The sequence below is a fragment of the Triticum urartu genome, chromosome 2A, assembly GCF_056163025.1.
Source record: "Triticum urartu cultivar PI428250 chromosome 2A, HENAU_Tu73, whole genome shotgun sequence".
In the NCBI taxonomy this organism is placed as follows: Eukaryota; Viridiplantae; Streptophyta; class Magnoliopsida; order Poales; family Poaceae; genus Triticum; species Triticum urartu.
Genome location: NC_141874.1, coordinates 220,801,641 through 220,873,729, shown reverse-complemented (window position 1 = coordinate 220,873,729; position 72,089 = coordinate 220,801,641).

Sequence of the window (72,089 nt, the reverse complement as noted above, 5' to 3'; positions counted from 1 at the left end):
TGTTGGTGTCGGCGTTCTGGGAACGGGGTTCCCCAGACTCGCCTGCCTGCGGCATGCGGCGTGGCTCAAAGGGGGCCCCAGCACGGCCCATCTTCACCAACACAGACCCAAGACCCTCGCGGGGGGCCAAGCCCCGCGGGGCGGACGATGCGAAGCTTCCTCAGGCACGGCCTCATCAGGCTGGCTCGCGAGGAGGCGGAGAGATCAAGGCAAGGTACCTCACGAGGTGCCCGTGACGCAAGCCATGACGACCGAAGGTGCCAGGCGGGTGCCAGCCCGCGCAGCGTCCTCCTTTCCTCTTTGGTGCAAAGGGAGCAAGTGCAGCCGCGGAGTACCGAGGCATCAGGCAAAGGTTGCCATTTCGGTGCAACCAGACCAAGACCAGGAGGACTGAAAGACGGAGGTCATTGTGGAGCCCAAGACGGCGTCACCACCAGAGCTTTGTGCAGGCGAAGACTACTTTTGTCAGGATAGCTAGTACTAGTTGTCCCCCTTCAAATTAGCCCGCCATTGTTGGCTCCCTTCCCGCTCGATATTTGGGAAGAGGACCAGGGCCTCTATAAATAGGACCAACCACCCACAGAACAAGGGGGACGAAGGACGAGAAAAAGAGAAGAGAGAGAGAGAAGGGTGACTGAACTCCTCCCAGCAGTTCATCGCCCCAGCCAAGAGCAGACCCTCGCGAGGCTGTTCTTCCTTGTATTGTTCATCATCGCCAGCCCAAGAGGCAATCCACCACACCACACACTGGAGTAGGGTATTACACCACAACGGTGGCCCGAACCAGTATAAACCCTGTGTCATTCATGTTGTTCTTTCCATAGCTTAGATCTTAGCGAGGCGGAGGGGTGCAGGTAGGTAGAAGGCGAAATATCCGCGCGCACCCCAGTGTTCGAACCTCAAGGGTCTGCCGAAACCCGAAATCCGACATTTGGCGCGCCAGGTAGGGGTGCGCCGGAATCCACCTTCTACTGCTTCATGCCCCGTCGCGTTGTCATCACCATGTCCGGCGACCAGGCGGGCAACCTAGATCCATGGGCGACGTGGCCCGCCCACGCAGAGCCGCTCGCCTCGGGCGACCCCGTGCCCCAGGCAGCTCGCGGTCCACAGGGCGCTGCGGGCCGCGGGCAACTCGGACAGGCTTCAACAGCTCTCACACCGAGGTAGGCGCGGTCGGCAGCAAGGGCCTCCAATCACGCCGCGACCACAACACCGTACACCCGCCGGGAGCAGGCGAACTCGAGGGCCGCGCTCACGGTGGCCCGAGAGGTGCTGCAGTGCAGGCTGCTGGAGGGCGGCCGCGATGTGCTGCTGGAGCGGGTGACAGAGCTCCTGGGCTTCGCCGCCTCGGGGGCTCACCCCTTCTGCACCCAGCTCCCATCTCAAGCCCAGGGCGGCCCGCGTGGGGGCTCCGCGCGCGCCCGCGGGCTCCAAGGCTACTCCAACGCCAGTGAAGCTGTCAGCACCGGACCGGCGGCGGTGCTGCCCCCGCTCCCGGTCCATGAAGAAGAAGGACCCGACGCGACCCGCGGCCCCGGTGGACAGCCGCGCTGCCACCCGACGGTGGGCGGATCAGGCAGGACCGCGTGGCACGCGGAGCACTACGGCGTGGCCTTCGGGATGATGGCGCCGGAGGAATACGTGCACCAAGGACACCCTCGCGAGGGCGAACAAGGCTCGCTCCTCAGCCCAAGTTGGGGGGGATGAGGCACTAGCAGATGAGCCTTTCCAGGAGCCCCAGGACGGTCCCACTGGCCACGCTGGAGGCAACGATTATCGGGTACCGCTAATTCTTCAGGAGCAGGCATACGCTAACCATGGATCGCAGGAGTGCAGGTCGCCACAGCGAGCAGCTGACCCACTCCCACAGTCTCCTACCCCTCGGGAGAAGGGCGCAGGGGGCTGCAGGAGAGGGGCCGGGATCCGACATCACCACCGCGGCGTTCGGAGCAAGGTGTTCTCAGGAGGTAGGCCCTCTGCTGGGGAGGTGCCTCAGGGCCTGCCCCTGGCGGAGGACCCGTGGTCGTCGGGGGAACCGCTGGCGACCGCTCTACCCCATCGGCGGCGTCCTGGTTTCCGGTCATCGTTGATGGCACTAGAGTGTGGCGCAAGGCGGGGCCCTCATATGGTGATATGAAGCAAGGCCAGTACCTGTGAAGAAGGCCCAGTGCCTGTGAAGCTCGCCGCCCCGTGACACTCTCACGTAATAACGAGTGGGGCTGTACACGCCCCGGAGTCTCAGGGGTGCCGGCCTCAGACCCTGGGGCTCCCTCCCATGCCCAGTGGCAGCACTTAGCTCCGCGCTGGTGAGAAGACGTCCAAGACTAGATTAGGTGCCGGACGCGGCCTTTTGTCTTCTTTCGTTGCTTTTCCCTTTGGTTGTCGCTTTCCCCCGCTGGATTCAAGTTGGATTCGAATTTGAGATTTGCGTGTGTTCGGGGAAGGGGTGCTTAGTCTCGTTCGAGCAATTTCTCGCGTTTTGGTTACCGCTTCGCCTCAGCTGCCTCCCCTCGTGAGCCCCTCGCGAGCCGGGTCAGGCCTAGCTTGCGCGCAGCCCAGACTGCCGCCGCCGCATCCTCTCAGGAGGGTGTTTTGCTGCAGGTCCTACGGATCCGATCAGAGAACACTCGAGACACCACAACCTCCCACAGGCTGCCTCAGGGCCAGCACGAGACCAAGGGCAAGGAAGTAGGAATGATGCACAATCAGTCGGATAAATCCCCCAATGCGTCCTCAGGAGCACCACCCGAGCCACTGCTGGCGTCGCTGAACTCGCCATCGTTGTCCGCGTCGCTGCCAGCAGCGTCAAGGCCATGCACTGCACCGCCCTCGTCGGTGGCCACGATCACGCCGTCGTTGTCTGAAGCGAAGGCCCTGATAAGAGCATCCACATTGTCTTCCACCCAGTGCGCCAGGTCGCCTCGGACGGCCTGGGGGACTGGGGCGATGGCGGCGTCGAAATCGAAGTGGGGATCCATGTTCCGGAGATGGCTGAAGACATGAGAAAAGGCACGCCCAAGCAGGGCGCGGCTCCTCTCCTCCACCAACCTATCAGCCCTGACCGACCGCGCCTCCAGCTGCGTCACCATGTCAGTGAAGAACTGAAGATTGCCGGTGTAGTTGACTGCATGCGGCTCGCCAACAGCCGCCTCGCAGATGTTGCCCAAGGCTGTGTTGCCTCTCTCCCGGAGCGTGGTGAGCATGGGGCCGTGCTCATGCTCCAGGATCCGCCGCTGACGTATCTCATCCGCATTCTGGCATGCGACGGCCTCAGCCTCCTCCACCCGCTAGCGAAGAAGGAGCACCTCGGCCTGGGAGGTGGTTAAATCACCTTGCGCCACCTCAAGGGCGGCCCGGAAAGCATCGGCCCGTCATGTCGCCCCCTCCAGCTTGGCTCTCAAGGCAGCAGTCCTGCCTTCAGCCTCGGCCCGGATCAACCCCGGCTTCTCCTCGAACTCGTGCTCGTGGTTCAAATGCGCCATCGCCACTTGACGTCCGACCTCCTCCAAGACACGGGCTTCCTGCGCGGCGACATCATCCTCCGCCTGTGTCACCAAGCGCTCCCTCGTCTCCAGACGCTTTTACTCGCGGGTACGTTTGGCGGCTTCCAGCGTCAGCGCCTCCTCATGCTTCTGGAGCTCTGCTGAGTCGCCAGAGGCCACCTTCATCGACGGGAGGGCTGCCTCGCGCAGCTCCACCTGCTCCTCCAGTGAGTGGCACCAGGCCAGGAGCTCCCGAGCCTGCTCCTCCGCCGCCGTTCGCCGCCGGTCAGCTTACCGGGCCTCCTCAGCGGCCCAAGATCGAGCCTCCCAAGAGGCCACCAGCGACACCTTGGCCTCTGCGTCGTCAAGATCGCGCTGACGGCGCGCAAGGGCGATGGCGCCCTCCAGCTCGTGCCTCTCTGCAGCCAGGCACAGGCCCTCGGCCTCAAGGCGCGCGTCTTCGTCAGCAAGCTGCTCACCAAGCAGGCTTACCGCGTCAGCCGCCCTTCAAAGGAATCCTTGGCAGAGGGCGCGACGCTCCAGAGCGCGCTCGAGCACGTCTTCCACGCCACCATCTGCCCCAAGAAAGCGTTGGGGGCCACGAATCAGCACCCCCTCTCCGGGCTGGGGGCTGGCACCCTCGCGACGGTCGGGCATGCCGCGCCAGAAGCCCGGCCAGGGGCCAGCCCGTCCCCAGGTGAAGAGCGCAGGGAACACTTCAGCCAATCACAGTCCACGACCAGACGGGAAGCCCACGACAGGCTGACTATGCCATGAGAAGGCCTGTGGAAGAGGATCGCGAGGTGCGCAGGGCCACGATGCTCCTCGGGACGGTCCGCCTCTTCGATCGCCCTCACCACAAGGGCTCTGCTGCTCGGGGCGCTTGAGGGAGATGGAGGGGGCAAAGCCGAGGGGGACGGCACATCAGCCGTCTCCACGAGCTCGGCTGGAAGGGGCCTGCGGAGCAAGGGTCAGTAAAAGCAACAGAAGGATCGGGAGCTGGGAAAGGAGAAGGCTTACTCATCAGTGGCGAAGTTCTTCCTACGCTTCAGCAGACAACAAGGGTAATCGTCGCCCAGGGCCTCCCTTCTCTTCCGGAGGGCCTCAAAGTCCACGCGAAAGCGGCCCAAGAGTTGGGCGCAGGGATCAACCTGCGATGAAGACGGAGCGTCAAGGTGATTTGCGTCAAGGGCGCCTGCCTGATGCGCGCTGCCAATCGCCTCCCCAAGGGAAGCAGCCGGAGCCTTAGGGGCCTCAGTCGCAAGCATTGAGGGTAGCTGCTCGTCACCCTCAGCAGCACCGGCCCCGAGAGCCGCTCCCTCATGAGCATCGCCTGGTGCCGTCACCTCGCCGGGAGCCCCCTCGGCCTCTGGCGCCTCATGCCTTCCTGCTCTGCCGCTCGAGGAAGAGCCGCCTTGGCCGACTGGAAGGGCGGTCACCACCACTGGGTTCTGGCGAGGCCCCTGGAGGCCGGCGGGGCGCGACCCCCACTCATCAAAGATAGGCATCTGCTTCACAAAATCGCCCCTGCTCTGGCAGAGGTACAGCAAGGCCCCTCCCTGCTGGATGCTGCCAGGGTTGGGGTCCCCAGTTAGGGTCAAGAGCGCTATCCTCAGCACTTCAGGAGTTAGGTCCTCTTCCTGGAGCCTCATACGATCATCGCTCCTGCTGAAGGCCCACATTCGGGGGGAGTGGTGTTGGAGAGGAGCAACGCGGCGTAGCAGGAACTCCTTCACCACCTTGGGCGCTGTAACGCCAAGCGACCTCAAGAACGCAAAGCGGTGCCAGACGAAGACGAGCCGGGGGCTCTCAAGCGTCTTCTGGCCCCAGCCCGAATTGGGAACAGCAGGCAGGGTTGGCTTCGATAGCAGGGGGCTGGGCACCCCTGCATCCACATACAGCCACCACTCGCGGAACCCAGCCGCGGGTGGGGGGAGCTTGAAGTCAATCCCAGAGGCCGTAGTCTCAGACGCAGCAACGAAGCTCGCGCACACCCAGCATTGGGTAGGGTCGACAAGGCGCGGAGAGAAGAAGTGGCGCAGCAAGGCAACCAAAGGAAGGATGCCCATCATGGCCTTGCAAACAAAGGCGAAGACCGAAAGGAGGGTGATGGATTCAGGACCCAGATGCATCATGTGGATCTGATAGTGGGAAAGCACAACATTGAAGAAATCAGAAAAGGGTGGAACCAGACCCGCCCATAGGGCGTCGGCGAAATACGGGACCTCGGTGACTATCCTGTCGATGGAGGAGTGGGGCGCGGGCCAGGCCGTCGTCCTCCCGCATACGTTGAAGATAGTGGCTAGAGCCGAGCTGACCTTGCCTAAGCCCTCGGCGGGGGCCGCCAACGGCAGCGGACCGGGTGGAGGCACGGGTTTCTTCCCTCGCCCTTCTTCGTCGGAGCCATGGCGATGGGAAAAAAAGGGGGGAAGGTTCGAGATTGGGTCGAGAACAGAAGCTGGAGTTCAAGCGGAGGAAGGACAGAGGGCGCTCGAGCGACAGAAGGGGGAGCGTCTGTGTACAACTACGAGTCCGCCTAGCATGGCGCAAAATCAGGGGGCGTGGGGGAGCAGTGCCGCCCACGTCCAATCAACCGCCACGCGGCGCCCAAGGCCGCAGGCTGTTAGGGCCCGCGGCGCTTCGCCCTCGTCCTTCCGCCTCCCTGCACAGCCAAGTCCGGGCGCACCTTGGGCCCGGGGGCCACTGTCGGCGTTCTGGGAACGGGGGTCCCCAGACATGCCTACCTGCGGCCTGCGGCGTGGCTCAAAGGGGGGCCCAGCACGGCCCATCTTCACCAACATAGACCCAAGACCCTCGCGGGGGGCCAAGCCCCACGGGGCGGACGATGTGGAGCTTCCTCAGGCACGGCCTCATCAGGCTGGCTTACGAGGAGGCGGAGAGATCAAGGCGAGGTACCTCACGAGGTGCCCGTGACGCAAGCCATGACGACCGAAGGCGCCAGGTGGGTGCCAGCCCGCGCAGCGTCCTCCTTTCCTCTTTGGTGCAAAGGGAGCAAGCGCAGCCGCGGAGTACCGAGGCATCAGGCAAAGGTTGCCATTTCGGTGCAACAAGACCAAGACCAGGAGGACTGCAAGACGGAGGTCAATGTGGAGCCCAAGACGGCGTCACCACCAGAGCTTTGTGCAGGCGAAGACTACTTTTGTCAGGTTAGCTAGTACTAGTTGTCCCCCTTCAAATTAGCCCGCCATTGTTGGCTCCCTTCCCGCTCGATATTTGGGAAGAGGACCAGGGCCTCTATAAATAGGACCAACCACCCACAGAACAAGGGGGGCGAAGGACGAGAAAAAGAGAAGAGAGAGAGAGAGAAGGGTGACTGAACTCCTCCCAGCAGTTCATCGCCCCAGCCAAGAGCAGACCCTCGCGAGGCTGTTCTTCCTTGTATTGTTCATCATCGCCAGCCCAAGAGGCAATCCACCACACCACACACTGGAGTAGGGTATTACACCACAACGGTGGCCCGAACCAGTATAAACCCTGTGTCATTTGTGTTGTTCTTTCCATAGCTTAGATCTTAGCAAGGCGGAGGGGTGCAGGTAGGTAGAAGGCGAAATATCCGCGCGCACCCCAGTGTTTGAACCTCAAGGGTCTGCCGAAACCCGAAATCTGACAGTTGGCATCACCACTTGGTATAGATTTTTCCTTGATACTATTACCGGTGGAAATATCTTAATGAGTCCTCCTTTTGATGCTCTTAATGGTATGGGAAATTTACTGGGCTCACCACCTCTTATGGTTAATGAAACAATTTTGACTCTTGAGCATGTTATGGAATGACTAGATGCTATTGAAAATAAAATGCTCACCGAAGATCATATGGAAATTATACATAAAAAGATGCATAATTTTGCTACTAATCTTGGGTCAAAAGCAGGCGATATTTTTAAGTTGTTAAAAGAGAGGGGTACCTTGATCCATGAAAGAATAGAAGAAAGTCCGTGTCGGATTGATAAATTGGAAGAAATCTTTAGTAATCTAAGCATGACTTTTACTACCACTAAAATTATTGAGGAAACTCTCATAAAGAGTAGGAGATCCAGAAACAACGGTGCAACTTCTAGTGATAGCAATAAAGGAGATCATAAGATGATTAGTATCCACCCTGATTTTGTTGAAGTGATAAGAGATCCTTTTTGCAAGAATGAAATATTTGGATTTATTCCTAGGAGTGTTGTTATTGGAAATCTTTATGCTAAATCTTTGAGGGATTCTAAGTGTTTGATTGAAGAGTTGGACAAAGATGAAAAACCTTAGATCCATGCTTTATGCCTAGCTAAGGGCGTAAAACTATAGCGCTTGTTGTGAGGCAACCCAATGAATAAAATTTATTTTTGCTTTTTGATTTCTGTTCTTGAGTGTTATCACAATTATTCTACTGTTATGATTGTGTTTTTATGTTTTAATTAGTGTTTGTGACAAGTAAAGACTTTAGGATCTTCTTGGGTAATAGTTGTTTGATCTTGCTAAAAAACAGAATCTTTTATGCTCACGAAATTAATTTTCATTTTTTACCAGAGAGCGATAAAATACCCATTCCACTTGCAGTAGATATATATACAAATTTCTTAGGTCGTCCTAATTTTTTAGAGCTTTTTGAGTTACATAAGTATTCGAAATAATTAGATTGCTACAAACTGTTCTATTTTAACAGATTCTGTTTTCTTTGTATTGTGTGCTTATTTTGATGGCTCTATGGTTTTCTTTGATGAGTTTTTTCCATAGAAAAGTTGGAATACAGCCGATATAATACAAAAACAAAACATGAGTTAGTTTGATACAACACTTATAGTAGTGATTTATTATTCTTATACTAATGGATCTCACGAAGGCTTTGTTGAGTTTTGTGTGATTGAAGTTTTCAAGTCTTGGGTTATCCCCGCTTTCTTCCAACAACTATCGGTATTTTACTCGAGACTATATTTTTATTCGTCACATGATATGTGTTTTGCTTGGAGTGTCTTGTATGATATGCGTCTTTGCTTGTTTTATTTTGTGTTTTAAGTTAACAATCCTTGCTGGAGACACCTATTTGAGAGAGCCAAAATTATGTCATGACTTGTTAGAATTGCTCTCTATGCTTCAGTTAAATTTTTTATGAGCTAGGACTTGCTCTAGTGCTTCACTTATATCTTTTTGAGCACGGTGTGCTTAGTGTTTTTGAAGAAATGCTCTCTTGCTTCACTTAGATTTGTTTGAGAGTTAGTAAAATTTTGATGAAATTCTCTCTTGCTTCACTTAAATTATTTTGAGAGAAAGAAAATTTGTTATGCTCATGATCTTCACTTATATTTGCTTGAGCTTATGAAAAGCAACACATGAAAATTAGTCCCAAAGTGATATATATCCAAGAGGGATAAAGTAAAATAAAATGTCATGAAGATCATTGAACAAATTAAACTTGATTCTTAGTAATAGTTTTGAGATATGATGATGTGATATGTGAGTTATGTTGATGAGTAATTGTGCTCTAGTAAGAATATTTGTGTTAAGGTTTGTGATTCCCTATGCATGCACGAAAGTCAATAATCATGCAATGAAAATTATATCCTACTTGTGGTGCATTATTTGGTGTTAATTATGCTTAATGCTTTCTTATGAGATTATTCATTTCTTGGTTGGTCGCTTCTCAATATTTTTGCTAGCCTTCATTTTTCACTAAGTATGACCTCTACTTGTGCATCCAAAATCCTTTAAACGAGTTTGCCACATGAGTCCACTATATCTACCTATATGCGGTATTATTTTGCCGTTCTAAGAAAATTTGCATGTGTCATCTCTAATTTTCAAAATAAACTTCTCTTTTGTGTGTTTGTTTCGCTCACGGAGCGGTGAGGGGTGGCTAATATTTTCCATGCTAGATGTGTTATTCTCAAGATGAGTGTTTATTCACTTGTCATTGCATGAGAGTAAGGCGAAGGTATTAGGGATGCCCAGTCTCGAAATGCAAAAAAAGAAATGAATTTACTTTATGTTGTCAAATAATAAATTCCTTGGAAAGTGTTGGTATGGAGGGCACCCGTGGATACGGTTCGCCATGGAAAGTGAAAGTTATGGTGGAAAAAGGAATAAACTTTATTTTCTGTTTGGGAACCGCCTATGATATATCTATGCATGGGAAGTATTGGGAACTCTAAGTCATTTTCGTTGGTGGGATGGATACACCTCCCAAAATGTTTTTATCTCTAATTTTTCGCTTTAAGCTCTGGCACCTCTACAAATCCCTACTTCCCTCTCCGAAGGGACTTTCTTTTAGTCCATGCAATTTTTATATTTTGAAATACGAGTCTCCATCTTCTCCCATAAAACATAAAAGCACCAACTAGGAGGCAATATGATCGTGCTCAAGTATTGGGTGTAGTTAATATTCGAGTGTGTTTCATGAATGGATCAATGTTTGAGCATGATGGGCTATGGATAACTTGTTTTAGCATTGATATTTTGAAAGACATGGTTGCTTGTTGATATGCTTGAGCATCTAAATTATTATGTAAAAACTAGACTATTGCTTTGAATCACATAAAAGTCCAAATGTCCATGCTGTAAAGAACAGAATATGATATGACTTGATGAACAACACTCCACATCAAAAATTATGTTTATATCACTTACCTACTTGAGGACGAGTAGGAGTTAAGCTTGGGGATGCTGATACGTCTCCAGCGTATCTATAATTTTTGATTGTTCCATGCTGTTTTATTATCAATCTTGGATGTTTTATAATCATTTTATAGTCATTTTGTATAATTTTTTGCTACTAACCTATTGATATAGTGCCAAGTGCCAATTGCTGTTTTTCCATGTTTTTTACATCGTAGAAAATCAATATCAAACGGAGTCCAAATGCCACGAAACTTTAAGGAGATTTTTTATGGACCAGAAGGAAGGCAATGGGCCCTGGTTGCACCTGGGGGTGCCCCGAGGGGGGCACAACCCACTAGGGTGCCCCAGGAGGCCCAGGCGCGCCCTGATGGGTTGTGCCCACCTCGGGTGCCCCTGGACCACCTCTTTGCTCTATAAATACCCCAAAAATACCAGAACCCTAGAGGAGTCGGCGAAATATTCATCCAGCCGCCGCAGAGTCCAGAATCACCAGATCCAATCTAGACACCATCTCGGATGGGGTTCACCACCTCCATTGGTGCGTTTCTGATGATGCGTGAGTATTTCTTTGTAGACCTTCGGGTCCAATGTTAGTAGCTAGATGGCTTCATCTCTCTCTCTTTATTCTCAATACAATGGTCTCTTGGAGATCCATATGATGTAACTCTTTTGCAGTGTGTTTGTTGGGATCTGATGAACTTTGAGTTTATGATCAGTCATATCTTTTTGTATCCATGAAATTATTTGAGTTTCTTTGATCTCTTTTATGCGTGATATCTTTTAGCCTCATATTTCTTCTCTGACATTTGGGTTTTGTTTGGCCAACTTGATCTATTTATCTTGCAATGGGAAGAGGTGCCCGGTAGTGGGTTCGATCTTACGGTGCTTGATCCCAGTGACAGAAAGGGAACTGACACGTATGTATCGTTGCTACTAAGGATAAAAATACGAGATCTATATCTACCTCCTAAGATAAACGGATCTTGTCTACATCATGTCAATGTTCTTATTGCATTACTCCATTTCTCCATGAACTTAATACACTAGATGCATGCTGGATAGCGGTCGATGTGTGGAGTAATAGTAGTAGATGCAGGCAGGAGTCGGTCTACTAATCTTGGACGTGATGCCTATGTAATGATCATTGCCTGTATATTTTCATAATTATTTAAAGTTCTATCAATTTCCCAACAGTAATTTGTTTTCCCATCGTTTGCTATTTTTCTCGAGAGAATCAACTAGTGAAACCTACGCCCCTCGGGTCTTCTTTCTCATATATTTGCCTTGCGATCTACTTTTCCTTTGCATTTTTATTCAGATCTATTAAACCAAAAATCCAAAAATACTTTGCTGCACTTTATTTTATTTGTGATCTATTATTTCAGTCTATTACAACTTTCTCCCGTCAACACGCAATTTCTTGTGCCGTACCCCGGAAGGGATTGACAACCCCTTTAACACGTCGGGTTGCGAGGTGTTGTTGTTTTGTGTGCAGGTGTTGTTTACGTTGTGTTGCTTAGTTCTCCTACTGGTTCAATACCTTGGTTTCATAACTGGGGGAAATACCTACTGTCGCTGTCGGCGTTCTGGGAACGGGGGTCCCTAGACTTGCCTGCCTGCGGCCTGCGGCGTGGCTCAAAAGGGGGCCCAGCGCGGCCCATCTTCACCAACACAAACCCAAGACCCTCGCGAGGGGCCAAGCCTCGCGGGGCGGACGACGTGGAGCTTCCTCAGGCACGGCCTTGTCAGGCTGGCTCACAAGGAGGCGGAGAGATCAAGGCGGGGTACCTCACGAGGTGCCCGTGACGCAAGCCATGACGACTGAGGGCGCCAGGCGGGTGCCAGCCCGCGCAGTGTCCTCCTTCCCTCTATGGTGCAAGGGGGGCAAGCGCAGCCGCGGAGTACCGAGGCATCAGGCAAAGGTTGCCATTTCGGTGCAACGAGACCAAGACCAGGAGGACTATAAGACGGAGGTCACCGTGGAGCCTAAGACGGCGTCATCACCAGAGCTTTGCGCAGGCGAAGACTACTTTTGTCAGGATAGCTAGTACTAGCTGTCCCCCTTCTAATTAGCCCACCATTGTTGGCTCCCTTCCCGCTCGATATTTGGGAAGAGGACCAGGGCCCCGATAAATAGGACCAGCCACCCACTAGACAGGAGAGGACGGACCAAGGGCAAAAAGAAAGAGAGAGAGAGAGAAGGGCGACTGAGCTCCTCCCAGCAGTTCATCGCCCCAGCCAAGAACAGACCCTCGTGAGGCTGTTCTTCCTTGTATTGTTCATCATCATCAGCCCAAGAGGAATCCACCACACCACACACTGGAGTAGGGTATTACACCACAATGGTGGCCCGAACCAGTATAAACCCTTTGTCTCTTGTGTTGTTCTTTCCTTAGTTTAGATCCTAGCAAGGCGGAGGGGTGCAGGTAGGTAGGAGACGAAAGCTCCGCGCGCACCCCAGTGTTCGAACCTCAAGGGTCTGCCGGAACCCGAAATCCGACATTTGGCATGCCAGGTAGGGGTGCGCCGGAGTCCACCTTCTACCGCTTCGCGCCCCGTCGCGTCGTCATCACCATGTCCGGTGACCAGGCGGGCAACCCAGATCCGTGGGCGGCGTGGCTCGCCTGCGCAGAGCCGCTTGCCTCGGGCGACCCCGTGCCCCAGGCAGCTCGCGGTCCGCAGGGCGCTGCGGGCCGCAGGCGACGCGGACAGGCTTCGACAGCTCTCACGCTGCGGCAGGCGCGGTCGGCAGCAAGGGCCTCCAATCACCCCGCGACCACGACGCCGTACAGTCGCAGGGAGCAGGCGAACTCGAGGGCCGCGCTCACAGTGGCCCGAGAGCTACCGCAGTGCATGCTGCTGGAGGGCGGCCACGATGTGCTGCTGGAGCGAGTGGCAGAGCTCCTGGGCTTCGCCGCCTCGGGGGCTCACCCCTTCTCCACCCAGCTCCCATCTCAAGCCCAGGGCGGCCCGCGCGGGGGCTCCGCGCGCAACCGCGGGATCCAAGGCTACTCCGACGCCAGCGAAGCTGTCAGTGCTGGACTGGCGGCGGCGCTGCCCCCGCTCCTGGTCTGCGAAGAAGAAGGACTCGATGCGACCCGCAGCCCTAGTGGGCGGCCACGCTGCCACCCCACGGTGGGCGTGTCAGGCAGGACCGCGTGGCATGCGGGGCATTACGGCGTGGCATTTGGGATGACGGCGCCGGAGGAATACGTGCCCCTCATGATGGACCAAGGACACCCACACGAGAGCGAACAAGGCTCGCTCCTCAGCCCAGGCTGGGGGGATGAGGCGCCAGAAGCTGAGCCTTTCCGGGAGCCCCAGGACGGTCCTACTGGCCGCGCTAGGGGCAACGATTATCGGGTACTGCTAATTCTTCAGGAGCAGGTATACGCTAACCATGGATCGCAGGAGGTGCAGGTCACCACAGCGAGCGGCTGCCCCGCTCCCACAGTCTCCTGCCCCTTGGGAGGAGGGCGCAGGGGGCTGCAAGAGAGGGGCCGGGATCCGACATCACCACCGCGGCGTTCGGAGCAAGGTGTTCTCAGGAGGTAGGCTCTCCGCTGGGGAGGTGCCTCAGAGCCTGCCCCCGGCGGAGGACCCGTGGTCGTCGGGGGAACCGCTGGCAACCGCTCTACCCCATCGGCGGCGTCCTGGTTTCCGGTCGTCGTTGATGGCACTAGAGTGTGGCGCAAGGCGGGGCCCTCATCTGGCGATATGAAGCAAGGCCAGTACCTGTGAAGAAGGCCCAGTGCCTGTGAAGCTCGCTGCCCCGTGACACTCTCACGTAATAATGAGTGGGGCTGTACACGCCCCGGAGTCTCAGGGGTGCCGGCCTCTGGCCCTGGGGCTACCTTCGACGCCCAGTGGCAGCACTTAGCTCCGCGCTGGTGAGAAGACATCCAAGACTAGACTAGGTGCTAGACGCGGCCTTTTGTTTTCTTTCAGTGCTCTTCCCTTTGGTTGTCGCTTTCCCCCGCTGGATTCAAGTTGGATTCGAATTTGAAATTTGCGTGTGTTTGGGGAAGGGGTGCTTAGTCTCGTTCGAGCAATTTCTCGCGTTTTGGTTACCGCTTCGCCTCAGCTACCTCCCCTCGTGAGCCCCTCATGAGCCGGGACGGGCCTAGCTTGCGCGCAGCCCAGACTGCCGCAGACGTGACCTCTCAGGAGGGTGTTTTACAGCAGATCCTACGAACCCAGTCAGGGAACACTCAAGACACCACAACCTCCCACAGGCTGCCTCAGGGCCAGCACGGGACAAAGGTAAACTGCCCGACCAGTGCGTCACTTGGGCCAACCACTTGGCGCGGGCGCATGGGCAATGTCGCGTCTACTAATACGATGAACACAAGTTTACATAAGGGGCTCCCCCTTCAAAATGCTCTCCCTGCAATCAGGCCGAAACCTGAGTTCTATTCATGCAGGGTAAGGAAGTAGGAGCGATGCACAATCAGTCGGATGAATCCCCCAATGCGTTCTCAGGAGCTCCACCCGAGCCGTTGCTGGCGTCGCTGAACCCTCCATCACTATTCGCGTCGCCGTCAGCGGCGTCAGGGCCGTTCACCACGCCGCCCTCAACGGCCGCCACGATCGCGTCGTCGTTGTCCGAAGCGAAGGCCCTGATAAGAGCCTCCACATTGTCTTCCACCCAGTGCGCCAGGTCGCCTCGGACGGCCTGGGGGACTGGGGCGATGGCGGCGTCAAAATCAAAGTGGGGATCCATGTTCCGGAGGTGGCTGAAGACGCGAGAAAAGGCGCGCCCAAGCAGGGCGCGGCTCCTCTCCTCCACCAACCTGTCAGCCCTGACCGACCGCACCTCCAGCTGCGTCACCACGTCAGTGAAGATCTGAAGATTGCCAGCATAGTTGACTGCGTGCGGCTCGCCAACAGCCGCCTCGCAGATGTTGCCCAAGGCTGCGTTGGCTCTCTCTCGGAGCGTGGCAAGCATGGGGCCGTGCTCATGCTCCAGGGTCCGCCGCTGACGGATCTCGTCCGCATTCTGGCCCGCGACGACCTCAGCCTCCTCCACCCGCTGGCGGAGAAGGAGCACCTCGGCCTGGGAGGCGGTTAACTCACCTTGCGACACCTCAAGAGCGGCCCGGAAAGCGTCGGCCCGCTGTGTCGCCTCCTCCAGCTTGGCCCTCAAGGCAGTAGTCCTGCCTTCAGCTTCGGCCCGGATCAACCCCAGCTTCTCCTCGAACTCGTGCTCGAGGTTCAAATGCGCCATCGCCACTCGACGTCCGACCTCCTCCAGGACGCGGGCTTCCTGTGCAGCAACATCATCCTCCGCCTGCGTCACCAAGCGCTCCCTCGTCTCCAGGCGCTCGTACTCACGGGTACATTTGGCGGCTTCCAGCGTCAGCGCCTCCTCATGCTTCTGGAGCTCTACTGAGTCGCCGGAGGCCACCTTCATCGACGTGAGGGCTGCCCCGCACAGCTCCACCTGCTCCTCCAGCGAGTTGCACCAGGCCATGAGCTCCCGAGCCCGCTCCTCCGCCGCCGTTCTCCACCGGTCAGCCTCCCGAGCCTCCTCGGCGGCCCAAGATCGCGCCTCCCGAGAGGCCACCAGCGATGCCTTGGCCTCTGCATCATCAAGATCGCGCTGACAGCGCGCGAGGGCGACGGCGCCCTCCAGCTCGCGCCTCTCTGCAGCCAGGCGCAGGCCCTCGGCCTCAAGGCGCGCGTCTTCATCGGCAAGCTCCTCTCCAAGCAGGCTTACCGCGTCAGCCGCCCTCCGAAGGAATCCTTGGTGAAGGGCGCGACGCTCCCGAGCGCGCTCAAGCACGTCTTCCACACCACCATCAGCCCCAAGCAAGCGCCGGGGGCCGCGAGTCAGCACTCCCCCTCTGGGCTGGGGGCTGGCACCCTCGCGACGGCCCGGCACGCCACGTCAGAAGCGCGGCCTGGGGCCAGCCCGTCGCCAGGTGAAGAGCACAGGAAGCGCCTCAGCCAATCGCAGTCCATGACCAAGCGAGAAGCCCACGGCAGGCTGGTTATGCCACGAGAAGGCCCCGCGAAGGATCGCGAGGCGCGCGGGGCCACAATACGCCTCGGGACAGCTTGCCTCGTCGATCGCCCTCACCACAAGGGCTCCACTGTTTCGAGCGCTTGAGGACGGTGGAGGGGGCGAGGCCAAGGGGGATGGCTCCTCAGCCGTCTCCGCAAGCTCGGCTGGAAGGGGCCTGCGGAGCAATGGTCAGTAAGAGCAACAGAAGGATCGGGAGCTGGGAAAGGAGAAGGCTTACTCGCCAGTGGCGAAGTACTTCCTGCGCTTCAGCAGGCGACAAGGGTAATCGTCGCCCAGGGCCTCCCTTCTCTTCCGGAGGGCCTCAAAGTCCACGCGGAAGCGGCCTAAGAGTCGGGTGCAGGGATCAACCAGCGACGAAGATGGAGCGTCAAGGCAATCTGCATCAGGGGCGCCTGCCTGACGTGCGCCGCCAATCGCCTCGCAAAGAGAAGCCGCCGGAGCCTCAGTGGCCTCGATCGTAGGAACGGAGGGCAGCTGCTTGTCACCCTCAGCCTCGGCGACACGGCCCCCGATAACTGCTTCCTCATGAGCCTCGCCCAGTGCTGTCACCCTGCCGAGAGCCCCCTCAGCCTCTGCCGCCTCGTGCCTCCCTGCTGCGCCACTTGAGGAAGAGTTGCCTTGGCCGACTGGAAGGGCAGTCACCACCACTGGGTTCTCGTGTGGCCCTTGAAGGCCGGCGGGGCATGACCCCCACTCATCGAAGATAGGCATCTGCCTCACGAAATCGCCCCCGCTGTGGCAGAGGTACATCAAGGCCCCTCCCTGCTGGATACTGCCAGGGTTGGGGTCCCCCGTCAGGGTCAAGAGCGTCGTCCTCAGCACTTCAGGCGTCAGGTCCTCTTCCTGGAGCCTCATACGATCATCGCGCCCGCTGAAGGCCCACATACGGCGGGAGTGATGCTGGAGAGGAGCAACGCGGCGTAGCAGGAACTCCTTCACCACCTTGGGCGTTGTCGCGCCAAGCGACCACAAGAACGCGAAGCGGTGCCAGACGAACACGAGCCGGGGGCTCTCAAGCGTCTCCTGGCCCCAGCCCGAATTGGGGACAGCAGGTGAAGTTGGCTCCGACAGCAGGGGGTTGGGCACCCCAGCATCCACATACAGCCACCGCTCGCGGAACCCAGCCGCGGGCGGAGGGAGCTTGAAGTCAATCCCAGAGGCCACCGTCTCAGGCGCTGCAACGAAGCTCAGACACGCCCAACATTGGGTAGGGTCAACAAGGCGCAGCAAGAAGAAGTGGCGCAACAAGGCAACCGAAGGAAGGATGCCCATCATAGCCTCGCAAACAAAGGCGGAGACCGAAAGGAGAGTGATGGATTCAGGACCCAGATGCATCATGTGGATCTGATAATGGGAAAGCACGGCATTGAAGAAATCAGAAAAAGGAGGAACCAGACCTACCCACAGGGCGTCGGCAAAATACGGGACCTCGGTGGCTATCCTATTGATGGAGAAGTGGGACGCGGGCCAGGCCGTCGTCCTCCCGCATTCATTGAAGATGGTGGCCAGGGCCAACCTGACCTTGCCCAAGCCCTCGGCGGGGGCCGCCAACGGCGGCGGGCAAGGCAGAGACACGGATTTCTTCCCTCTTCCCTTCTTCGTCGGAGCCATGGCGAGGGGAAGGGGGGAAGGAAGGTTCAAGATTGAGTTGAGAATAGAAACCGGAGTTCGAGCGGAGGAAGGACAGAGCGCGCACGAGCAACCAAAAAGGGGAACGGCTGTGTACAACTACGGGTCCGCCTAGCATGGAGCAAAATAAGGAGGGCGTGGGGGAATAGTGCCGCCCACGTCCAATTAGCCGCCACGCGGCGCCCAAGGCCGCAGGCTGTTAGGGCCCGCGGCGCTTCGCCCTTGCCCTTCCGCCTCCCTGCACAACCAAGTCCGGGCGCGCCTTGGGCCTGGGGGCTACTGTCGGCGTTCTGGGAACGGGGGTCCCCAGACTTGCCTGCCTGCGGCGTGGCTCAAAAGGGGGCCCAGCGTGGCCCATCTTCACTAACCCCAACCCGAGACCCTCGCGAGGGGCTAAGCCTCGCGGGGCGGACGACGCGGAGCTTCCTCAGGCACGGCCTCGTCAGGTTGGCTCACGAGGAGGCGGAGAGATCAAGGCGGGGTACCTCACGAGGTGCCCGTGACGCAAGCCATGACGACCGAGGGCGCCAGGCGGGTGCCAGCCCGCGCAGTGTCCTCCTTCCCTCTTTGGTGCAAGGGGGGCAAATGCAGCCGCAGAGTACCGAGGCATCAGGCAAAGGTTGCCATTTCGGTGCAATGAGACCAATACCAGGAGGACTACGAGACGGAGGTCACCGTGGAGCCCAAGACGGCGTCATCACCAGAGCTTTGCGCAGGCGAAGACTACTTTTGTCAGGATAGCTAGTACTAGCTGTCCCCCTTCAAATTAGCCCGCCATTGTTGGCTCCCTTCCCGCTCGATATTTGGGAAGAGGACCAGGGCCCCTATAAATAGGACCAGCCACCCGCTAGACAGGAGAGGACGGACCAAGGGCAAAAAGAAAGAAAGATAAAGAGAGAGAGAGAGAGAGAGAGAGAGAGAGAGAGAGAGAAAGAGAGAGAGAGAGAAGGGCGACTGAGCTCCTCCCAGCAGTTCATCGCCCCAGCCAAGAACAGACCCTCGTGAGGCTGTTCTTCCTTGTATTGTTCATCATCATCAGCCCAAGAGGCAATCCACCACACCACACACTAGAGTAGGGTATTACACCACAACGGTGGCCCGAACCAGTATAAACCCTGTGTATCTTGTGTTGTTCTTTCCTTAGTTTAGATCCTAGCAAGGCGGAGGGGTGCATGTAGGTAGGAGACGAAAGCTCCGCGCGCACCCCAGTGTTCGAACCTCAAGGGTCTGCCGGAACCCGAAATCCGACAGTCGCTGTGTTACATCATCCCTCCCTCTCTAGGAAAATACCGACATAGTTCCAACTACCATCAGGCTTCGACATTGTCGTCCATGCCATCGATGTCTTCAGAAGCGTAGTCTAGCATGCCAGTTAAATCCTCGATAGTGGCTATTAAGTGGGTGGTGGGTGGGATGTACAATTCCCTAGTCTCAGCCCCCAGTTCGAACTGGGCGTAGTTCGGAGATGACACCTTCGTGATGGCGAGATATTATATTCAGCCCAGCGCCTCATTTAAGAGCGAGAGTTGGACAGGCGTCTGAGGATCTGAAGGACGCATACCTCGAGAGTTCGGAGTTGGTGCCTAGAGGCGAGTCCGGCTTCCCGATGACGGAGAGAGTCCCGTTTGACTCTAGGTCCGCCGATGGTGTGGTTGCATCTGGGTTTCCGGCTAGAAGCTCTGTGATGGGAGAGAGTCCAGCGCGGTTCAACCTCCCGTCTTCGGACGAAGTGGTCCGACCCAAATCTAAGGCTGAGGCGGACACAAGCGTCGACCCCTGGACGGGATGTGATAGTAGATCCGAAGGGCCTCCTTTGTGTGGGTGGGGAGCGGCAGCCGAAGCCGTGAACCCCTTGAAGATCAGGTCTCCTCGGATATCAACAATGTAGTTCAAACTTCCAAACCTGATTTGGTGACCAGGGGCATAGTTGTCGACCTGCTCAAGGTGACCGGTCGAGTTGGCACATAGCACGAAGCCGCCAAACACGAAAAGTTGACTGGGGAGGAAAGTCTCCCCGGAGATAGCGCCATTGTCGATGAAGAGGCGAGCCATGGATTCTTCTATTGACAACACAACGGAACTCTCAATTAAAGCACCAATGTTGGTGTCAAAACTGACAGATCTCGGGTAGGGGGTCCCAAGCTGTGTGTCTAAGGATCGATGGTAACAAGGGACAATAGGGACACGGTGTTTTACCCAGGTTCGTGCCCTCTTAAAGGAGGTAAAACCCTACGTCATGCTTGATTGTATTCGATAAGTATAGGGGTTACAAGAGTTGATCTTCCTCGAGATTGTAATGGCTAAACCCTAGCTGTCTAGCCTATGATTATTCTGATAGCCTCTACGGACTAAACCCCCTGATTTATATACATACTGGAGGGGCCTAGGGTTGTATAGAGTCGGCTTGCAGAGGAAAGAAACATTACACTCGGACACCAAACTTTCCGTTCTACGCACATAGGAGTCCTACCCGGACATGGGGGATAGCCTTCCGCTTTATTTTGATGGCCCATCAGTCCGGCCCATATCAAATAGACCGGACACCCGAAGACCCCCAAATCCAGGACTCCCCCAGCCCCCTACCTTGTGGGCCCCTCGTGACTCCCCTGACCTAGTTCTTCCTCCAATATATTCACATATATTCCCGAACCTTCAGAAGCATCCACGAAAACACTTCTCCACTGCCGCAACCTTCTGTTCCCGTGAGATCCCATCTTTGGACCTTTTCCGACATCCTGCAGGAGGGGGATTCAGTCATAGAGGGCATCTACATCAACTCTATTGCTCTTCCGCTGAAGTATGGATAGTTCACCTTAGACCTACGGGTCCATAGTTAGTAGCTAGATGGCTTCTTATCTCTCTTTGATTCTCAATACCATGTTCTCCTCGATGTTCTTGGAGATCTATCCGATGTGATCTTCTTTTGCGGTGTGTTTGTTGAGATCCGATGAATTGTGGGTTTATGATCAGATTGTCTATGAATATTATTTGAATATTCTCTGAATTCTTATATGCATGATTTGATATCTTTTTAATTCTCTTCGAACTATCGGTTTGGTTTGGCCAACTAGATTGGTTTTTCTTACAATGGGAGAAGTGCTTTGCTTTGGGTTCAATCTTGCGGTGTCCTCACCCAGTGACAAAGTAGGGTAGCGAGGCATGTATTGTATTGTTGCCATCGAGGATAAAAAGATGGGGTTTAGATCATATTGCTTGAGTTTATTCCTCTACATCATGTCATCTTACTTAAAGCATTACTCTGTTCTTCACGAACTTAATACTCTAGATGCAGGCATGAATCGTTCGATGTGTGGAGTAATAGTAGTAGATGCAGCCAGGAGTCGGTCTACTTGACACAGACGTGATGCCTATATTACATAATCATTACCTTGGATATCGTCATAACTTTGCACTTTTCTATCAATTGCTCGACAGTAATTTGTTCACCCACCGTATTACTTGCCTTCAAGAGAGAAGCCTCTAGTGAAACCTATGGCCCCTGGGTCTATTTTCCATCATATTAGTTTCTGATATACTATTTTGCAATCTTTTATTCTGAGATCTATACACCAAAAAGACCCAAAAATATTTAGTTATCTTTCGTTTAGTTTTGTTTATCTATCTCTATCAGATCTCACCTTTGCAAGTGACCGTGAAGGGATTGACAACCCCTTTACCACGTTGGGTGCAAGTGTTTGATTGTTTGTGCAGGTATTGGTGATTTGCGCGTTCTTCTCATGCTAGATTGATACCTTGGTTCTTAACTGAGGGAAATACTTATCTCTACTGTGCTGCATCACCCTTTCCTCTTCAAGGGAAAAACCAATGCAAGATCAAGAAGTAGCAATGCATCACGTACGATACAAGTAGAATGACTCCTTCCTGCATGTACTCCTATTACTCCACCCATCGACCGCTATCCAACATGCATCTAGGGTATTAAGTTTATGAAAACGGAGTAACACCTTAAGCAAGATGACGTGATGTAGACAAAGTAAACCCCAGCAATATGAATAAATCCCATCTTTTTATCTTTAGTGGCAACAATAAAAATATGTGTCATGTCCCTTTTTGTCACTAAGATTGAGCACTGCAAGATTGAACCCATCACAAAGCACCTCTTCCATTGCAAGAAATTCAATCTAGTTGGCCAAATTAAAATGGATAGATCGAAGAGAAATACAATACAATAATAATCATGCATAAAAGAATTCAGAGAGGACTCAATTAATATTCATGAATAATCTGACCAAAAACCCAGAATTCAACGGATCCAAACAAACACACCACAAAAGAAGATTACATCGAATAGAACTCCAAGAACATCGAGGAGAACATTGTATTAAAGATCAAAGAGAGAGCGAAGAAGCCATCTAGCTACTAGCTATGGACCCATAGGTCTGTGGTGAACTACTCACACATCATCGTAAGGGCAGTGAAGAAGCCCTCCGTGACTGATTCCCCCTCCGATAGGGTGCTCGAAAAGGCCTCCAGATGGGATCACGAAAGAACATAAACTTGCGGCGGCGGAAAAAGTATTTCAGGTGGCTCTCTGATGTATTGGGAATATTTGGGAATTTATAGAGGTAGAATTAGGTCAAGACGTGCCACAAGGGGCCCACAATCCTGGAGGGCGCACCTACCCCCTGCCCCCCAAGCTTGTCGCTCCCTCATGGCTCGTCTGGTCTTCTCCCGAACCTTCTAAGGTCCCTTCTAGTCCAGAAAAAATTAATCCAAAGTTTTTTCTCCGTTGGACTCTGTTTGATATTGATTTTATGAAAATCCAAAAACAAGCAAATAATAGCGATTGGCACTAGGCACTAGGTTAATAGGTTAGTCCCAAAAAATGATATAAAGTTGCATATAAAACATCCAAGATTGATACTATAATAGCATGGAACAAAAAAAATTATTGATACGTTGGAGACGTATCAAGCATCCCCAAGCTTAATTTCTGCTCATCCTTGATACGTCTCCAATGTATCTACTTTTCCTAACACTTTTCCTCTTGTTTTGGACTCTAATTTGCATGATTAGAATGAAACTAACCCCGAACTAACGCTATTTTCAGCAGAATTACCATGGTGTTGTTTTTGTGTAGAAATAAAAGTTCTCGGAATGGAACGAAACTTTGCAAGGATTTTTTATACAATAAATAATAATTTTTGGAGCCAAGATCCACTTGGGTGGGCACAACCCACCAGGGCACGCCCCCCTCTCCTGGCGCGCCCAGGTGGGTTGTCCCCACCTGGTGGCCTCGCAGACCCTTAAACGCTATAAAATCCTATTTTCGGAGAAAAAATCAAGGAGAAAGAATTATCGCGATCCACGAGATGGAGCTGCCGCCACCAAGACCTGTTCTTCCTCGGGAGGGCAGATCTGGAGTCCGTTTGGGGCTCCAGAGAGGGGGCTCTTCGTTCTTCGTCATCACCAACCCTTCTCCATCAGCAATTCCATGATGCTCCACACCGGGAGTGAGTAATTCCATCGTAGGCTCGCTGGTCGGTGAGGAGTTGGATGAGATTCATCATGTAATTGAGTTAGTTTTGTTAGGGCTTGATCCCTAGTATCCACTATGTTCTTAGACTGATGTTGCTATGACTTTGCCATGCTTAATGCCTGTCACTTTGGGCCCGGGTGCCATGATTTCAGACCTGAACCGTTTATGTTATCACCATTATATCCATGTTCTAGATCCGATCTTGCAAGTTATAGTCACCTACTACGTGTTATGATCTGGTAACCCCGGAGTTATAATAACCGGGATTTCCTCCAGTGATTACTGTAGTTTGAGGAGTTCATGTATTCACCGTGTGTTAATGCTTTGTTCTAGTTCTCTATTAAAAGGAGGCCTTAATATCCCTTAGTTTCCAATATGGACCCCGCTGCCACGGGAGGGTAGGACAAAATATGTCATGCGAGTTCTTTTAATAAAGCATGTATGACTATTTATGGAATACATGCCTACATTATATCGATGAACTGGAGCTAGTGCCATATCGTCCTAGGTTATAACCGTCTCATGATGAATATCATCCAACAATTCACCGATCCAATGCCTACAATTTTTTCTTATATTGGTGTTGCTAAGTTACTACTGCTATCATCACGGTTACACTTGCTACCAAACTATTGCTATCACTGTTACCGTTACTGTTGATGCTGCTACTATTATCAAACTATCATACTACTTTGCTACTGATCACCTTGCTGCAGATAATTAATCTCCAGGTGTGGTTGAATTGACAACTCAACTGCTAATACCTTCAGATATTCTTTGGCTCCCCTTGTGTCAAATCTATAAATTTGGGTTGAATACTCTACCCTCAAAAACTGTTCGACCCCTATACTTGTGGGTTATCAAGACCTTTTTCTGGCGTCGTTGCCGGGAAGCATAGCTATATTTGTTGAGTTACTTGGGATTATTATCATATTATCACTATGAAGAATCTAAAGGATGCTAAGACTAAGATAGTTCCCTCAAAGACGAGGGGAGGTAAGGAACTGCCATCCAGTTCTGCTTTAGATTCACCTTCTGTTATAAGTAAACTTGCAACACCACCACATGCTATTAATTCTGATATGTTGCAAGTTGTTGATGATGCTACTTCTGCTATGGATAATGCTTATGATGATGCTAGTGCCTTGCTTGATAAGGATGATGTGCCACTTGGTGAATTTCTTGATAAACAACTTGCTAGAGTTATACAACATGATATTGTTGAATCTAATGATAATCTTGAAACTGAATCTCTTGAAACACCTACTAGAACTAGCCTTCCTAGATATGAATTGCCTAAGGTACTGGGAGGTTATGTTATGAGTGAAGAAACAACTAGAGATATTCTTGCTTGCAGAGATAGAGATGATCTAGAGAAATTATTATGCAAGTATAAATAAAAATCTCTGAATGATAGAATTAAATGTGATCCTAAGTTTGCTACTTCACCAATCTTTATTGATGATAAGTATTATGAATTCTCTATCAACCCAGAGTTAATTACTTTGGTTGAATTTGATCCTTTCCATGGTTATGAAACTGAAACTATTCTGGCACATCTTACTAAGTTGAATGACATAGCCACCCTTTTTATTCATGATGAGAAAACTCGCTATTACTTTATTCTCAAATTATTTCCTTTCTCATTAAAGGGTGATGCTAATGCTTGGTACAATACTCTTGCTACTGGTTGTGTGTGTAGTCCCCAGGATATGATTTATTACTTTTCTGAAAAATATTTTCCTGGTCATAAGAAACAAGCTGCCTTATAGGAAATATTTAACTTTGTTCAAATTAAAGAAGAGAGTCTCCCACAAGCTTGGGGGAGGCTTTGCCAATTACTTAATGCTTTGCCTGATCATCCTATTAAGAAAAATGAAATACTTGATATCTTCTATAATGGACTAACCGATGCTTCTATGGACTTCCTAGATAGTTGTGCTGGTTGTGTTTTCAGGGAACGAACTATTGGACAAGCTGAAGAATTATTGAATAACATATTGAAAAATTATGATGATTGGACTCTTCCTGAACCACTAGCTAAATCCACTCCGAAGAAGAGGGGTATATTATATCTCAGTCCTGAAGATATGCAAGAGGCAAAGAAATCTATGAAGGAAAAAATGTATTAAAGTTGAAGATGTTAAAAATTTGCCTCCTATTAAAGAAATACATGGGCTTAATACACCACCACCTTCTAAGGTGGTAGAGGTAAATTCTCATATGAAGTTTAATGATAATGACAATCCTCACAATATGCATCCTACTCAATGCCTTTATGAGTTTGAAAATTATATTAGAAAACAAGATCACTTCAATGCAAATGTTATGAAACAATTGAAATACAATTCTGATATGATTGTTCGCTTGAGTAACTTGTTATTTAGAATATCAAATGATGTTTGAGGTGTTGGAAAGCATGCTTCTATGGTTCAACCTCAGTTAGAACAAGTTGCTAAATCTCAAAGAGAATTGCTTGATGAAATGAATAATAATATGCATGACTTTCCTGTTAGAATTGCAACTAGAGGAGGTAAAATGACTCAGGAACCACTGTCGGATCACGGGTTTCGGCAAAACCCTCAAGGTTCGAACACTGGGGTGGGCGTGAAGATCTCCCTCTACCTATCCGCATCCTAGCTTCACTAAGATCTCTTGGGATAACTCAACAAACTCGCAACGCGAAGGACACAAGATTTATACTGGTTCGGGCCACCGTTGTGGTGTAATACCCTACTCCAGTGTGGTGGTGGTGGATTGCCTCTTGGGCTGAGGATGAACAGTACAAGGGGAAGAACAACCTCATGAGGCGAGGTGTTCTTGTGCTTGGTGGGTGAGAAGATGAGCTGAGTGAGTTCCAGCCTATCTGGATCCCCCTCCTACTGTGGTGGCTAATCCTCTTTATAGAGGCCCTGGTCCTCTCCCAAAATATTGAGTGGGAAGGGAGCCAACAACGGCCAATTTGAAAGGGGACAACGAGTACAGCTTATCCTGACAAAAGCAGTCTTCGCCTGCCAAAAGCTCTGGTGGTGACACCGTCTTGGGCTCCATGGTGACCTCTGTCTTGCCGTCCTGCTGGTCTTGGTCTCGTTGCATTGATATGGAAACCTTTGCTTGATGCCTCGGTACTCCGCGCCCACGCTTGCTCCCTTGGCACCAAAGAGGAAATAAGGACACTATGTGCGTTGGCGCCCGCCTGGCGCCCGCCTGATCTCTATCGTCATGGCTCACGTCATTGGAACCTCGCGAGGTTTGCCTTGCCTTGAACTCTCTGCCCCTCACGAGCCAGCCTGGTGAGGCCACTCCTAAGGAGGTCTTGTGTTGTCTGCATCACGAGGCTTGGCCCCTTGTGAGGGTCTTGAAAGCTTGTTGGTGAAGATGGGTCATACGGTCCTGCTCGCAGAGCCACGCCGTGGGCCGCGGGCAGGCATGTCTAGGGACCCCCATTCCCAGAATGCCGACAGTAGCCCCGGGACCAAGGAGCGCTCGGCCTTGGCTTCAAGGCGAAGTTAAAGGGCAAGCGCGGAGAACCGCAGGCCCCGTTAGCATGCGGCCTTGGTCGATGCGTGGCGATTGACTGGACATGGGCGTCTCCACTCCCCCATGTCGCCTCGGCAACTGCTCGATTTGACGAGTCTCTGCTGCATGCGGGAAAAAACCATCATTACCTGTGATCGTGGGGGGCGCTAGTTGGCCGTCTTCTGCTATAAATGGGGAGGGGGGCAGAGCCCCCGTCGCCCATCTCTTCCCATTCCGCTCGATTCTCCCCCTTTGCTCCATTGCCAGTTGCGACACCAATGGCGCCGTCGAAGAGGTTCTCCGCCGCGGATAAGGGGAAGGCCCCTAGCGAGGGGCCCGACTCTCCGGTGCCCAAGCATGGACGTGGCCGTCCCCGCAAGACACTGCTACCCTTGCCGTGGCCCCGCGCAGCCATGGCGGCGCCGCTTCGCGTGGCAGGGGTCGCTCTGGTCGTGGCTGTCCTGTCGATGAAGGGAGACGCGATGTGGTTGTGCGGCCTCCCTGGCGGCGCATCCACTTGGCGGAGGTGCTACCGGAGTTCGTCGTCTGGTCGGAGAACCCGGCCGGCAACTGGCTTCAGCTATCGCGTTTCTTCGTCGACGAGCTGCCAGCCTCTGGTCCAAGCGGGTTCTGGTTGCAGGAGGATGGCTGCTGCAGTAGGGCTTCCTGGGTCGCGTTCAACGTCTCCGTCGCGGGCAACATAGCCCTGGACCGTGGTTGGCATACGTTTTCCCGTGCACGCGCGCAGCCTGGGCAGGCGGTGCACCCTCCATTTCGAGTATGACGGTGATGCGACCCTCTACGTGAGGGTGTTTGGGGAAGATGGTCGCCGCGTCGGGTGCTGCCCCGAGGTCAATGATGGCGAGGAGGTGCTCGACCTTGGCGATGGTTGTGATGAGGATGAGGGTGAACCCGCCCTTGGGGCCGACCACGTCTCGTCCAGCTACAGCGGCTCTTCCTCCAGCGACAGCTCCAGCAGCGGCAGTTACGACCAGCCGCCACGCCGCCGCGCCTGCTTCGAAGGCGGCGGTGGGTCATCTCGTTGCCGCGTCTCCATGAAGCACGAGGAGGGGTCTAGCTAAGCTCGGGACGGCGCCAAAAGCCTGCCCTCGCGGATCGCTGTAGGGGCACGCATCCCTTTTATTTTGTTCTTCCTTTCCTTCCCACATCAGAAAGAAACCAGAATGGGCCCCAGAGGGGCGTGTATCGAACTATGATCTCAATCATTATGCTATGTTTGTCGTTCTTGTGCTGTGTCGCAACATCGTCGTTTTATGTAGGGATAACTTAGCTTGACTTGCTCGAGGTAGCCTCCTCCTCACGAGGCGCTTGCTTCCTGGTGCCTGCTGAGGTCTCCTTGGCCTGGTAGGCGCTTAGGAGCTACAAAAAATTCATCAAGAGGTTTATCGTTCACCTGAGGCTTGGCCACAGGCGTCGCTGGCCTTGACCCATCGCTTCATATCACGGTACCCAAGGGGCACGGATTGAGAGAGAGCTGCGCCAGCTTGCGGGCTCGAACGAGGGTACCTCGCGAAAAAGTGAAGAACGAAGCTCATGGAGGTACCTGTTCAGCCCCCTCGCAAGGAACGCGCGCGAGAGAGAGTACATGCCGACCAAAGAAATGAATGCAGAAACAGGGGCAGAAATCGAAAGGGCGAGACCAGCAAGAGATACCAGAAAGCAAATTCCAATTAAAGAGGGGCGAGCCAACTTCGGAAAGCAAATGAAAAGCCACGTCCGGCACCTAGTCTAGTCTTCGATGTCTTCTCACCAGCTCGGAGCTAAGTGCTGCCAGTAAGACGTGGGAGGGAGCCCCCGAGGCCCAAGGGCGGCACTCCTGAGACTCTGGGGCGTGTACAGCACCACTCGTTAATACGTGAGAGTGTCACGAGCGGCGATCTTCATAGGCGCTGGGCCTTCTTCACAGGCGCTGGGCCTTTCTTCACAGGCGCCAGGCTTTCTTCAGAGGCGCTGGGCCTTTCTTCAGGGGTAGAACTTCTGAAGGTGCTGAATGTTCCAGGCGTTCTGGATGGGTACCCCGTCCTTTGTCTCCAGGCACGCGGCCCCAGGCCTGGAGACATGGACGACCTTGAACGGGCCCTCCCACATGGGTGAGAGCTTATGCAGCCCTTCCCTGGAGAGGACCCACCTCAGGACGAGGTCACCCACCTCGAGCGTCCTGGAGTGGACGCTGCGATAGTGGTACCGCTGCAGCACCTGCTGGTATCTTGCTGCCCATAGTGCAGCTTCGCGGCAACGTTCCTCCCCCAGCACGAGGTCCATCCCCCGCCTGGCATCCTGCCGTGTTTCATCAAATGCCGGGACCCGTGCAGAGCGATGTCCGACCTCGTGAGGGAGGACTGCTTCTGCTCCATAGACGAGGAAGAACTGGGTCTCGCTCGTCGGCTTGGTGGCGGTGGTGCGGATGGACCACAACATGGACTAGAACTCATCGTGCCAGCCCCTGCCGCAAGCCTCGAGCTTCTTCTTGAAGGTCCTGGTCTTGAGGCCTCTCAGGACCTCCGCGTTGGCACGTTCATCCTGGCCATTGCTCCTGGGGTGCGCTACCAAAGCATAGCAGATCTGCGTTCCAAGGTAGCACAATATGACTTGAAGAGATTACTAGTTAACTACGAGCCATTATCGGTGATGATGCAGTTGGGGACCCCAAAACGGCTCACGAGGCCCTTGGTGAACTTGACCGCAGAGCCAGCTGGGATGGTGCAGACGGCTTCAACCTCTGCCCACTTAGTGAACTTGTCGATGGCGATGTAGAGGTATCGATATCCCCCAGGCGCCCGAGGGAATGGGCCCAGGATATCTAGCCCCCACACTACGAACGGCCATGAGAGTGGAATGGTCTGGAGGCCCTGAGCTGGCTGATGGATCTGCTTGGCGTGGAATTGGCAGGCCTCGCAGGACTTCACCAGCTCAGCTGCGTCATTTAGCGCCGTAGGCCAGTAGAATCCACTGCGGAATGCCTTGCTGACGAGGGTTCGTGACGACGAATGGTGCCCGCAGTCCCCGGCGTGTATGTCGGCTATCAGCTCTTTCCCCTGTTCCCTAGAGATACAACATAGTGAAACGTCATTTGGTCGCTTCCTATATAACTCACCGTCTTGGATGCAGTACGCTGTGGCCTGCCGGGCCACAGGCTCCGCGTCCTCCTCCTTCTCCGGCAACGTCCCTTGTGTTAGGTATTCCTTGAATTCCTTAGTCCAGCTTCCCTCCTGGGGCTCGAGCGCCAAGAGTAGGCGCGCTCCCGAGGTCGGGCCACAGGCCGGGGCTCCTGTGGCAGGCGGCTGCGGGAGTTCCTCTCGAGGCTAAGCTGTTGTTCAAAGCGGTGGTGTTGCTGATGGCTTGAAGAGCCGCTCCTCGAAGATGCCAGGCTCTTGGGGCTATCGCTTGGATGCTCTTCTAGCGATGTCGTCAGCTTCCTTGTTGCTGCCACGGGGCACGTGCTGCAACTCCAGGCACAAGAATTGCTTCTCCATCTTGCGCACCTCCACGAGATATGCTTCCATGTGCTTGTCCTTCAGCTCGTACACCTTGTTGGAGAACTTGACGAGGAGTTGCGAGTCACCCCTAACGGTGAGGCGCTTGACCCCGAGAGCTGCGGCAGCTTTCAGGCTAGCTATGAGGCCTTCGTATTATGCGATGTTGTTGGAGACCTTCTCACCCTGCTGAAAGCAGAACTGCACGACGTAGTAGAGCTTGTCCTGAGTGGGTGAGATGAGCACCGCTCCAGCCCTCGCGCCCTGGTGTGCGAAGGCACCATCGAAATACATGACCCAACCATTAGGCGCCTCACTTCCCGGTGAGAAGGACCGATCTTCGCCTACTTCAAGAGCAGGGGCGTCTGTCCATTCCGCCACGAAATCAGCGAGTGCGGTTCCCTTGATGACCCTGGTAGTGCTGAACTCCAACTGGAATGCTTGCAACTCGATGTTCCACTCAACGACCCTTCCAGCAGAGTTGGGGCTCCTGAGCACCCTCTCTAGTGGGTAGGCCGAGACGACTTTGATGGGGTGGCCTTGAAAGTAGTGCCACAGCTTTCGTGAGGCCACCAGGAGCGCGAACAGGAGCTTTTGACGCATGGGTTACCGTGCTCTTGCGTCCTGTAACACCGTGCTGACAAAGTATACCGGGTGCTCGACGAGGGTAGGCGTGTTGATGAGGCTTGCATATTTCGGGAGTTGGGGTGCCTCCTGAGGTGGTGGAGCCCCCAGCGCTTGATCGCTTGTCGAGGCCTTTGCGGGTTCGGGAGCGTGATCCTGCTGAGCTTGCTCTTCTGCTGTTGCTGCGGCGACCCTTGTGGCGCCCTCCTGGTCTTGCTCGTCTCTGCTGGAGGTGTAGCTCGGCACGATGCGCCCTTGGCTTGGTGTTCTTCCCGAACCGCCACTAAAGCCGCGCTGGTGGAGTAGGGAGTGGCGGCAAGATAGAGCACTAGGGGCTCGAGAGGTTGCGGCGCCACCATCACTGGGGGGCTAGTCAGGTATCTCTTGAGGTCTTGAAATGCTCGGTCGGCCTCCAGGGTCCATTCGAATGGGCCCTTCTTGTTCATCAGCTTGAAGAAGGGTAGGGCATGCTCTCCCAGCTTGGAAATAAAGCGTCCCAATGCAGTCACCCGTCCAGCAAGCTTCTGCATTTCCTTGAGGGTTTGCGGTGGACTCATGTCTTCAATGGCCTTGACCTTCTCTGGGTTGGCCTCGATCCCCCTGTGGGACACAAGGAAGCCCAGCAGCTTGCTGGAAGGGATGCCAGACACGCACTTCTCCGGGTTGAGCCGCAAGTCCACCTGGCGGAGGCTTTCAAAGGTCTCCTCCAGGTCTTGGATCAAGGTCCTCGCCTCCCGAGACTTCACCACCATGTCGTCGATGTAGGCTTTAGCGTTCCTCCCGAGCTGCCGACCCAAGGCGATGTGCATGAGCCGCTAGAAGGTTGCGCCTGCGTTGTGCAGTCCGAAAGGCATGCAAGTGTAGCAGTACACCCCACACGGGGTTAGGAAGGCCGTCTTCTCCACATCTTCTACCGCCATCTTGATCTGGTGATATCCTGAGAAAGCATCCAGGAAACATAGCAAGTCGCACTCGGAAGTGGATTCGATGATCTGGTCGATGCATGGAAGCGGGAACGGATCTTGGGGGCAGGCCTTGTTGAGGTTGGTGAAGTCGACGCACATCCGCTCCTTCCCGCCTTTCTTGGGGATGACGATAGGGTTTGCCGGCCACTCGGGGTACCGAACCTCGCGAATGACACCCGCAGCCTCTAGCTTGCGGGTTTCTTGGACGATGAAAGCTTGCTTCTTCGTGGACTGCCGCCTCGCCTTCTGCTTCATGGGGCGTATGTTGGGGCACACCTTCAGGTGGTGCTCTATCACCTCTCTTGGGACCCCCACCAGCTGACCGGGCTCCCAAGCGAACACTTCCTTGTTTGCGCGCAAGAACTTCACCAACGCCTCCTCCTGACTAGGCTCGAGGTTGGTGCCTATGGTAAAGGTTGCCCCTAAGGACCCGTCCTCCTCGACTGGCACTCGCTTGGTTTCTGCCTTGGCCTGAGTGAAAAAACTGCTTCTTCTTGGTTGGTGTGGCTCCCTTGGCCTCAGAGGTATCCCAGTGGAGGGCTGCGCTGTTGCGGCGGTGTTGAGGGCGAGCTTGAGCGTCATCAAGGCTTCCTTGGCGTCCCCCTTGATGGTGTGGACACCCTCGCTCCCCGGCATCTTCATGAGGTTGTAAGCCGGATGGGTTGCTGCCATGAACTGGGCTAGATCTGGGTACCCAAGGATGGCATTGTACGGGAGGCCGATGTGGGCGATGTCTAAGTTGATGAGCTCGGTGCAGTAGTTGTCGCGTGTGCCGAAGATCATGGGGAGGCGGATCTGCCCTGGGGAGCGGGCGGAGCCTCCACCAACCCCTGAGAAAGGCTTGCTAGGGAGGAGCCGCTCAAGCGATACGTGAAGAAGGCTAAAGGCCTTGACGGAGACCACGTTGAGGCCGGCACCGCCGTTGATGAGCGTCTTGGTGATGGACACATGGCAGATGGTGGGCGTGCAAAGAATTGGGAGCGCACCCGAGCCGATGGTGGAGGCGGGATGATCCCCTGAGTCGAAGGTGAGGTCGGCCTCGGGCGCGGCCCAGCCCGGCGGAGCCCCGGGACGCTTGGAAGCAGCGTCGACCTGATGAAAGAACGGCTTGACGTGATGATCTGAGGGTGGTGCTTGCGAGCCGCCGAGGAGGGCCGGAACCACGTGGTGCGCCGGCGCCACGTAGCGTGCGGCGAAGAGCCCGCACAACTCCTCGCAAGATGCCACCATGGATCCGGGGAGGTTGAGTAGCTAGGCACGTGGTGCGCCAGTGAGAGCCATGGGAAGCCAGTTGGCCATGACCTTGTCATCGCCCCCAGCCTTAAGGATGGCCTCCATATATGCCAGCAGGAAAGCCGTCGGGTCCGCCGCACCGTCGTAGCACGGCGACATCTCCGGCTTGAACTTGGGCGGCCACTGCACCTGCCGCAGGGCGAGGGCCAAGGCTAGCAGCCCCTGGCCCTGCCATTAGCACCGGTCATCGGAGCAGGGAGCGAGACGTCTGCCATTAGGGCGAAGCGAGGTGGCGGCGGAGCGCAGATCGACGGAAGGAAAACTCCGGCGCACCCCCTACCTGGCGCGCCAAATGTTGGATCACGGGTTCCGGCAAAACCCTCAAGGTTCGAACACTGGGGTGCGCGTGAACACCCTCTACCTATCCGCGTCCTAGCTTCGCTAAGATCTCTCGGGCTAACTCGACGAACTCGCAACACAAAGGACACAAGATTTATACTGGTTCGGGCCACCGTTGTGGTGTAATACCCTACTCCAGTGTGGTGGTGGTGGTGGATTGCCTCTTGGGCTGAGGATGAACAGTACAAGGGGAAGAACAACCTCCTGAGGCGAGGTCTTCTTGTGCTTGGCGGGTGAGAGGATGAGCTGAGTGAGTTCCAGCCTATGTGGATCCCCCTCCTATGGTGGTGGCTAATCCTCTTTATAGAGGCCCTGGTCCTCTCCCCAAATATTGAGCGGGAAGGGAGCCAACAAGGGCCAATTCAAAAGGGGACAACTAGTACAACTTATCCTGACAAAAGCACTCTTCGCCTGCCGAAAGCTCTGGTGGTGACGCCGTCTTGGGCTCCATGGTGACCTCGTCTTGCCATCCTGCTAGTCTTGGTCTCGTTGCACTGATATGGAAACCTTTGCTTGACGCCTCGGTACTCCACGACTGCGCTTGCCCCCTTGGCACCAAAGAGGAAACAAGGACACTGTGCGTGCTGGCGCCCGCCTGACGCCCGCCTGATCTCGATCATCATGGCTCACGTCATCGGAACCTCGCGAGGTTTGCCTTGCCTTGAACTATCCGCCCCTCACGAGCCAGCCTGGTGAGGCCGCTCCTGAGGAGGTCTTGTGTTGTCCGCCTCGCGAGGGTCTTGAAAGCTTGTTGGTGAAGATGGGCCGTACGGGCCCGCTCACAGGGCCAAGCCGTGGGCCGCAGGGAGGCAAGTCTGGGGACCCCTGTTCCTAGAACACCGACAACCACTTTATCCCGAGGGACACTGTCGGTGTCAAAACCGGCGGATCTCGGGTAGGGGGTTCCGAACTGTGCGTCTAAGGCAGATGGTAACAGGAGGCAGGGGACACGATGTTTTACCCAGATTCAGGCCCTCTTGATGGAGGTAAAACCCTACGTCCTGCTTGATTTATTCTTGATGATATGAGTATTACAAGAGTTTATCTACCACGAGATTGGAGAGGCAAAACCCTAGAAGCTAGCCTATGGTATGATTGTATGTTGTCCTACGGACTAAAACCCTCTGGTTTATATAGACACCGGAGGGGGCTAGGGTTACACAAGGTCGGTTACAAAGGAGGAGATATACATATCCGTATTGCCTAGCTTGCCTTCCATGCCAAGTAGAGTCCCATCCAGACATGAGAAGAAGTCTTCAATCTTGTATCTTCATAGTTCAACAGTCTGGCCAAAGGATATAGTCCGGCTGTCCGGAGACCCCCTAATCCAGGACTCCCTCAGTAGCCCCTGAACCAGGCTTCAATGACGATGAGTCCGGCGCGCAGTATTGTCTTCGGCATTGCAAGGCGGGTTCCTCCTCCGAATACACCATGGAAGAATTTGAATACAAGGATAGTGTCCGACGCTGCAAAATAAGTTCCAGATACCACCGTAGAGAGAATAATATTTCCACAAATCTAATCTGCTGACACGTTTTGGCAACATGACATTATGCCATGGCCCGGTGATTATTCGAACCGTTTCCTTTAACTAGCCCCGCACATAACGCGAGGTAGTTTCTTGACACGTCTTGTCAAAGCAGAGATTGTGTCCCCATTATTACGGGATTCTCATCAATACGGGCATGGGTAACCCAACCGCGCCATCGATTACGGTGCTTGGGGGATAAGCGAGTTTTACCGAGCTAGTGGGGGCACATAGTTTCATCCGCCCTTATAAAGGGACAAGGTTTAACCTGTTTCTACCCACGCCTTCTTCCTCCTTGCTCATCCATTCTTGCACACTCGAGCTCCAACGCCCAAGTCTACATCCTTCCCCTCAACCTTCTCCAATCATGTCCGGAGCGAGAGGCATGTGGATGGCGTTCTCCGTCATGGAGGGACACATCAAAAAGCTGCGCGGGGCCGGATACCTAGCCGCGAATATCGCGCATCGGCTACCCGCTGCAGGGCAGATCGTCCCTACCCCGGAACCTCACGAGAGTGTAGTTTTCCTCCACCACTTCCTCCACGGACTGGGGTTTCCCCTCCATCCATTCGTCCGTGGTCTCATGTTCTACTACGGGCTGGACTTCCATGATCTGGCCCCGAACTTCATCCTCAACATTTCGGCGTTCATCGTCGTGTGTGAGGCTTTCCTCCGCATCCAGCCCCACTTCGGCCTGTGGCTAAAGACCTTCAATATCAAGCCGAAGGTGGTGGGAGGCCAACAAGCAGAATGCGGCGGAGCCATGGTGGGCAAGATGCCCAATGTTATATGGCTTGAAGGCTCCTTCATGGAGACCATAAAGGGGTGGCAATCGGCGTGGTTCTACATCACCGAGCCGCGCAACACCAACTGGGTGGCGTCCCCCGAGTTTCGATCCAGAATCCCCATGCGGCTCACCTCCTGGAAACAGAAGGGCCTGTCCTGGGGTTCATTGGTGGAGCTGGACGGACTCCAGAAATGTATCCCGAATATGGCAGGCAAGAAGCTCAAGCTTATCAACATAGTCTAGGTCATGCTCATCCGCCGGATCCTCCCGTGTCAACAACGGGATTTCAATTTGTGGGAGTTCGACCCGGCCCAGCACCAGACTCTGAGCGAGCTCTTCGACACGACGCACAAGGACATCTGGTGGGTGCTGTTCAAGGGTGCCGAGGTCCCTCCCTCTCTCACCGAGGACCGTGGGCTAAGCGCGAAGCGCCTAGCGCATTCGGTGAGTTCTACACATCTGGTAGGATATTTATTTCCCCTAGCTTAACCATGTGTGGGGTCTGAGCTCCATGCCTTTGACAAGACTGGGTGGAGACGTCGGGGCAGATTAACTGTCTGGCCCCTCTGCCCGAAGACACTAGGGACGCTCTCCTGACGGAGATGCTGACTCCAGCTCCTTACAAGGTGTCGGAGAAGACCAAGAAGGCGAAGGGAACCCGAAAGAGTTCCCAATGCCAGGTGTTATCGGACTCATCGTCCGATAACTCCGCGATGAACTCCTTCCTTGAAGACGAGGAGGAAGATGAAGATGCTCCCCCTCCAGTCGGGGGAGACAAGAAAAGGAAGGCCGCCCCAACCGGGGGGCCGAAGGGTCCAAGAAGGGAAGGACTCTCCTTCCGGACTACTCCACCACCGCCGCCGAAGGCGAAGACGAGTGGCTGCTCAGGGCCAAGCCCCTGGTGAAGTCATAAGTATTCGGATGCCAGAGTAACTCATAGCATACCTTTTTCGCACTACTTCTCCTAACGCCGAATTATGATTATGCAGACCGCCATGAGCCCGTATCAACGCATCGTCAGACGACTCCCTAGGCTCGTCGGATATGGATAGCGATCCACTTCCGACCGCCACCTCCCCTTGCCCTACGGACAACGCTGAGGTATTGTCTCAAGAGGCACTGGGTCGAGGGGAGACAATCCCGGAGGCGCCTTGAGGCGATCTTCCGGATTCTGGGAGCAGAGGGAGCAAGGCTTCCGAGGGCTCCGTCGGCCCTCAGCCGAACACCGCGTCGGAACATCCAGTGGTTCCGGACTCAGGCAGGCGGCGTCCTTCCAAAAGGGGCAAGACGCCTGTGCCGGTGACCTCTTTCCATCCAAAGGCACTGGACAGTCTGCTGGGAGCGCTTCGCAGTGCTTCCATCAACGACTATTATGAGTGCGGTGATCCAGAAGGTTCAGTCCGCCAAGAGCGGACTGACTGAAGCTTGTGCCAGCCTTCTAAAAGGCTTTGAGGTAAGAATTTGAAATATAGGAAAAATATTACCGCATAGACAGTAGCCCCTGATGCTCTATTCGGTGTTCACAAAGAAAAGCCGAACAGAGGATCAAACAATATCGCAGGAGTCTAATATAAGTATGTCTATATGCGTATGCAGGCTTCACTGCTGGCCTCTGCCGCACTGACTGCGGAGGTCGCCGCACTGAAGTAGGACCTCGAAGGGTCCAAGGAAGAGCTTGGCCTTGCCAAGAGGCAGCTCGAGGAGAACAAAGGTAAGTAGTACCTAGTCTATGGATATATATAAAAAGAATGCGATTGCAAAATGACAGGATCATTGTAAATTTGCCAGGGGCCACGACTGAGGTGACAACCATGAAGCAAGTGCTATCCGAGGCCGAAAACAAAGCGGCCAAGGAGCACACTGACTAGGAAAGGCATGAGGCACAGGTGGGCGAGGTGCAGCAAGAGCTCCACGCTCTCGTGACGAAGCACGAGGCGTTGGAGGTTGACTTGAAGACGCGAGAGTCCGAGCTTTCCACGGCCCTTGAGAGCGCAAATAGTGCCAAGGACGAAGCCCAAAAGGCCCTCCAGGAGATTGATGCGATGAAGAAGATAGCGGCGGGTAAGGCATTCTATATGCAAAGCAAGCATGTGAAAGTGAATTACTTGTTACTTACTCGAATCCAGAGCTCTCCAGGAGCATTCACAGATTTACCCCGCAGCGTGTCGGATGCCGCACAGTTTTACCAGGCCGATGAGGGAAGCTCAACAGAGAAGCTGTTCTGGTCACAGTATATTGGGACCGAACACCCGATGCCTCTGAGCGACCAGCTGAAGCAACTGGTCGAGCTGCACAAGGCGGCCGAACAGGCCATGAAGGGCTTTATAGTCCGGATGTGGCCTGGCGACGCCCTTCCCAACAGCTACTTCGGCCTGGTGAGGCGGCTTGTGGATGCCTGCTCACAGCTGGAAGTCATCAAGCGGTCCGTCTGCGTCGAAGGTGCACGCCGGGCTTTCGCCCGTGTGAAGGTGCAATGGGCCAAGATGGACGCTGTGAAGCTGGTGAAGGAAGGGCCGCCGCAGGGCAAGGAGCATCGCCACCCCGAGATGTACTATGAGGGTGTCCTGAAGGGTGCCCGTCTCATAGCGGATGAGTGTGCAAAAGATGTAATATTTGAATGAACTTGCTCGTGTAATCCTGTATTATGAAAACTTGTTCATATGCGCTATGCAACGCTTGTCTGAATCTAAAATATTACCTTCTGTTCGGGTGTTTATCAAATCTAAGAGATGGCTAGTCGTCGGCTTCTGCCCCCATGCAACGAGTGCTGGGGTGTTCGGGATAAACCTGAGCACTCTTGTTCCCATTGTTGGGTCCTTCGAGGGAGGTGCTCAGCACAACGAACAAGGCAATCGGACCATAATGCGTTATCACTCTCACTTAGCCATAGAATTCTATAATTTTAAATTTCGGCGAAGCCCCTAGTATTCGGAAGGCCGAATTCGGGGCGCGATACACACCGTAAGCCGGACAGGGCCGTCTCCTCGCTCTAAGCAGCATAAGTCTTTAGGGACTTGAAACCTCTCGAACAGCGACCAGTCTCTCGCCTTATCATGACAGTCCGTTTTAGCTTTCTCTACTGAGGTGCTTAGCCCAGCAGAACTGGGGCACAATCACAGTAGTTCTCCCAGTGCTACCTTAGCCGATAGAGCGGAACTTAAGGTACCAAAACATGGGAGCCGGGCAAACCCAACTATTGACCCAAGACATGATTCGGAGCTGATGCATATAATGCTATAAGTTCGGGGTGCCGCACTGTCGAAAGTGTTCGGACTTCTCACGTCATATTATGGGGTATGCTTAAGCCCCTAGCGTATTGGCCGTACCAGAGTGTACGGGTGCTAGATGTCATGAATGAACATATATGTATAGAAAGGAAGAATGCAATAATAGTCATAATGCTATGCATTGTTTTATTTAAAAGGGGGCGTCAAAGCAGAATTATACAAGTAGAGTGATAAGCAAAAAGTAGGACTGTTTGACATGTCCCTTCCAAGGGCAAGCTGAGGAATAGTATTAAAGCAAATATTTCACTCGTTATCGTAATCCACCTGGGAGTTCCGTGGTGTGATGTAGCTTTCTGCCTCCTTGGTTGTTGCATCATGTGTTCGACAATCATGCTGCCGGACAGGGTTTCCAGAGATTAAAGTCCCGAAAGAGAAAAAATAACAAAGCGGGAAGCCCCTAGTGCGGTTTAAGACGCGTCTTGGGGCGTGTCGTAGTTGCGCGCCCTTCCCTGCCTGTGCCCATGGTATTTTTAATGCATAATTATGTACGGGTGGCACAGATTTCGCATTTTGGCTGGGACCGGGGTGGGGGCCGCATTGCTATGTGAGCTCGGAATGTGCCTGGCGGTCCAGTTTCCGATTACTCCGGGCGCGCTTGAAATTGTCCGGGTCCTTAATCGCCGAACTAGTGGATTGCCTTAAGAGGCTGCTTTGTGCTTCTGCTGCGAGGGCCGCAGCGTGCTCCTCCGTGCGGAGAGAGCGCTTTGTGTTTCCATTGACTGTGATGACCCCCGAGGTCCTGGCATCTTGAGCTTGAGATATGCATAATGTTGTATCACATTGACTCTTGCGAATGCGGTTCGCCCGAGCAGTGCATGCTAGCCACTGCGGAACGGGACTATGTCGAAGATTAACTCTTCACTTCGGAAGTTATCCGGGGATCCGAAGACCACTTCCAGTGTGACTAAGCCTATGCAATGGGTCTCTACACCTGGTATGACGCCTTTAAAGGTCATTTTTGTGGGTTTGATCCTTGAGGGGTCGATACCCATTTTCGCTCTGTGTCCTGATAAAGCAGGTTCAAGCTGCTGCCACCATCCATAAGGACTCTAGTGAGGTGAAATCCGTCAATGATTTGGTCTAGGACCAGTGCGGCGAATCCGCCATGATGGATACTAGTGGGGTGGTCCCTGTGATTGAAGGTGATCGAACAGGAAGACCATGGGTTGAATTTTGGGGCGACTGGCTCTAACGCATATACGTCCCTGAGCACACGCTTCCGCTTCCTCTTGGGGATGTGGGTTGCGTATATCATGTTCACCGTCCGTACTTGTGGGGGGAACCTCTTCTGTCCTCCGGTGTTCGGCTACCGGGGCTCCTCCTCGTCATCGCTATGTGACCCCTTATCTTTGTTTTTGGCATTTAACTTGTCGGCCTGCTGGAACACCCAACAACCCCTGTTAGTGTGGTTGGCTGGCTTGTCGGGGGTGCCGTGTATTTGACTCGAGCGATCGAGTATACGTTCCAAACTGGACGGGCCCAGAGTGCTTCTTTTGAATGGCTTTTTCCGCTGACCGGGTTTAGAGCCCTTGAATCCGGCTTTGACTGTCGTATCCTCGGTATTTTTCGCTGTTAATGCAGCGCTTATGCTTGTTGCGACGTGATCTGCCATTGTCGTCCTTGGTATCCAAAGTACCATGGTTTTTTGATATGTTATTGCTGCGAGCCAGCCAGCTGTCTTCTCCCGCACAAAAGCGGGTCATGAGTGTCGTGAGGGCTGCCATAGATTTCGGCTTTCCCTGACCAAGGTGCCGGGCTAGCCACTCGTCGCGGATGTTGTGCTTGAAAGCTGCTAGGGCCTCTGCATCCGGACAGTCGGCAATTTGATTTTTCTTTGTTAGGAACCATGTCCAGAATTGCCTGGCCGATTCCTCTGGCTGCTGAATTATGTGGCTCAAGTCATCGGCATCTGGTGGTCGCACATAAGTGCCCTGAAAGTTGTCGAGGAATGCGGCTTCCAGATCTTCCCAACAGCCATTGGACTCTGCTGGCAAGCTATTGAGCCAATGCCGCGCTGGTCCTTTGAGTTTTAGTGGGAGGTATTTGATGGCGTGTAGGTCATCACCGTGGGCCACGTGGATGTGCAGGAGGAAATCCTCGATCCATACCGCAGGATCTGTTGTGCCGCCATATGATTCTATATTTACGGGTTTGAAACCCTCTGGGATTTGATGATCCATTACTTCGTCTGTGAAGCATAAGGGGTGTGCGGCGCCTCTGTACTGGGCTATATCGCGATGCAGCTTGAATGAGTCTTGCCCGCTGTGTTCGGCCCGGCGGGACTTACTTTTACTATATCCGGCATGACAATTATCGTCTCGCATAGTGGCGCGCCCTCGTGATCCATAGATCGATCTTGCACGTTTTTCTTTGTCCTCCAGTACGTCTCACAGGTCTGGCGTATTTCCCCATGCCTTTTTATTTCAATGGCATCGGGGTGCGGGCTGAGCTTTTGGCTGGAATGTTTCTCTGTCGCGGCCACGAGGTGGCCGATCAGCCACGTCGTACGTCGGGGATGTAGGTTTCGGTGCTTCCTCCTCCAGTCGGGGTAGCAACCTGCACTTTGGGTAACTCCTGGAGGGGCGTTCGAGTTTATATTCCTCGGCGGCCAGGACTTCAGTCCATCTGTCGGCTAGCAAATCTTGATCAGCTTGAAGCTGCTGCTGCTTTTTCTTAAGGCTATTTGCCGTGGCTATAAGCCGGCGCTTGAAGCGCTCTTGTTCGACGGGATCCTCTGGCACGACGAATTCGTCATCGTCGAGGCTTGCCTCGTCTTCGGAGGGAGGCATGTAATTATCATCCTCCGCCTCTACAACTGCCGCTCTCTCAGGAGGGCTGGCTCCTCCATCCTCCTGCTCTAAATCTTGTTGGAGGGGATTGTTGTTGTCTTCGGCACTGTCCGGAGTGCTATTATCTCCGGTGCCGGTATCACCACTTTTGCCTTGGCGGGACTTAGAGCGGCGCCACTGACGCCGGCGCTTGGGTTGCTTCTTGGAGGGGTCATCCTCCATTGTCTCATCGCCATTGCCTTCTTTGGGTGTGTCCACCATGTATATATCGTAGGATGAGGTGGCTGTCCAGTCCCTGTGGGCAGTGGTTCCTCTTCGACTCCCGCATCGTCGTCCATACCGTCGATGTCTTCGGAGTCGAAGTCGAGCATGTCGGTTAAGTCATCGACAGTGGCTACTAAGTGGGTGGTGGGTGGGCGGCGAATTTCTTCGTCATCCGCATCCCAATCCTGCCGGACGTAGTTCGGCCAGGCCTCTCCTGACAAGGAGAGAGACCTTAATGAGTTCAGTATGTCACCAAAGGGCGAGTGCTGAAAAATATCCACGGAGGTAAACTCCATGATCGGCGCCCAATCGGATTCGACATGAACGGGCGCAGGCGATTTGGAGTCCGTGGCCGGAGAAGGATCCGGCAGTTTGGCAACACGACTCTTGTGAAGGGTAAGGTCGATATTCGGCTCGATCGCCGCTGAGGATACGGCCTCCGTGACGGGGTCCATCCACCCGTCCATGGATGGCGCAACTGGCTCCAAATTGAGGCTCGGAGCGGCTGCCGGTGCGATCTCCTGAATACGGTCCGATGGTAGAGCTAAATCGTACTCATCGTGACCGCGCGGCGCACAAGGCAGGGGCTCGAATCTGTCGAAGATCAAGTCTCCGCGGATATCGGCCATGTAGTTTAAGCTTCCAAACTTGACCTGGTGGCCAGGGGCGTAACTTTCGATCTGGTCCAGATGGCCAAGCGAGTTGGCCCGCAGTGCGAAGCCACCGAACACAAAGATCTGTCCGGGGAGAAAAGTCTCACCCTGGGCTGCATCGCTATCGATGATTGTAGGAGCCATCAAGCCCAACGGCGACGACACAGAGGAACTCTCAATGAAAGCACCAATGTCGGTGTCAAAACCGGCGGATCTCGGGTAGGGGGTCCCGAACTGTGCGTCTAAGGCGGATGGTAACAGGAGGCAGGGGACACGATGTTTTACCCAGGTTCGGGCCCTCTTGATGGAGGTAGAACCCTACGTCCTGCTTGATTTATTCTTAATGATATGAGTATTACAAGAGTTGATCTACCACGAGATCGGAGAGGCTAAACCCTAGAAGCTAGCCTATGGTATGATTGTATGTTGTCCTACGGACTAAAACCCTTCGGTTTATATAGACACCGGAGGGGGCTAGGGTTACACAAGGTCGGTTACAAAGGAGGAGATATACATATCCGTATTGCCTAGCTTGCCTTCCCGCCAAGTAGAGTCCCATCCGGACACGAGACGAAGTCTTCAATCTTGTATCTTCATAGTTCAACAGTCCGGCCAAAGGATATAGTCCGGCTGTCCGGAGACCCCCTAATCCAGGACTCCCTCAGACACCCAAAAAGAATTGAATGAGATTCACAAAGAGCCAACAATAGTCCACCTAGTTCTTCTAAAGAGAAAAAGAAGAATGATAGGACTTTGCATGCTCCTACTGAACCTGAAATAGAGAAACCTCCTGACAAAGATAATGAATTTTCTATCTCTGATGTTGAAACTCAGTCTGGTACTGAACACTCACCTAGTGATAACGAAAAAGATAATGATGATGTTCATGAAGACTCTCAACCAAATAATAAGGAACCAGACTATGATGTTGAGATAGAACCACCTGTTGATCTTGATAACCCACAACCTAAGAATAAAATGTATGATAAAAGAGACTTCATTGCTAGAAAACACGGCAAAGAAAGAGAACCGTGGGTTCAAAAACCTATGCCTTTTCCACCTAAGTCAACTAAAAAGAATGACGATGAAGAATTTGAACACTTTGCTGAAATGATGAGGCCAGTCTTTTTGCGTAGTCGCTTGACTGATATCTTGAAAATGCCTCCTTAAGCAAAGTATATGAAAAGCATCATCACAAATAAGAGAAAAATACCGGAAGCTGAAATCTCCACTATGCTTGCTAATTATACTTTTAAAGATGGCGTGCCTAAAAACTTGGAGATCCGGGAATACCAACTATACCTTGCTCCATCAAAAAGAATTATGTGAAAACTGCTTTGTGTGATCTAGGAGCTGGTGTTAGTGTTATGCCTTTCTCTTTATATAAAAGACTTGATTTGAATAAACGCACACCTACTAAAATATCTTTGCAAATGGCTGACAAATCAACTGCCATACCTATCGGTATCGGTGAGGATGTGCCCATTATTGTTGCTAATGTTACTATTTTGACTGACTTTGTTATACTTGAGATGCCCGAGGACGACAACATGTCGATTATCCTTGGTAGACCCTTCTTGAATACTGCAGGGGCTGTTATTGATTGCAATAAAAGAAGTTCACTTTTCATATCAATGGTAATGAGCATACGGTGCACTTTCTGAAGAAACAATTCCAAGTGAATGGTATTAATGATATTAAAAAAATCTCCGACAATCACTATTGGAAGTTTTCGAATACCTCTACCTACTGTCAAAAAGAAATATGAAATGCTTATTGTTGGGGACATTCATATCCCATTGAGGTAACTTAGTGCTACCTCTTGAGCACTCCGTTGGATTTCCTTGAAGAGGAAAGGATGATGCAGCAAAGTAGCGTAAGTATTTCCCTCAGTATTTGAGAACCAAGGTATCAATCCATTAGGAGGCTACGCGCGAGTCCCTCATACCTGCACAAAACAAATAACTCCTCGCAACCAACGCGATAAGGGGTTGTCAATCCCTTCACGGTCACTTACGAGAGTGAGATCTGATAGATATGATAGGATAATAGTTTTGGTATTTTTTGATAAAGATGCAAAGTAAAATAAAAGCAAATTAAAAAAGCAAAGGGAAATAACTAAGTATTGGAAGATTAATATGATGAAGATAGACCCGGGGGCCATAGGTTTCACTAATGGCCTCTCTCAAGAGCATAAGTATTTTACGGTGGGTGAATGAGTTACTGTTGAGCAATTGACAGAACTGAGCATAGTTATGAGAATATCTAGGTATGATCATGTATATAGGCATCACGTCCGAGACAAGTAGACAGACTCCTGCCTGCATCTACTACTATTACTCCACTCATCGACCGCTATCCAGCATGCATCTAGAGTATTAAGTTCATGAAAACAGAGTGACGCCTTAGCAAGATGACATGATGTAGAGGGATAAATTCATGCAATATGATAAAAAAAGCCATCTTTTTATCCTCGATGGCAACAATACAATACGTGTCTTGCTGCCCCTACTGTCACTGGGAAAGGACAAAGCAAGATTGAACCCAAAGCTAAGCACTTCTCCCATTGCAAGAAAGATTAATCTAGTAGGCCAAACCAAACTGATAATTCGAAGAGACTTGCAAAGATAACCAATCATACATAAAAGAATTCAGAGAAGATTCAAATATTGTTCATAGATAATCTTGATCATAAACCCACAATTCATCGGTCTCAACAAACACACCGCAAATAAGAAGATTACATCGAATAGATCTCCACAAGAGAGGGGGAGAACATTGTATTGAGATCCAAAAAGAGAGAAGAAGCCATCTAGCTAATAACTATGGACCCGAAGGTCTGAGGTAAACTACTGACACTTAATGGGAGAGGCTATGGTGTTGATGTACAAGCCCGATGGATGCCCCCTTCGGCGGAGCTCCGGAGCAAGCCCCAAGATGGGATCTCATGGATACAGAAGGTTGTGGTGGTGGAATTAGGTTTTTGGCTCCCTTTCTGATCGTTTCGGGGTACGTAGGTATATATAGGAGGAAGGAGTACGTCGGTGGAGCAACAGGGGGCCCACAAGGGTGGAGGGGCGCCTGGGGGGGGAGGCGCGCCCCCCTACCTCGTGGATTCCTCCTTTATTTCTTGACATAGGGTCCAAGTCTCCTGTATCATGTTCATTCCGAAAATCACGTTCCCGAAGGTTTCATTCCGTTTGGACTCCATTTGATATTCCTTTTCTGCGAAACTCTGAAATAGGCAAAAAACAGCAATTCTGGGCTGGGCCTCCGGTTAATAGGTTAGTCCCAAAAATAATATAAAAGTGGATAATAAAGCCCAATAATGTCCAAAACAGTAGATAATATAGCATGGAGTAATCAAAAATTATAGATACTTTGGAGACGTATCAAGCATCGCCAAGCTTAATCCCTACTCGTCCTCGAGTAGGTAAATGATAAAAAAGATAATTTTGATGCGAAGTGCTACTTGGCATAATTTTAATGTAATTCTTCTTAATTGTGGTATGAATATTCAGATCCAAAAGATTCAAGATAAAAGTTCATATTGACATAAAAATAATAATACTTCAAGCATACTAACTAAGCAATTATGTCATCTCAAAATAACATGGCCAAAGAAAGTTCATCCCTACAAAATCATATAGTTTAGTCATGCTCCATTTTCGTCACACAAGAATGCTCTCATCATGCACAACCCTGATGACAAGCCAAGCAATTGTTTCATACTTTAGTAATCTCAAACCTATAAACTTTCACGCAATATATGAGCGCGAGCCATGGACATAGCACTATGGGTGGAATAGAATATGATGATGGGGGTTATGTGGAGAAGACAAAAAGGATAAATTCTCACATCAACGAGGCTAATCAATGGGCTATGGAGATGCCCATCGATTGATGTTAATGCAAGGAGTAGGGGTTGCCATGCAACAGATGCACTAGAGCTATAAATGTATGAAAGTTAAACAAAAGAAACTAAGTGGGTGTGCATCCAACTTGCTTGCTCACGAAGACCTAGGGCACTTGAGGAGGCCCATTGTTGGAATATACAAGCCAAGTTCTATAATGAAAAATTCCCATTAGTATATGAAAGTGACAAAACAAAAGACTCTCTATCATGAAGATTATGGTGCTACTTTGAAGCACAAGTGTGGCAAAGCATAGTAGCATTGTCCCTTCTCTATTTTTTTAATTCCTCACTTGGGACAATGCTCTAGAAAATGATGATCATCACACTTCTATTTATTTACAACTCAATGATTACAACTCGATGCTAGAACAAAAGATGACTCTATATGAATGCCTCCGGCGGTGTACCGGGATATGCAATGAACCAAGAGTGGCATGTATGAAAGAATTATGAACGGTGGATTTTCCACAAATACTATGTCAACTACATGATCATGCTAAGCAATATGACAATGATGAATGTGTCATGATAAACGGAATGGTGGAAAGTTGCATGGAAATATATCTCGGAATGGCTATGGAAATTCCATAATAGGTAGGTATGGTGTCTGTTTTGAGGAAGATATAAGGAGGTTTATGTGTGAAAGAGCGTATCATATCACGGGGTTTGGATGCACCGGCGAAGTTTGCACCAACTCTCAATGTGAGATAGGGCAATGCACGGTACCGAAGAGGCTAGCAATGATGGAAGGGTGAGAGTGCGTGTAATCCATGGACTCAACATTAGTCATAAAGAACTTAGATACTTATTGCAAAAATCTACAAGTCATCAAAAACCAAGCACTACGCGCATTCTCCTAGGGGGATAGATTGGTAGGAAAAGACCATCGCTCATCCCCGACCGCCACTCATAAGGAGGACAATCAAAGAACACCTCATGTTTCAAATTTGTTACATAACGTTTACCATACGTGCATGCTACGGGACTTGCAAACTTCAACACAAGCATTTCTCAAATTCACAAATACTCAACTAGCACGACTTTGATATTATTACCTCCATATCTCAAAACAATCATCAAGCATCAAACTTCTCTTAGTATTCAAAACACTCATAAGAATTTTTTTACTAATCTTGAATACCTAGCATATTAGGATTATTTAAGAAAATTAACATGCTATTTAAGACTCTCAAAATAATCTAAGTGAAGCATGAGAGATCAATAGTTTCTATAAAACAAATCCACCATCGTGCTCTAAAAGATATAAGTGAAGTACTAGAGCAAAACTATATAACTCAAAAGATATAAATGAAGCACATAGAGTATTCTAACAACTTCCAAGTCATGTATGGCTCTCTCAAAAGGTGTGTACAGCAAGGATGAGTGTGGTAAACTAAAAAGCAAAGACTCAAATCATAGAAGACGCTCCAAGCAAAACACATATCATGTGGTAAATAAAAATATAGCTCCAAGTAAAGTTACCGATGGAAGTAGACGAAAGAGGGGATGCCTTCCGGGGCATCCCCAAGCTTTGGCTTTTAGGTGTCCTTAGATTATCTTGGGGGTACCATGGTCATCCTCAAGCTTAGGATCTTGCCACTCCTTGTTCCATAATCCATCAAATCTTTACCCAAAACTTGAAAACTTCACAACACAAAACTTAAAGTTGAAAATCTCGTGAGCTCCGTTAGCGAAAGAAAACAAAAGACCACTTCAAGGTACTGTAATGAACTCATTATTTATTTATATTGGTGTTAAACCTACTGTATTCCAACTTCTCTATGGTTTATAAACTATTTTACTAGCCATAGGTTCATCAAAATAAGCAAACAACACATGAAAAACAGAATCTGTCAGAAACAGAACAGTCTGTAGTAATCTTTAACTAGCGCAAGATATGGAACCACAAAAATTCTAAAATAAATTGCTGGAAGTGAGGAATTTATCTATTAATCATATGCAAAAAGAATTAACTAAATAGGTCTTCCCAAATAAAAATGGCAGCAGTTCTCGTGAGTGCTAAAGTTTCTGTTTTTTACAGCAAGATATCAAGACTTTCCCCATGTCTTCCCAACGGTTCTACTTGACACAAACACTAATTAAACACAAAAAGCACAACCAAAACAGAGGCTAGGTAAATTATTTATTACTAAACAGGAGCAAAAAGCAAGGAATAAAAATAAAATTGGGTTGCCTCGCAACAAGCGCTATCGTTTAACGCCCCTAGCTAGGCATAAAAAACAAGGATAGATCTAGGTATTGCCATCTTTGGTTTTCAACTTTTTAGTGGAATCAAGCTCGAATCCGGGAGGTTCTTTATGTTTCCCTTCATATTCTGAAATTTTTAGATCTAAAGAATCCAACCGCTTATTGCAAATAGTAATCAACATATTCATGCGGTGAATATTTCCGCTAACATTCTTAAGAGGTTCAAGAGACTTCTATAAAATCTTAGTAACTTCACAATTTTTTTCAAAAACTTGTGTCTCTCTCTGGGTAGGACGAGGCCCCTTCTGTTGAGGTAGTGTTCCCACTATAACTTCTATAATTTCAAGCGCAATATGGGGATCAATTTCAATAAAATTGCCTTTGGAAACGCAATCCAAGAGTTGTCTATGAGACATATTTAATCCAACATAAAAATTGCGAAGCAAAATTCTCAGGTTCACTTCAAAGGTACAATTACGATAAGACTCCATTATCCTCAATCAGGCATCTTTTAAGTTTTCTCCTTGTCTTTGTTTGAAGTGAAAGACTTTAAACTCAGGGGACAACGGAGTGGATAAGGGACTAGCCATAGCCACAAGCAAGCAATCCAACACACGAGCAAACAAGAAACGGGCAAAAAGAGGCAAATAGAGAAAGAGAGGGAGGATAGAAAGAGAGAGGGCGAATAAAACGGCAAGGGTGAAGTGGGGAGAGGAAAACGAGAGGCAAATGTCAAATAATGTAATGCGGGAGATAAGGGTTGTGATGGGTACTTGGTATGTTGACTTTTGAGTAGACTCCCCGACAACGGCGCCAGGAATGGCTCATTGTCGGGAGTCAAATCTTGACTTGCACGAACCTCCCTGGCAATAGCGCTAGAAATCTTCTTGCTACCTCTTGAGCACTGCGTTGGATTTCCATGAAGAGGAAAGGATGATGCAGCAAAGTAGCGTAAGTATTTCCCTCAGTTTTTGAGAACCAAGGTATCAATCCAGTAGGAGGCTACGCGCGAGTCCCTCATACCTGCACAAAACAAATAACACCTCGCAACCAACGCGATAAGGGGTTGTCAATCCCTTCACGATCACTTACGAGAGTGAGATCTGATAGATATGATAGGATAATATTTTTGGTATTTTTGTGATAAAGATGCAAAGTAAAATAAAAGCAAAGTAAAAAAGCAAAGGAAATAACTAAGTATTGGAAGATTAATATGATGAAGATAGACCCGGGGGCCATAGGTTTCACTGGTGGCTTCTCTCAAGAGCATAAGTATTTTACGGTGGGTGAATGAATTACTGTTGAGCAATTGACAGAATTGAGCATAGTTATGAGAATATCTAGGTATGATCATGTATATAGGCATCACGTCTGAGGCAAGTATACCGACTCCTGCCTGCATCTACTACTATTACTCCACTCATCGACCGCTATCCAACATGCATCTAGAGTATTAAGTTCATGAAAACAGAGTAATGCCTTAAGCAAGATGACATGATGTAGAGGGATAAATTTATGCAATATGATAAAAAACCATCTTGTTATCCTCGATGGCAACAATGCAATACGTGCCTTGTTTCCCCTACTGTCACTGGGAAAGGACAACGCAAGATTGAACCCAAAGCTAAGCACTTCTCCCATTGCAAGGAAGATCAATCTAGTAGGCCAAACCAAACTGATAATTCGAAGAGACTTTCAAAGATAACCAATCATACATAAAAGAATTCAGAGAAGATTCAAATATTGTTCATAGATAATCTTGATCATAACCCCACAATTCATCGGTCTCAACAAACACACCGCAAAAAAGAAGATTACATCGAATAGATCTCCACAAGAGAGGGGGAGAACATTGTATTGAGATCCAAAAAGAGAGAAGAAGCCATCTAGATAATAACTATGGACCCGAAGGTCTGAGGTAAACTACTCACACTTCATCGGAGAGGCTATGGTGTTGATGTAGAAGCCCTCCATGATGGATACCCCCTCCGGCGGAGCTCCGGAACAGGCCCCAAGATGGATCTCGTGGATACAGAAGGTTGTGGCGGTGGAATTAGGTTTTTGGCTGCCTTTCTGATCGTTTGGGGGTACGTAGGTATATATAGGAGGAAGGAGTACGTCGGTGGAGCAACAAGGGGCCCACGAGGGTGGAGGGCGCGCCTGGGGGGGGGGGGGGTAGGCGCGCCCCCTACCTCGTGGCTTCCTCCTTTACTTCTTGACATAGGTTCCAAGTCTCTTGGATCATGTTCGTTCTGAAAATCACGTTCCCCAAGGTTTCATTCCGTTTGGACTCCATTTGATATTCCTTTTCTGCGAAACTCTGAAATAGGCAAAAAACAACAATTCTGGGCTGGGCCTCCAGTTAATAGGTGAGTCCCAAAAATAATATAAAAGTGGATAATAAAGCCCAATAATGTCCAAAACAGTAGATAATATAGCATGGAGGAATCAAAAGTTATAGATACATTGGAGACGTATCACTTAGTGATTTACGAAAGTTCTTCGGTTTCATGCTAATCGAAAGTGGTTGTTAATAAGACTTGATCAACCTTATTAATGGATCATTTTTGAACGGTATGAAGTTGATGAATTTAAAATTTGTGCGCGGACATGATGAACTTGTTTGGAAGGAGTTCCTTGAGGAGGCGATCCTCGGGGGCATCCTCTAGTGACAGCTCTGCTCGCCGGTCATATGTTGAACTAAGTGAAAGTTCCACTCGAGATGCTGCCACCAAAACATGCTTATGGCCTTGCGATGAGTATATGATACGTGTGGGCATTAAAGAATAATTTGAGAAATATGTTCACAATACCGGTCTTGGTCCCTACCTTTCAGATAAGTGTGAACAATGCCACCTTCTCACTGAGTCATTTGTCAAAGGATTTAAATTATTTCCCCGTGAGTCTAGGGTGTCGTTTATGCTTTATGATAACCCATTTACCATATCACTAGAGAAATTTTCTTACCACTGCAAACTCCCGTATTGGGGCTTGCTTGACGAACCGTCAAAGGCTGAGTACCAAACATTCTTGACTAGTCTTTGTTACGGTGAAAACAGAGGAGAGACACAAGGTAGAATAAAGAGCATTCATTTTCCCACAATTCAGTACTTTGCATTATTTAATGGGAAATGTATAGTAGGCAAGCAAGATTGTAGTACACTCTGTGCTCCATACTTGAGCCTCATCCACACCGCTCTCACCGGTGAAAGGAATTATAACATTGTAGCGATTGTTGCATGCAGACTTCAGCACAACGCTAATAGTGGATATTTCTATGGTGGAATATATGCTACGCGTTTAGCACGAGGGATGGGTGTTGCACCCTTGCCCTGTGATCCTATCCTACCCATGCAGTATTTTAGTTTTTGCCAACCTAAAGGAACATAACATTCTCAAGGGAAAGGTTGACAACTTCACTTCTAATCTGTTGTTTAACCAAACATCTATTGTGCACACATATTTGCCTATGCCCGCTCTTTTTGATTATCACATCAAAGGAATATATTTTGTTCTTGAGAGCGAGGCCCGAGATCACAACACATTAGTGGAGGTAGCACAGCAAGCTGAGGCATCCACACCGAGAGCCTCCGTGAGCTACCACGCCAACTACTATCCAGATTACTGATCTACTACCAAGTTAGGCCAAAAACCTAAGGTTGGGGGAGTACGTGTTTCTCACCAACATTACATTCATGTTCACTTATTCATCTGGTCGGTGTTCACACTTTTTCATTGTATCATCCATGTTTAAATTTTATTTTTCTTCCTTTCTTCTTGTGTGTTTGAAAAACTTTAGAAAAACCAAAAAAAATTAGTTGTACTTAGTTTATTTTCCATGCATGCTTAGCTGTAGCATTAAAAAGAAACCCAAAAAGATTTCCTTGTTCTTATTTTGTTTGTTGGGAGCTTTCCCGTGTAAATAGTTTTTCTCATTTTTGCTTTCCCCTTTTATTTGCTTGTTCAAGAAAACCAAAAATTCCAAAAATATTTTGGTGTGTTTCTCTGAATTTCTTTTCTTTTATTCGAGTTGTACTGAGGAGAAGACCACGATGAAAATGTTGAGTGGCTCTCATATGAATAATTGTTGAACTAATAAAGGGCCTTTTACTTTATCTTCTCCTGCTGAATAAAATGTTTGCAGATTCCAGCTTAGTCCATGGCACTCTTGCACTATTATTATTTTCACATCGTTCGGTCATGCAAGTGAAAGGCAATAATGATGATATTCGATAAACTAGCCGTGGCAGAGAGAAACTGGTATGAACTCGACTTGTTCTATTTGTGTAAATATGTTTAACCTAGTATCCATGATTCAGCCCATTATGATTAAACATGTTTGCAATGACAATTAGAGATTATAGTTTCTCATGCCATGCATAAGTAGCTGGGAGTGAATAATGATTTATCTTGGATATCAACATTGCGTTAAAATGATTGTGATGTAGTATGATGATATGGTATCCTCCTCTGAATGTTTGAGTGGCTTGACTTGGCACATGTTCATGCATGTAGTTGAATCAAAACCATCATAGCCTATGATATTTATGTTCATGGTGTTCATATCCTACTGATGCTAGTGTCCAATGTTACTTACACATAATGCATGTTCATGATCGTTATTGCTCTCTAGTTGGCCGCTTCTCGATCTAATTGCTAGCCTTCGCTTATACTAAGTGGGAATTCTGCTTGTACATCAAAAACCTTGAACCCAAAGTTATTCCAGATGAATCCACCATACCTACCTATATGCGGTATTACCTTGCCGTCCTAAGTAAATTTGCCCACCTCTAAAAAACTTCTAAAAAATATCCGTTTTGTGTGCCTAGATCATTCATGGAAAGACATGCAGTAGTCGGTATCTTCCATGCTAAGTGGGTTATTCTCAGGTTGAGTGTTTATTCACTCGCCATCGCACGAGAAAAGGGAGGTAATAGGGATGCCTAGTCCCAAACTGCAAAATACAAAAAGAGTTAATCGCTCAAATAATCAAACAAAAACTCCCAATGGAGTCAAAACCTTTACTTTTATCGCTTGGGAACCGCTACTAGCCTGTTTAGCATGGGAGATATTGATAACTAATAGTCATGAGGTAAATGAGAAGGGTGTATGTCTCAAAATATCATTTATCTCTGCATTAAAATTTTAAGCTCTGGCACCTCTACAAATCACTACTTCCCTCTGCGATGGGACAATCTATTTACTTCTATGTTGTGTCATCACCTTCTAAAACAAGCGCTAGAAACTGAGAGAGCACAGCTGTCATGACTTATGCATTGTTTGTAGTTAATGTTGGGTGCATCATGACTGGATCTTTTCTACCATGAATTACAATGTTTAGTCGCTGCTTGGACTTTGGAGGTGCTCTGCATTTATGTTTTGCGGTCTCAGAAAGGGCTAGCGAGATACCACTATTGTCATATTATATCATGGTTGTTTTAACAACGTGTAGCCGTTCGATATGTCTTATTATTGCTCGCTAGCTGATTATGTCATTGATATGAGTTAATATAATCTTTAAGAGTTATTGTTGGCATGGTTAGTTATAATGTTGGCTGGAAACCTCGGTGTTGTTTAAGCTTATTTATGCAAACAAGTGCAAAAGAGTTCGTAAAAGTTTTTATTTTTCACTTTCATTTTATCAACTGAATTGCTTGAGGATTAGCAAAGGTTTAAACTTGGGGGAGTTGATACATCTCCAACGTATCTACTTTTCCTAACGCTTTCCTCTTGTTTTGGACTCTAATTTGCATGATTTGAATGAAACTAACCCCGGACTGACGTTATTTTCAGCAGAACTACCACGGTCTTGTTTTTGTGCAGAAATAAAAGTTCTCGGAATGGAACGAAACTTTGCGAGGATTTTTATACAATAAACAAGAATTTCTGGAGCCAAGATCCACCGGAGAGGGGCACCTGGGTGGGCACAACCCACCAGGGCATGCCCCCCTCTCCCGGCGTGCCCAGATGGGTTGTCCCCACCTGGTGGCCCTGCAGACCATGAAACCAACGCTACAAAATCCTATTTTTCACTACAAAAAAGACACATCCGTGACATTTTGGGCCGAATGAAAAAAATTTCTGCCATACATATGACACTTCTATGACGATAATTGTGACAAAACCCAGTATCATCATAGATGTGGTGGGCTCCTACTTCTATGACAAAAAATCATGACAGAAAATGGGCTTTTCGTCTTGGGCGGGCTGGAGACGCAGCTGCATGACATTCTTTGGGCCGTCCATGACGGAAAAAAACGTGGTAGAAGCGAGGGGGAGGAAAATTTCGGGGAGTTCCCGGTTACAGTGGGAGGTCGGGGGCCGAGCGATGCGCGCTTCTCTCGTACACGTATGCACGTGTGTGCGATGCATTGGCTCTAACTAAACCCGAGCGAGGCATTGGGCTCTAACTGAACCCGAGCGATTGCACTGCAAGCTACGCGTTACTGAACCCGAGCGGTCGATCGATGGCTGTTAACTGAACCCGATCGAGCGATTCCTTCGCTACTGCTGCTAACTGAAGCCGGTCGATGCTGCCTCTGGATGAACAATGAGCGTTGCGCGGGGGGGGGGGGGTTGGATGAACAGTTCCCGGTGGGGGTGGATGAACAGGACCCCGTGGTGTTGCCTCTGGATGAACAGGACCCCGATCGATCGAGCCGGTTGGGGCTGGATGAACAGGACCCCGTGGAGAGCTGGATGAAGAGGACCACCCCGTGAAGGGCAGGATGAACAGTAGAAGGTGGAGGACAGGATGAACAGTAGCCCGTGGAGGGGTGGTTGAACAGGAGCCCGTGGAGAGGGCTGGTTGAACAGTAGCCGGTGGAGTAGCGCGCAGTGGAGGCTGGATGAACAGGAGCCCGTGGATGAACAGTCGCAGGTGGAGGCTGGAGGAGGTCGACGATGGATGTACAGTAGCTTGTGGATGCTGGAGGGGGTCGACGGTGGAGATGAACAGTATCCCGTGGAGTCCCGTTTTGCGGTACGCCACACCCCTCCTGATGAACAGGACCCCTATTTCGACCGTAGCGCTCCAACACAAGTCCGTTTCCTCCGTTTTGCGATACGCCACACCCCTCCCGATGAACAGGACCCCCGTTTCGACCATAGGAGGTCCATTTCCTCTGTTTGCGGTACGCCAGACCCCTCCCGATCAATAGGATCCCGTTTCGAACGTGGCCGGTCGAACACAAGGCCGATTCCTCCGTTCTGTGGTACGCCAGGCCTCGTTTCAATCGTCTGTTCCATCCAAGCCCTCCCGATGAACACGGCACATTTCGTTGCCTCCCCATGAACACGACACATTCCATTGCCTCCCCATGAACATGACGACGATGCTGTTTCTCTGTTCTGACCCAGCCATGTACACGAGCCCTGGCCGTACGTATGCGCGAGTAAGCGTTTGAGACCCCGCCCGTATGTACACATACGTGGCCGTATTTTCTTTCTTGCACCCTGGCCGCTGTACGTACGTGTACATGCTACGTGCGCGCCTCTACTACGACACGTGCGCGCCTCTACATCCACCAATATCTATGTACGTACACGTTCGCGACCAGAATGACAACGCTACGTACGCTTCGACCAGGTGGGTCCCGACTGTGAGGCACTTCCTTGCGTGCGAAGATGTAGCTGGTGGGTCCTAGCAGTCAGGGGCAAACGTTTTTTTCATGAAATATGATGGCCCGTCCGGTGGGTCCCCGCTGTCAGGTGGAGGAATAATTATTTTGCACGTAATAAGGAGGCACTTCCTTGCTGCGGCCGTGGACCCAGCTGTCAGCCTCTCCACATACAGTCCACGTCCGATGGAAGTCGTTCCTTGACCACGTTGACCACGCCGCGCCGAGAGCACCAGGGCGATGGACGATGGGGAGGCCTAGGAAGGGGACAACGCGGAGCCGGGGAAGACGCGACACTGGATGCCCACGCGTAGAGGAGTACGAGGGTTCACTGGTTCGCTGCGGTGTGAGGCTGCCGTTGCCGCAGAATAAAAGGGGGTGTGGGTGAGTAGAGGGATGGCCTGGCCAGCGGTGGGAGTAGTAGGGGGCGGTGAGGCCTCCGCCGCATCGCAGGCGCCCACGGGAGGCAGGAGCATGAGGCACGACCGGCGCTGGTTTGGGCAGCTGGAGCAAGAAGACCAGAGGTTGAAGAAGCACTACGGTCATTGGATGGACATCGTACGGTCACTGGAGCTAGAATTGTGCATATTGACTAAGTTGACAAAGCCCTCCATCCCCGTCAACTTAGTAGGCCCACAAGTCAGCCTCCCACCAAGGTGGGTCCCAGCTAGCAGGGGGTATTCATTTTTTGTGCTTAATAAGAAGGCACTTCCGGTGGGTCCGAGCTGACAGCAGGGGGGACGTTTTTTTCGCGAAATACGGTGGCCCGTTGGGTGGGTCCCAGCAGTCAGGGGTAAATGTTTTTTTCGTGATATACTGGTGGGCGTCCGGTGGGTCCCTGCTGTCAGGTGGAGGAATAATTATTTTCTGCGTAATAAGGAGGCACTTCCTTGCGGCTGCCGTGGACCCAGCTGTCAGCCTCTCCACGTACAGTATTCTTCTGATGGAATTCAGTCGTTGACCACATTAACCACGGCGGTGGACGACGGCGAGGCCTAGGAAGGGGACGACGCGGAGCTAGGGAAGACATGGCAGTGGATGCCCACGCGGAGAGAAGTACGAGGGTTCACTGGTTCGGCTGCGCTGCCGTCGCCGCAGAATAACAGGGGGTGTGGGTGAGTGGAGTGGAGGGATGGTCTGGCTAGCGGTGGGAATAGTATGGGGCGGTGAGGCCTCCGCGGCAGCACAACCGGCCACGGGAGTCAGGAGCAGGCGGCACGACCGGCGCTGCTTTGGACGGCTGGAGCAAGAAGACCAGAGGTTGAAGAAGCACTACGGCTGTTGGATGGACATCATACGGTCAGTCGAGCTAGAATCGTGCATATTGACTAAGTTGACAAAGCCCTTCGTCCCCATCAACTTAGTAGGCCCACTATACTGGGTCCCAGCTAGTAGGGGGAGTATTCATTTTTTTTGTGCGTAATAAGGAGGTACTTCCTTGCGTGCCAAGATATAGCTGGTGGGTCCGAGCTGTCAGCGGCGGTAACATTTTTTTTACGAAATACAGAGGCTGTTTCGGTGGGTCCCAGATGTCAGGTGGAGGAAATCATTATTTTGCGCGTAATAAGGAGGCATTTCCTTGCGTGCGGCCGTGGACCCAGCTGTTAGCCTCTCCATTTACAGTCCACTTCAGATGCATGTCCGTCGTTGACCATGCTGACCACGCCACGCCGAGAGCACCAGGGCGGTGGACGACGGCAAGGCCTAGGAAGGGAATGACACGGAGGCAGGGAAGACTCCGCCATTGTTTTTGTTTCCCACACGGAGGGGAGTACGACTGTATGAGGGTTTACTGGTTTGTCTGCCGTCGCCGGAGAATAACAGCAGGTGTGGGTGAGTAGAGGGATGGCTAGGCCAGTGATGGGACTATGGTGGGGCGGTGAGGCCTGCGCGACAGCACAGCCGGCCGTGGGGAGGAGGGAGCAGGCAGTCCCGCCAGCGCTTGTTTGAGCGGCTGGAGCAGGAAGAGCAGAGATTGAAGAAGCACGACGGCCGTTGGATGGACATCCAACAGTATACATGCCATCTGTGGAAAGCCTCAAATCTGTGGAAAACAGCATACAGCCCATCTGGCATTATTTCAAATAATTTACAGCCCATTTGCTAATTCTTACGGGTTTTTTGGAGCCCATATTCTTTATGTTAGCATTATAGCCCATATTGTGGCCACGGTTAAAAAATTATACGAAATTTTGCATATGTCGGTGCGGTCTAAACTGTTTTTAATCCCGATATTTCGAGTCACATTCAGACTGATTTAAAAAATAAATGTATATCAATATAAAATCCAATAAATTGTCCATGCATAAAAATCAATGCAATTTAAAATCTCAAAATGAAAAAAGATATTTGAAAATAATTGCTGGTTTGATGTGTTCTAAAAATGTACAGCCCATTTCTCATTACTGATAGGCCATTTTATCGGCCATCCCAATGAAGCTCTCCTCGTCTTGAAAGATTTGCAGCCCAACAGGCCTGATAAAGCGACTTACTTGACAAATCACAAAAGAACTGGGCTAGCCATTTTCAGAAAGAAAAAAACTACTGGGCTGGTATGTGGTAAACATAAAAGAAAAGGCTGTCTAGACAGGCCAGAGTGTCCCGCACAGCCCACTTGACACCCTACTTCTGTCTCAAAATGAAATTAGATAAATGCCACTCCAATTATGGCGATTCATAAAAATGCCACTGCAATTTCCAAACTTTGAAAAATGCCACTGCAATTTTTGCAAACTTTGAAAAACGCCACTGCAGTTTGCAAACTTTGAAAAAATGCCACTCCAGACTTCGAAAAATGCCACTAGAAATGGCATGAAATGGCGTTTTTCAAAGTTTGGAAATTGCAGTGGCATTTCTCGGATACACCAGATTTGGAGTGGCATTTATCAAATTAACCCAAAACAAAAATAACTGGGTGAGCTGCTGGGTCCCTGGTGTTAGCCGCTCGTCGTGCAATTCTCTCTTTTATTGACTACGTTGACAATGGCATGGGACCCAGATGTCAGAAATCCACTAGGAGGAGCCATTTTTTATTGGCTTGAAATAAGGAGGCACTTGCTTGCGTACTGCCATGACCTTGGCGGGTCCCTGCTGTCATCCTCTCCACGTACAGTACCAGTTAGTCGTGCTTCAAAACTGATCGGCACGCCATTAACAAAATAAAGGTCGATAACTAATGCGGCACCTCGGGCCAACACGGCCAGATCGCATTTTGTACGAGAAATTACACACCATGTTTCGTTGACATGTGGTCCCGTTCCAACATATCAGTGAGACGATGGCGAGTAGTAGGAGTATTTCCGAATGGACGTGTAGGCCGGGGCGCCTCTTCGTGAACCATGGCAAACTCGCAACCGTCCACCGACTCTTCGCCTTTCCCTCTCGATTTGGAACTGATGTCGCACGCTCTTCCTCTCCCTCCTCCATTTTACTTCAGCCCTTCACCCTTTCTTCTGCCATTGTTCGATCGTCTTCTCCATGGAGGGAACAGGCCGGAAACGACCCCGTTATTCTTGCCCCGATCTGAAAGATGACGTGGTGGAGGAACTCATTGATCGGTGCGACGTCATCACCTCGGCTAGCATGGCAGGTTCATTCAAGCTCATTCTCGACTCAACTAATAACATCATTACAAAGAACCCAAGAGTCAAGGAGCGGTTTGATCTCCCCTATCTTCTTCGTCGTGACCCTGATGACTGGTGCCGGCACGACGGAGGCCTCGCCCTGTGCTAGTTGATGCCGCTTGATAATGATACGTATGATGTTAAGATGCCATCACTTGAGGGCAAGGCTTGGGCAGGCGCAAATGGAGATTGGGTTGTTTACATTGGGTCCAACTGCGAGTGGGAACTTGTGAATGTGTACACTCGTCACCGGGTTCCACTTCCAAAAATCTCAGCACACTGCCCAGAGGTTGAACACACCGGTAATGTACACACGTTCAAATACGATCATGGTGATTGTCTTCTACGGAAGATAGCAATTTGTTGAGTTCTCAACCGCTCTTCGAATTACAACAACTATCAAGATTGTTGCTATCTTCGACAAGCTTGTTGCCGTCCTTCGTGGTTTGACTCAATGGATATTGCTCAAAAATCAGTTTTCTGTACACGGATGAGTACTGTGATGCAATTCAATACGAGGGCCTTGTGTTTGCCGCCACCACTCGTGGCACTGTTTTTGCAGGCATCCTAGTAGTTTCAGTACGTTTGTCTTCCACCGTAATTATAATAGTTTCATCCACATGCATGCGGGTTAGCAAGTTTCCCTCTACTAATTAACCTTCTTCTTGTGTTTCCAAGGTCCTTTGAACAGCCCACCACCTATACTTGAATATTTTTATAACCAAGGGGGTGATGCCGATGGTGATGATCACGAGCAGCGCCCATATACTCTGTGGCACCTGGCAACTAATTCCGATGGATCACCTCTTCTTGTGTGTATACAGCCCACTGCTGATGTTACTGCTAAGGAAGCAGGTGTCTCCCATGGTCGCACTCTCCGGACCTATTCCAACACCCATTGCATGGTATTCGGGATGGATACTAGTGTGCTAGCGCCAACTCCTTCTCCCTGGCATAGAATTGATAGTCTTGGAGAAAACTCGCTCTTCCTTGGACAAAACTATCCGATGATGGTGAAAGGCGATCCGTCTGCTGTTGACACATTTATGAGAAGCAACTGTGTCTATACCTCGGACATTTGGGTGGTTCCCTACCCTGGTACTGATATAGTAGGCCGCTTCAGCCTGGATGATCGGTCCTGCGTTGGTCTCCAGATCGACAACGGATGGCCCGTCCCAGAGAATCACTTGTGGTTCAAAGCAAGCATTTCCAACAGCGCGGAATGGTTGAGTTGAAGTTCATTTCGTGGCTTGTTATTTGTTGTGTGGTGAAAACTTTAGTATTTATAATGTATCCTCGTTGTTGATGTGGGTTGATGACCTGTTGTACGTAATAAAATGATATGCCTGTGATAAACTTACTAAGTTTATGAATGGCTTTCGAGTCGCTTCTCTAAATTTGTACTAGCTTCACATGCTTCGCGCGTCGGGCGGGTGTTTTTACTGTAGCCATATGTTAATGTGTTCGTTGTACGTAACCAGCACCTCGAATCCTCGATGCTAGTATACTGTATACTAGTAGGAGTAAGTTGTAGGAGTAGTAGGGTGGCATGGGCCAGAACAAGCATTCACGTCTAGGAGTACGGCACACGCCACCACCATGACATCTGACACCATATTATTTCTTGGAGTCCGTGCTAGAGCAATCTCTTCAACGTCGTCATTTCTCTAACTTCAGCCATCGCGTGGTGGGCGAGGTGGGGGTTTGCCGATAGTCGGTTTCCTCAACTGCGGTCCCACTTGTAAGGCCAACTCCAACGCACGACCCCAAATGCACCTCCATTTTGCACGAACTCCAACGATAATTTTGACTAGAAAAGCAAGACCAAAGAAAACAAGAACCACAATAATACATTTTACTACTCCTGTAAGTTGGATTAGTGCCTTCTCGATGCATTCATTGTTGATCTACGGAGGCTCGATCTTGCGTGCTTCTTTCTTCTTCGAGTGTAAAGAAGTAGACGTTGCTTCCTCGCATCTAGTCTTATGTCTAGCCTCTATTCTAGTAGGAGTATCAATGAGTGAACTAATCTCATCTCTAGCCTCTGTGCTAGCTAAAAGTGATAGAACATCTACTAAATTGCGCTCTATCAATATATGGATGTACTCTTCTTCCCAATACAAAAACTTGCATCCATTCTACTCCCTCCGTTGCACAATACATGCCTTCTATTTGTCAAAATATATCTATATCTAGACATGTCTTAGTATATAGCTACATCCATTTTTGGACAAATGGAAGTCAAGTATTTTAGAACGGAGGGAGTACATAATAAAAAATTTAAGTTAGCACAACTAGTCTAATCCGATAGCAGAACCGAAGATTTGGTCGGGTTCTTCCTCCTTTTGCCGACACGTGGGACATCCAGCATCCAGGTCGTGTCATGAAAGAAAATAGAGTGGTAGTTGAAGCCACGAGATGTGCATCTTGGGTTAAACTATAAATAGGATCTTACTACTCTTGAGTAACTCCAAAAGCGGCCACCGAAGATCTTTATTGGATTTGTTTTTCATCACCAGCACGTCAAGGTGAAAGATGTGCAGTTTCAGTGGGTCCTCTTGCGTTTTCACTGACATGTGGGGCCGCATGTGAGCAAACAGACGATGGGCTCCGCGCATCCGCTGGCTGGCTGAGAAGAGAGATAGAGGAGGGCTGAGCACGGACCGCAGGAAATTTGTTCTACGTACCTCGATATAGGCTCGATATAGTGGGGTGGCATGGGTCATAACTAGCATTCACGTCTAGCAGTACGACACACGCCACCCGCACGAGTCCCATCCGACACTAATTTTCTTGGAGTCCGTGCTACATCCATCTCTTCTCCCTCCTGTTTTCTCAGCCATCACGCGGTGGGAGGGGTGGGGGGTTTGCCGATAGTCGGTTTGCTCAACTGCGGTCCCACTTGTAAGTGAAAATGCAACACCGCACGCATTCCCGCTTGAGCGGCGTGCCGGACCAACCGTGTGGGGGTGCGACACGAACACGGCAGGCTTTTCCTTTTGAACTCGTAAGTTGTAAAATTTGGTTCTGCTCCATGGCGCGACAGATAGATAGAAAATAACGATTTTGCCTAGAGTAATGAGAAGTTTGGTTCTGGCGCCGTTCATGCATGGAGTACGTACGAAAATTATGAAGTTGATGCGAAAGGTAAGATAATTACTGTAGTATCATATACTACTACATGGATTTGACAGAAATATAAAAATACATACTGATCCATCAATGTTCAACGACATCCTCATGCTGTAGTGCGCCAGGTCACCAACCGACGTGTGAGGAGCAGCGGCGTTGGCGGCGAGCTCCACGTGCTTCTGAACAGTGCTGTCCAAGGTTGCCTTGCGCTCCAAGAAGGCCATCGTCCTATCGTCCTCCTCTTGCATGTAGTAGTCCGTGTGGACGATTTGCGCGTAGACGTGGGTGATTATGTTGATGGTGTCTTGCTGTGCCAGGCGCTGCGCGGCGAGCGCGACCTTGAGGTGGACATTCTCCGGCGTGATGGCAGGCAGTCGCAGGGCCACCGGTGCGTCGAAGAGGTTGTTACCATAGTTGCTGTTGAGGGTGGCGGGCATCGCAGAGCCTGGGCGCGTCGGCTGGAGGCTTACGTCAAAGTCATCCACAAGCTTCTTGACGATGGTGAACTTGTCGAGGAAACCGACGAGGACCTCATCGAACAAGGAGACGAAGTTGTCGTCCAAGCGGCCCCTCGCCCTGGCGGCCTCAAGCAATACTACCTGGAGACGTTCCTCGGAGCCGGGCCGCATGCCGGTATCATGGACCATCTGGCACAGCCGGCTGATGCTCGCGCTCATCGCCTCCATGGGTCTAGCATAGCTTCTAGTCAACTTATCTTGCGATTCGAGTGATCACTCAGCCCTTGGTTAGCGTGCGTGGGTGCGTAGGATTTCATACTACTTCTCAGCCCTCTACTACACCTGCCTTTGGCTGTATGATAGGTGGGCCAGTCACCCCCTGGGGCCACGTGTCATTCACCCAAAGGCAGTTGCCGTAAGTCAATGAAGCTGCGTCCCCCTCCGTGCCGGTGCAGCATAGTCATCTCACCGGACCTCTAGTTGGGGCCAAACGAGAGAAGTTTGATGTTTACTGGTTTATTGGTCCCCTTTGCATTTTGCACCAAGTTTTGACCTTTGATTTAACTAATAAAATGTTAATGCATGTAAACAAAAATGTTGTGTAAGTCACCTTACGAAAACCAAATAATCCCAAAATACTTAGGCACGGTGCATTAACTCCCTCCTTGTTTCTTATTTCGTGACATATCAACCAATGAGAGATGTGGGTCGTGCATGCTTTCAATGACTTGAGACTACCAAACATGACATGAAGTGTTTAGTTCATTGCATGTAATCCTATTAGTACTCTAGTTAGGAGTAGAAAAAAAACATTAAGTTCTCTCGCCGATAGGAATAAAACACCATGTATTTATTTACAAAGGGAGTAGTACATTTTTGGTGACATGCATTACTAGATAGTGCTAGTCAAATACTAAAATCCAGATGGACGTGGTAGTACTCCTAAATCCAGACGGTGGTGCTACTAGTACTAGTAGTAGTACTACCAATGTAGGAGTAGTAGTAGGAGTACTAGCACTGTACTATCCGTTGGTCAAATTATTACATGCTGCTCCTCACAGTGAAGTGACAAGACCCTGCGTCGGAGATGACACCTGAGTATAGGCGCCGTGTTCGGCATACCATAGTCATCTCACCGTCTGCAGTCACTATCATCATGGCTGTAGAGCTAGCCTGCTTACAACTAGCCATGTTCGACATAATTTCCCGTGTGTAGATGCCCGTGCATTGCACGGAACACCAAGATTGGGGGTGGACGGCTCCGGCAGAGGCCATCGCGCCAGATTTTCCCACGGACTTCTACTCCTAGATGTGGTGGGGAGGAGATGAGGCTGATTGTGAGAGACAAGGAGTTGTTTGTAAATATGGAACAAGTGCGGGCATCTTTTTGCAAAATTGGAGTGGTTTGTATGCGTCAGATCTAGATCTGACGGCTATTGGTGAAAGATGGGAGGCACAACATCATCACCAACACATGACCTGTTTGATTCATAGGATTTTGAAAACGCAGGAATTGGACACAACAATATTATAAGTTTCAAACTGATATTACAAATGTTAGGAGTAATGCTGCACCTACGAAGAGGGAATTACTAGGAAGTTTACGTAAGAACTTTCGTTACTTTAGGTGGATGCAGCATTATCGTACAAACTAAAATCCACCGCCCTGACAAGTTACTAATGGGCAAATAAGTTTTCGAGTCTCTGGCCACTTGATGTTTCAAAAACAAATTCAGCTTCTGCGGAGAAATGAGCTCCACCGTGTACCCGCGCGGGTGTGGCTGGGCACGAAGCGTGAGTACGTGCACGGTGCACCTATTCTCTTCTTGTATACGTACACCACCTACGTGGGGTTGTGTGAGAGAGATACATACCTAGAGAGATATAGTGTGTGGGTTCTTGAGAGTTTTTTTTGGGGGGGGGGGGGTCAATCAAAAAATTTAACATATGCAATGTGTGTGAAATAGAGTCATGGATATAACATATATATGGAGGGGGTGATCCACGAGAAGAGAGTGGAGGTATCATCGGCTTGAGGTGTCCATAGAATCGAAGAGAGGGATGATGTGTGTCTGTGCGCGCGCGATCGATAAAGAGTGCCATTGAATTTGTGTGTGCCCACGTCAAAGATATAGAGTGGTTGGCCTACTGGAACGTGAGATGGGACATGTGCAGTTTGTCTCTGTGGCATGGATACCTACCTGCAGCGCTCGACTATCAGTGTGTGGTGGGGGAAGAGGGAGGCCCAATTAACTATAGATGTACCATGGCTGGTATATGTGTGGAGGAGGAGAGAGGCCTACCTCATGTATTAAGGAGATCGATCTGCCTCATGTATTAAGGGAGATCGATCGGCATCCATGCTTATGTGCAGGAGATGAATAAGGTTGGGAGAGAGACAGAGCTAGAGTGTTGGAGGGGGTGGTAGTGGAGTTGCTTCTAACAAATGGTGGGATAGGCTTGCTAGACAAATGGAGGGCACGTCCGCAATATCAATAAGAGAGGAGATGGCTGCTTGTTGTCTGTGCACATGCGTGTGAGAGACGGGTCAGGAGGCATGCACGAATGATGAGGGGGGACGATGTGGCTGTGGTAAGCAGATGCAACTACATAGGAAGATCAATCGCCCTTTGTAAGAGAAAGGAGAGACATAACTTGTGAGGTACGTCGATCAATGGGGGGGTAGTTAAAGTCGATCTAGGTATATGTTGGGAGATCGATCGGTATACATGCATGTGTGTGTTAGAAGCAAATGAGGCACGAGGAGAAGGATAGAGAGAGAGAGGGATGCATGTAGGAGGTGGTACGAGAGGCATACTATATCGAGGGGGAGGAGTGTGCGAGTACGAGAACGATGAAAAGAGTGGTGGGAGTGAGGCATGGACGGTGACAAGAGAAGAGGGGAAGCTTGTGTTTGTGCTAGGCACACCTGGCTAGAGAGGCATATCGATCGATGTGTGCCGTAAAGAAGGAGCTGGGGGGCCTACACACACCGTGGGTGAACGACCTAAAGTGAAAAGACGAATTTGCGCGATGGAGCTAGAGAATGCTGAGGGAGGGTGAGAGGGATGCAGGCGTGTGCATGCACAAGAGAAAGTTAGCGCTAGCTACAAAGATAAAAGGGTTGTGTGGGTGTAAAAGACGAATAGAGATCATATATACATTATAAAAAGCGAATTCGGATATTTGAAGAATTTATCATAGTGTTTCAAACCGACGGATGTGTGAATATGTATAACGGTGATACACATGGTGTGGTTATGAACATGGTATACTATATTTAATATATTTTATCTCTACTCTTATAAAAAAACGGAGTTGTTGATGATGGTGTGCCTGCCATCCTGCATTATAGGCCGTCTGATTTATATCTGGCGGATAGCAAGGAAACTATGATGGTTGAAGTTGGCAACAATCATGATTGTAGATTCTTGTTGAAATAGAGAAACGAATTCAAATTTAGTTCGAATTGCAGCGGTAGTATAGACAATTGGAATGCACTAAAATGTTGGTATGAGTAGGTTACATGCATTATACAGCAAGCGAAAAAATTTAATCGGACATAACATGGATTCATACTCCCTCCTTCCATCTATATAGGGCGTATGAGATTTTTAAGACCGCCTTTGACTATTGACAAGATTAATAGTACATGACATGCACAATGTGAAAATTATATCATTGAAAGAACCTTTCACAGACGAATTTAATGGTGTGCTTTGTGTAAGTTGCATGTCATATATCATTGCTCTAATATTTGGTCAAAGTTAGCATCGAAAAACACATTAGTCCCTATATAGATGGAAGGAGGGAGTAGCTTTGAATAGCATTTGTATAGTAAAACGAGGCAAGACTCTCTCTTTGTGTGGTGTGAATAGTTTTATTTTTTCGTTTTCTTTTTGGTTGAGGGAAGTGCGAATTGATTTGGTACGTACATGTACAATATTACTAAAAGTTAGGTTTGTCCCTAAAATTCAACCCGCGTCTTGTTATATCCCGAAAATTCAGATATCGTGCTCCCAAAACTGGCGCCTTCACAACCTGCGCCTTGCTATCCCGAAATTACAACGCGCACGAAAACTCCCTCCAGCTGCCAAATCCCGACACGCGAAATCCCCCTTCTAACCCTGAGCCGAAAGGGCCGCTAGTTCAAATTGGTGGGGGGTACTTTTGTAACACACCCTACATTTTGGAAAAGCGCGTTCCTAAGTCATGCTTCACCCCCTCCCATTGCCCCCTTTTCGCCATTCGAAACCCAGGCCGCCATAACCTCTCCGCTCCAGCCGCGAAACCCCACCCTCCTCCGTCCGCCACGTCACCGCTGCCCAGCTGGAGCCTCTTCCCCGACGATGTCGTCCACCGCAACAGCTCGACGTCCCTCGTCCACCTCCCCGGATGAGGATCCATCGTCCATTTTGCTGTCCCGCCGGTCTAGTCGCCCCGTCCTCCACCTCCAAGGAGCTGCTCCGACGATCACCTCGTCTATCGCGGCTGCTCCATCCCCACAGCGCCGCCTTAACCTGCTCCACCGGAACCGCAGCATCCTCACCGACTCCTCGGACGAAGCCGAGGCCTACTCAACGCCACCAAAGAGGTTGTACACTCATCGCATCGCACCTTATCCTTAACTCGACCTCCCGGCGCCGACGGTGTTCCATCCCGCACCCCCATGGAGCGGCTACCTTAAAGCCGGCTCCGCAGGCGACATCTCCATGGCGGTTCTCCCCCAGTGCGAGGCCCCTTCGGCGGTGGCATCCATACCAGCCGGATCTGCTGCTGCTGCTGCTCCAGCTCTCGCTCGATCGCTCGCGCACCCAGCTGCTGCTGCTGCTGCTGCTCTCTCCCTTGCTCATGCTACTGCTCTGCTCCGATTAAGCCACACTTCAGTCGACTGAATCGACTTTTGGGTCAGTCGATTTTCAGGGGTTGGGGGGCTCGCCGGAGTTAAGGAAGAACCACCCGCAGCGGGGACGGGGGCTCGCCGGAGAGGTACCCCACTATCTATCTTAGGGTTCAGGGTGGGGGTGGGGGCCTAGAGGGCTAGCCGGGGCGGCGGTGGCGAGTTGTTTCGGGGCGGCAAGGCGGCGCTGGGGCCGGCGGTTCGGCCGGTGGTTGCTGGCGGCTCAGGGGGGTGCAGGTTGAAGATGAACGGCAGGCCCTCCCTAAACTACATGTCAAGTGCCTCTCTGCTACCATTGCGTTCAGTTTCGACAGCAGCATTCAGATTCCATAGTAAATTTCAGTTTTGACAGTTAAGTTCAGAGTCAACAGTTTTTACCTCATCTGTTGTAGTCAGGTGGTTTTTGGTGATGTTAATTTTACATCCATTTTACATCATCTATTGGAGATGCTATTAGAATCCCACTTGAGATTGACGATGTCTGTCTTGTGCTGCTTCAGCCTTGACATCTTACGGCTCACCGGAGCTGCTCCAATGACAGAATGATCCATCACAATAGAGCAGTGCCCTGGACGCCGTCTACAGATTCCTCAGATCTTCCTCCACACCTCCGACAGCCACCTCTACCTCAACTGCTTCAGCGACCAACCCAATGATGTTGAGGTCGACACGGCCACGTCAAAGAGGTTGTACACTTATTGCATCACTTATTACTATACATTCACGTCGATCCATTAGGGCTATTTTGGTTCAATGGAAAAACATTGATCCACTGGTTGTTACCATCAGTCTAAATTTCTACATGCTCTCCTTACATAATCTCACCATATTTTTTCGTATGCATGTGAGATATTGTACACAGTCATGCTGAACATGTAGAGAAAAAGAGAAGAGTTTTGCGCGGCAATACAATGTCATGCAGACATCGCTCCATGGTGGGTTCAATGGCAACCCTCCCCACCCCTCTCCAGATTGTAATCCAGAGGAAGATATCTGTTCTGAGGCGGATTCGGACGCCGCTGACCACTCCTATTTACCCCCCAAGGTGTTTGCTCTACCTTGGCATGATGATGTTAGTCATATCATGCATATGTTGCCTTGCAGTGCCTACATTTGACATCATATATGTCATCTGCTTAGTTTAGACAGGTTCTATAATACCACTTGTTTAGTTTCTATATCATATATGGGAATTATGAAGTCTCATGTCTTTTAGCCAGCCATAATATATGTGAAATGTGCAATGCCATCTTGTTTAACCAGGCATCATATATTTGAATGATATCTTGCCCATCCTTTTCTTCATTACATTTCCATTTATCGACAATGTTTGTACATTAAACTACTCTTCCTGTGAATCGTCCATTTGGGTGGGAGATGGAAAAATCTGGAGTGAAAACAAGGCCTTCAGAGCAGGCAGTGCTACCTGTCGAAGCAGATCTCTTGTTGGGTCCCGATAACTCCTCAGAGATGGATTCAGAGACAGATGACCAGTCCTATTCCCCCACCGAGGTGTATGCTCTAACTTGGCACGGTTATACTGCTCATATCATGCATACGGTGTCTTGCATTACATAGTTTAGACATCATATACACAATATTCAACACCATGTTCTTAGTTCAGACATCATATCGAATGCCCTCTGTTTAGCATATAAATCACATATGTGAATTAAATGATGCGATCCTGATTACTTAGATAACATGTAGGTGAATTATGTCATGCGATCATGTTTAGTTATTCATCATATCTTTGAATTATGTTATGCTATGCTATCCAGTTTAGATAGACATCATATATGTGAAATTATGTCATGCTATCCGTTTTAGTTAAACAATATACATGTCAACTATTGCATGCCCTCTTTTTTCCACACTATCTATTGCATCTGTCTCTCATACAATGTCTGTACATTCAACTATGTTTCCTGTTTATCAGCCATTTGAATTGGAGCGGGTGATGCCAGTATCTAGCGGACTAAAAACACGGTCTTCAGATAAAACAGTGCTACCTCTTAGTGGAGATAGCACCCCGGTTGTACATGCACAAGAACCAGCCCTACCACACATAACCCAAACTCTCGCAGCTTGTACCCCTACTACGATGGACAGAGAACCAGCTTCACCCAATCTAACCCAAACCCCAGCCGATAGTAACCCAGTTCCTGTTGACACAGCACCATCTCCACCACAGAGCTCCCAAACAAGAGCAGTTAGTAAGGCAGCTCCAGTGCCCAAAGGGCCAGTACTATCATGGCGAACCCCAACTCCACCAGTTAGTATGCCTATTCCTATGGAGGAAGCACAACCAGCTAGTCGTTGTTTAGCATCTATCGCATTTGATGTTGTTAAATCGTATGTGTGTATCTTCCCATATTGGAAATATTATACTGAAGATGAAGGAAAATGCCAGTTGCAGGTTTTTGTCCAGGAGTTATGTGTAATTAATTTTATTCATGGCAATTACTTTGCTTCGTCCCATACATCCTACCTCCATGATGGTTATAATACAACAAATTTTCCCATTTTTCTCTATAGAGAAGGCCCGATTTGGAAACTCAGGATGAGGTAACCTGTGCTAATACCTCTGCTATATTCAAGAATGCTTGGTGGCAGTATCAGAATTACCTGAAGAAAACGTACTTCACCGGCAAAGATACTCATCAAATTCCCTTACGTTCTCCTGAGACACATTTGCTGGACGATGACTGGGAATGCCTTGTTCTGTACTGGTCCCGAACCAAGAATGTGGTAAGGTCTATGGGCTCATTTTCTATTTTTAAGTATTATATTCTTGCGTCTTACTGTACTCTGTTCATGTAGAACAAGTGCCTAAACCTGAAGAACAACTGTTCTAATTTAAGATTCCATTGCTACCATAGGACATAGATATATGTCTGTTTGATGCTTTTATTATGTACTAGTACTTGGCAGTACAAGACTTGGTAGTTTAATCCTGTCCACCTTACTAATGAACTGGTTCACCGAAATGAGTTTCATATACTAGTACATGCTAAACTTGTTATGTGTCTGCTTGTTTCTTCTTTTAGAATGCTAACAGAATATTGGGGAAGAGTGCCTTATTAAGCAATGGCAAAGGAAGTAATGCAGATAAGGTTCAGGATAGTGACACATCCTATCTTTCACAAGCTATTCAAACTCACTGTCTGAATCAGTTCGGTTTATTGAGTCTCAACTACAAGCTGAAAGACATCATTCAGCTGTGCTGCGACAAGAAGCGGAAGGACTGCGGAAGTCCCTGGAGCATTCAGATGCATACTTTCTGGTGCAACAACAAGCGTTGGAGGATTTTAGCGCCAAACAGGACAAAGCTAATCAGCTTGCTAAGCTTATTGCCAGCATGGTGGATACCCAGGATAACGTTTCTTGAGCTCTTCTGAAGTTGTTTCAGTTATGCTCTTGTTTTGCTGCCG